The sequence below is a fragment of the Culex pipiens genome, chromosome 3, assembly GCF_016801865.2.
Source record: "Culex pipiens pallens isolate TS chromosome 3, TS_CPP_V2, whole genome shotgun sequence".
NCBI classification, from domain to species: Eukaryota; Metazoa; Arthropoda; class Insecta; order Diptera; family Culicidae; genus Culex; species Culex pipiens.
This window is the reverse complement of record NC_068939.1, coordinates 140,074,938-140,135,885: the sequence shown is the minus strand read 5'-3', so window position 1 is coordinate 140,135,885 and position 60,948 is coordinate 140,074,938. Positions and strand designations below refer to the sequence as shown.

At 35.5% G+C, this 60,948-nt stretch overlaps 2 protein-coding genes across 2 annotated transcripts; one reads left to right on the top strand and one right to left on the bottom strand.

Moving 5' to 3' along the window:
* Window positions 1–1,291: 1,291 nt before the first annotated feature.
* On the bottom strand, window positions 1,292–3,148 carry LOC120425869 (39S ribosomal protein S30, mitochondrial). Its single transcript, XM_039590491.2, has one exon. The coding sequence runs from the start codon at window positions 3,039–3,041 to the stop codon at window positions 1,359–1,361; it is 1,683 nt and encodes a 560-aa protein (XP_039446425.1). The 5' UTR covers window positions 3,042–3,148; the 3' UTR covers window positions 1,292–1,358.
* A 12,295-nt stretch (window positions 3,149–15,443) lies between these two features.
* On the top strand, window positions 15,444–26,099 carry LOC120425863 (regulator of nonsense transcripts 1 homolog). The gene is made up of 4 exons (XM_039590484.2): window positions 15,444–15,606; window positions 15,725–16,054; window positions 16,122–16,525; window positions 22,042–26,099. Exons 2-4 carry the CDS (start codon window positions 15,833–15,835, stop codon window positions 24,824–24,826), a joined length of 3,411 nt encoding a protein of 1,136 aa, XP_039446418.1. The 5' UTR covers window positions 15,444–15,606; window positions 15,725–15,832; the 3' UTR covers window positions 24,827–26,099.
* The last annotated feature ends 34,849 nt before the right edge of the window (window positions 26,100–60,948 follow it).

The window sequence follows — 60,948 nt, the reverse complement described above, 5'->3', positions numbered from 1 at the left end:
ATTTATTTATTTGAATAATTTTTTATCTTGCCCATCATAACAATAATCTAAATTTGTTTGTTATCTCTATTTATTAACTATTGCCTATTTCTACATGTATACATCAAGCTTATTCTTTTTATTTTTTTAACATACAATTATGATTCTCTTACTATTGCTTCTTTATAAAGTATATTCTCCTTTACTGTCTATTGTTTCCTAACAAGTGAGGTTCGAGCCCTTACTCAATTAATGGAATGATTGAAGGATTAACACAAATACTACTATTGTACTTTTGGTAAACTTTTGAATAACATGCTTAGGTCCAACAAATTGTAACAAAGCACCGCGACATAAGAAATATCAACAGATAAACACGACTTAACATTAGGGAATATTTCAGGAGAAAAAAATACACAGTAAAATAACAATAAGTTTTTGAATTCAAACTAAAATAAAATAGTTTTTGCTTTAATGAAAATTGATAGGCACACTATAAATGATTAGGCACTTATACTTACATCAAACCCTACGCAATATACCACCCCCGGCCGAGTTAAAATGCGCAACCGGAAAAGAAGGTGTGCATGCCTGGCACGAACACTCAAAGCGTGTTCTAGCGTGTTGCTCGTACTGACTCAGAGCAAGGGTGAGATGTAGGTGTAAGGGCAGTGCGTGTTCGTCGGGAACCTGGTGCATAAGATCGGTCAAGGCCCGTTCTTACACTGAAAATTGCGAATTGCGAATTTTTTTTCGCTGATTGTTGATGGAGGGCCTAATTAAACTTAGGAAAAAATTGTGCAATAAATAGCCTAGGGTTATTTGCAAATATTTTTCAACAGAATTCGACTACGGTTTAATACTTTTGATACAACATTTGAAATTATGTTTTATGTTCACTTTCTCCATGTTAGTCTCAAAGCCGATGGAGAAAAAGTTATAAATATATGTTATGGCTGTTAAAATTATACCATATTTCGAAATCGATAACCTTATCGTTATTGCTGTAAGGTAAAATTAACGGCGATTAACTTATCGATTAATAACGTTGAATAAATGTTGATGACATTTTAATATGGTATTATTTGTTAAAAAATGACATTTAAAATAAATAAATAAAGTTCTCCAATTTAAGGATCACGTAGTTTATGTGCGAGCCCCTTCTTTTTTCTTTTTTAATCAGGCCAGACCAACTGCGTAAAGTTAACCGCAAAGATATCATATGATTCATTGAAATCGATTGAGTTTGAGCATAGATGTTTAAAACAACAGCTTAAAAAGGAATTTCTTTCAAAACTTTAGAAATCCTGCCTGCAATTTTCGACCAACATTTTATTGATACATCACACTAAGAAGAAAAAAAAGCACAACTCACCCCTTTATCGCCTGACGCTCGGATAGTACGTCGCCTCGAAGCGGGGCTTGCTCTTCGGTCCGTCCGGTCGCACCTGGCGCGGAATGTACTTGGGCGCGTGCTCGTCCAAACGGCGCCGATACATGTTCTGGTGCAGCTCGAAGGGGCGCCGCTTCGGTTCCATTGGCCGCGTGTTGTTGTCCACCTTGTAGATCTTCTCCCACAGGTACAGCTCGGGGTCGGGCCGGTGACGGGGTCGGTTCGAAACGCGGTACTTGTAGTTTTGCTCCATGAAGACGCGCCGCTTCTCGTCGATGATGTTGGCCACGCGGGTCTCCGTTTTGCACAGGTTTGGTTTTAGGTCGATGGATTGTGGAGGTTTGGGGGCGTTGGCGTAGAAGGAGATTAGGTGGAGGAGGACTTGGTCGTTGAGGCCGTGGATTTTGCCGGTGGCTTCGTCGATGTGGTCGTACAGTTGGAGTTCTTGCGTGCCCCAGCAGCGGTTGTAGCGCGGGTTCTGCTCGGGTTGGTCCGAGTGGACGAGGGTCGTGTTGAGCTGGTAGACGTAAAAGGACCAGTTTTTGCCGTCGGTGGTGATTGTTTGCGTGGTGAGGGGGTAGGTAAGGTCGTTGAAGGTGGAGAATCCTTGATAGCAAGCCTGGCCGAACAGCCAAGCATAGCTGGAGAAGATGGCCTGCGCGTGGAGTGCTTCCTGGAGGTCGTCTACGGCGCAGTAGGTGTGGCGAATCTGGGCGTGACTTCGCCGCTGAAACGAGACCAGTCCGAACTCGTGCTGGTCACCGGGCCAGAAGCCGGGAATGGTCGTGGCGTAGCGTTGCTCCGTGTGATATCCGAGCGAGATGGGATCGTACTTGAACACTGGAATCTCAACGTTATCCTTGCGGTAATCCAACGTTGCCAAATCGTCTCCGGCGACCGGCCCGAGTGGATGTTTGTGGCGCAGCGCCAGGTATGGCTGCCCAACGTACTGGAACTTACGGTCGTACGGATCATCAGCGTACGGCTTTTGCCACTCGACGCCTTCCTTGATTTTGCGAACTAACGAAGGCGGTGGCATTCCGCCGACGAACCAGAACGCTTCGTGGCGCGGATCAAAGTCCTGCTCGAGCTCGGCCAGGTGCGAGTGCTGGCCGGACAGGCCGTTCACGAGCACTCGGTTGAGGGCGCGAAGTAGCGACGAAGTGAGGAGTTCCTCGCGCTGCTGGGCGGTCAGCGATTCGTCCGAGAGTTCCGGGTGGCTGTACCCACCCAACTCAAACTCAAGAACGTCCTCCAGCTCCCCCCGCAGTGCTTCCAGCAGCACTTTGGCATCCGCCTCCAGCTTTCCGTACCCTTCCGGCAACTGTCCCTCCACAAAGTGCGTCCTGGTCGCGTACTGCGCCAACGGCAGCGCATTGTACGGAACCTTGCCGTCGCTGATCATGTGCGCCTTGTACCCATAATACTTAGGCATATTAATCTCCAACAGCTTCTCCTCGACGGAACTGAGCTGGCGGATCTTTTCGTGCCACTGGGCCGCCTCGCGGGCCTTTTTCGCCCGGAACGAGAGCTCCTGGATGGGGGGATATTCCGGCTCGGCCGTGTACTCGTCCTGCTGCTGGGGCAGGGAACGCGCGGATAGGGTGCGGGCTCCGTGGTGGCGTTGCATGACGGCCCGCAGGCCATGGCGGAACGTTTGCGACAGCATTTTGGGGCGGCTTTTCGGTCAAGAAGTTGGTGAAAAAGTTCGCGACTACGCGGAGCACGAAAAACCGATCGGCATGTTTTGCTCTCTGATGGTTACGAAACTGACGTCTCTCGTGCGGGTTTGACAAAGGGTGCGAGGCATTTCGTCGAAGATCGATTCGCCGAATGGGACGTTTTGTGAACGTCGAATGGACATTTCGCCGAATGGAAAAAAAATTACAAAAAACCAGCCGGACCCTAAGATGACAGTTTTCGTGAGTTGGGCCTCATCGGAGTCCACCCGTTGAATAAGCTTCTCAAAATTAGCATGGGAAACTTTTTTTTCGTGACGGCTTTCGCGGCACGCTCACTTCAACTATTCTAGACTAATATTTGAACGTGGCGTATCTCTAAACAAGATGTTTAAGAAAATGATTCCAGGCTGCTTATTTTGTCGTTTCAAAGGCTGATAAATAAAAAAAGGCTGATACGCAGATCGGAAGGAACGCAAAACTCAATAAAAAAACGCCCAAGAAACGGTCAAGGAAAGGGTCACGAAAAGATTTTTCTTAAGCGGTACGCAGCTGAAAAGTAACAGAAACGGAAAGATTGCGTTTGACGTTTCTTCGCGCGGTGCTTGTTTGTAATATATTTTGATGAAAAAATCAAAGAATTGTAATTTTTCTTTTTGAATGCGACTGATAATTACAAACGTTTTAATAATTTTGTATTGGAGATAATAATATTTAAAATTCCCGCCGAATCTCAAAAAGCAGAATATTGAAACTAAAAGGACAGATTTAGTTTTTCGGTCGAAATGGAGTAAAAAAAGAAGTTGTCTTTATAGATGTCGACCATCGTGTCACCACAGAGTAATCCAGAGGGAGCACTGGCATTTGATTTATGGTTGCGTTATGCGGTACATCGTGGTACTTCCCCCCTTCAGCAAAACTTTCGGTTGTCGTAACGCACGAGGCAAACTGACATTTGAGCGTTACTTTTTTTCAAGCGTTCAGATCTAAGAGCTCTTAGGTTCAGATGACTTTTCTATAAGCTGTCAATTTTTTTCACAATTCCAAAATCAACAATGTGAATTTTCTAATGGCTCTAAAATGAATCAAAAAGAATGCATGTGGAAATTTCAGGACGTTGGCTGTGTTTTAAGAAGATTTCTGGAGCTGTTGCGGTTCTCCAGTGCGTTGAAATCGAAACATACAGTTTACCGTTGTGACCGAACTCTTTGTCGTGGACAAAAAGAGCAGATTGTCGAATTTACCTATTGAATATTTCTAATTAATTTCTTTGGGTAGTAACGGACCATACAAGAAATATAGGTGTCGATGGAAGCTTTTTGCTTTTGATATACTTTAGTTTATAATCCTCATACTGGGCTGAATTGAAGCATTGACCCAGTGCCTGCAGATTCCACCGTTGGCGTTCATGGCCACCTGGTTGAAGTACGAATAGACCCTGTGCTGTCAGGATGGAAGCAACATCCAACAGTCCTAGCACAATTTTAGTCGACTATTTTGGTTCGGTTGAGCTGGTCCAACGGGGATGTTGATACATTGTAAACTTCAGCGTAATGAGGAGGATTAAATGACCCCTTGGGCGTACGGCTCTGATTAAAAGGTTCATCACGAAGATCCCAAAAACTTCACTTGAGGTGGTCGTCTTCTAACAGTTGCTAGAAGTTTACAGCTCCCCAAGTTCTTTTAAATGTTCTAAAGAAACATTGAAATTTTTAAAATCCACGTCATTCCATGCTCAGCACTTGTCAAAACAAACAAATCGAAAAAAAAACTGAGTTTACTATGATGAAAATATTCATCAGGAAACGCATAACGCAGCTACGATACCAAAGGGTAAGCTCGTAACGCAGCCACAAAATTCGATGACTTTTGTTCGGACTGCGTCCTCTGGATTACTCTGTGGTGTCACCAACAATTTATTGCTAGTACCAACCAGCTACCTCTGGATTATGAGTCCCCTGCACTGTCCGATTTATCCACACTCGCGGGACCAAAATGAAGTAAATCAGAGTGAAATTAAACTCGACAATAATCATACAAATATCTATGTTCTTACTGAAAATACAATAATAATCTGAAATTTTTGAATCCAACCAAACAACAAATTCAAAAATGTGAAAAAAAAACAAACATTTTAGAAATTTCAAATAACATTTTTTTTGAATAATAAAGAAAATTTCAACAAAAATCTGAAAATTGGAAAATCAAAATTAAAAATATGCAGAATTGAATAATAATTTTAATTTTTAACGTTTTTATAAATTCCATAGATCAAAAATTCGAAACGATTGTACAAGTCGAAATTCCAAAAGTTTTAAAAATCGGAAATATAGAAATTCGTAAATACAAATTTACGAAAACCTCAAAATTATAACAATCAAAAACTCTATTTCTTCCAAAATTAAAAAATCTTTAATTAAAATTTAAGAACAAATTTAAAAAATTTAAGAATTTAAGAATTTAAGAATTTAAGAATTGAAAAATTTAAGAATTTAAGAATTTAAGAATTTGAGAATTTAAGAATTTGAGAATTTGAGAATTTAAGAATTTAAGAATTTAAGAATTTAAGAATTTAAGAATACAAGAATACAAGAATACAAGAATTTAAGAATTTAAGAATTTAAGAATTTAAGAATTTAAGAAATTTATGAATTTAAGAATTTAAGAATTTAAGAATTTAAGAATTTAAGAATTTAAGAATTTAAGAATTTAAGAATTTAAGAATTTAAGAATTTAAGAATTTAAGAATTTAAGAATTTAAGAATTTAAGAATTTAAGAATTTAAGAATTTAAGAATTTAAGAATTTAAGAATTTAAGAATTTAAGAATTTAAGAATTTAAGAATTTAAGAATTTAAGAATTTAAGAATTTAAGAATTTAAGAATTTAAGAATTTAAGAATTTAAGAATACAAGAATTTAAGAATTTAAGAATTTAAGAATTTAAGAATTTAAGAATTTAAGAATTTAAGAATTTAAGAATTTAAGAATTTAAGAATTTAAGAATTTAAGAATTTAAGAATTTAAGAATTTAAGAATTTAAGAATTTAAGAATTTAAGAATTTAAGAATTTAAGAATTTAAGAATTTAAGAATTTAAGAATTTAAGAATTTAAGAATTTAAAAATTTAAGAATTTAAGAATTTAAGAATTTAAGAATTTAAGAATTTAAGAATTTAAGAATTTAAGAATTTAAGAATTTAAGAATTTAAGAATTTAAGAATTTAAGAATTTAAGAATTTAAGAATTTAAGAATTTAAGAATTTAAGAATTTAAGAATTTAAGAATTTAAGAATTTAAGAATTTAAGAATTTAAGAATTTAAGAATTTAAGAATTTAAGAATTTAAGAATTTAAGAATTTAAGAATTTAAGAATTTAAGAATTTAAGAATTTAAGAATTTAAGAATTTAAGAATTTAAGAATTTAAGAATTTAAGAATTTAAGAATTTAAGAATTTAAGAATTTAAGAATTTAAGAATTTAAGAATTTAAGAATTTAAGAATTTAAGAATTTAAGAATTTAAGAATTTTAGAATTTAAGAATTTAAGAATTTAAGAATTTAAGAATTTAAGAATTTAAGAATTTAAGAATTTAAGAATTTAAGAATTTAAGAATTTAAGAATTTAAGAATTTAAGAATTTAAGAATTTAAGAATTTAAGAATATAAGAATTTAAGAATTTAAGAATTTAAGAATTTAAGAATTTAAGAATTTAAGAATTTAAGAATTTAAGAATTTAAGAATTTAAGAATTTAAGAATTTAAGAATTTAAGAATTTAAGAATTTAAGAATTTAAGAATTTAAGAATTTAAGAATTTAAGAATTTAAGAATTTAAGAATTTAAGAATTTAAGAATTTAAGAATTTAAGAATTTAAGAATTTAAGAATTTAAGAATTTAAGAATTTAAGAATTTAAGAATTTAAGAATTTAAGAATTTAAGAATTTAAGAATTTAAGAATTTAAGAATTTAAGAATTTAAGAATTTAAGAATTTAAGAATTTAAGAATTTAAGAATTTAAGAATTTAAGAATTTAAGAATTTAAGAATTTAAGAATTTAAGAATTTAAGAATTTAAGAATTTAAGAATTTAAGAATACAAGAATACAAGAATTTAAGAATTTAAGAATTTAAGAATTTAAGAATTTAAGAATTTAAGAATTTAAGAATTTAAGAATTTAAGAATTTAAAAATTTAAGAATTTAAGAATTTAAGAATTTAAGAATTTAAGAATTTAAGAATTTAAGAATTTAAGAATTTAAGAATTTAAGAATTTAAGAATTTAAGAATTTAAGAATTTAAGAATTTAAGAATTTAAGAATTTAAGAATTTAAGAATTTAAGAATTTAAGAATTTAAGAATTTAAGAATTTAAGAATTTAAGAATTTAAGAATTTAAGAATTTAAGAATTTAAGAATTTAAGAATTTAAGAATTTAAGAATTTAAGAATTTAAGAATTTAAGAATTTAAGAATTTAAGAATTTAAGAATTTAAGAATTTAAGAATTTAAGAATTTAAGAATTTAAGAATTTAAGAATTTAAGAATTTAAGAATTTAAGAATTTAAGAATTTAAGAATTTAAGAATTTAAGAATTTAAGAATTTAAGAATTTAAGAATTTAAGAATTTAAGAATTTAAGAATTTAAGAATTTAAGAATTTAAGAATTTAAGAATTTAAGAATTTAAGAATTTAAGAATTTAAGAATTTAAGAATTTAAGAATTTAAGAATTTAAGAATTTAAGAATTTAAGAATTTAAGAATTTAAGAATTTAAGAATTTAAGAATTTAAGAATTTAAGAATTTAAGAATTTAAGAATTTAAGAATTTAAGAATTTAAGAATTTAAGAATTTAAGAATTTAAGAATTTAAGAATTTAAGAATTTAAGAATTTAAGAATTTAAGAATTTAAGAATTTAAGAATTTAAGAATTTAAGAATTTAAGAATTTAAGAATTTAAGAATTTAAGAATTTAAGAATTTAAGAATTTAAGAATTTAAGAATTTAAGAATTTAAGAATTTAAGAATTTAAGAATTTAAGAATTTAAGAATTTAAGAATTTAAGAATTTAAGAATTCGACGTCAATAGACAAAACATACTGTGATTTAGTTTTAAGCTTTTCTATTTCTATCCTCTTCCTTAGTAAATCTAGAAGGTTTTTTTTTTTAATTTTTCCTTCTCTTGCCAAACCCATTGTTAGAATATCCAATTACATCAAAATAAATTATAGTCAAATCATAGTTGAAAGGAACTCCAAAACTCTATTAGGTTATAAGAAATACGGAATTGTTAATTGATTATTTACTAATAAAATAAATTTAATTGAAAAAAAAGAATTTAAGAATTTAAGAATTTAAGAATTTAAGAATTTAAGAATTTAAGAATTTAAGAATTTAAGAATTTAAGAATTTAAGAATTTAAGAATTTAAGAATTTAAGAATTTAAGAATTTAAGAATTTAAGAATTTAAGAATTTAAGAATTTAAGAATTTAAGAATTTAAGAATTTAAGAATTTAAGAATTTAAGAATTTAAGAATTTAAGAATTTAAGAATTTAAGAATTTAAGAATTTAAGAATTTAAGAATTTAAGAATTTAAGAATTTAAGAATTTAAGAATTTAAGAATTTAAGAATTTAAGAATTTAAGAATTTAAGAATTTAAGAATTTAAGAATTTAAGAATTTAAGAATTTAAGAATTTAAGAATTTAAGAATTTAAGAATTTAAGAATTTAAGAATTTAAGAATTTAAGAATTTAAGAATTTAAGAATTTAAGAATTTAAGAATTTAAGAATTTAAGAATTTAAGAATTTAAGAATTTAAGAATTTAAGAATTTAAGAATTTAAGAATTTAAGAATTTAAGAATTTAAGAATTTAAGAATTTAAGAATTTAAGAATTTAAGAATTTAAGAATTTAAGAATTTAAGAATTTAAGAATTTAAGAATTTAAGAATTTAAGAATTTAAGAATTTAAGAATTTAAGAATTTAAGAATTTAAGAATTTAAGAATTTAAGAATTTAAGAATTTAAGAATTTAAGAATTTAAGAATTTAAGAATTTAAGAATTTAAGAATTTAAGAATTTAAGAATTTAAGAATTTAAGAATTTAAGAATTTAAGAATTTAAGAATTTAAGAATTTAAGAATTTAAGAATTTAAGAATTTAAGAATTTAAGAATTTAAGAATTTAAGAATTTAAGAATTTAAGAATTTAAGAATTTAAGAATTTAAGAATTTAAGAATTTAAGAATTTAAGAATTTAAGAATTTAAGAATTTAAGAATTTAAGAATTTAAGAATTTAAGAATTTAAGAATTTAAGAATTTAAGAATTTAAGAATTTAAGAATTTAAGAATTTAAGAATTTAAGAATTTAAGAATTTAAGAATTTAAGAATTTAAGAATTTAAGAATTTAAGAATTTAAGAATTTAAGAATTTAAGAATTTAAGAATTTAAGAATTTAAGAATTTAAGAATTTAAGAATTTAAGAATTTAAGAATTTAAGAATTTAAGAATTTAAGAATTTAAGAATTTAAGAATTTAAGAATTTAAGAATTTAAGAATTTAAGAATTTAAGAATTTAAGAATTTAAGAATTTAAGAATTTAAGAATTTAAGAATTTAAGAATTTAAGAATTTAAGAATTTAAGAATTTAAGAATTTAAGAATTTAAGAATTTAAGAATTTAAGAATTTAAGAATTTAAGAATTTAAGAATTTAAGAATTTAAGAATTTAAGAATTTAAGAATTTAAGAATTTAAGAATTTAAGAATTTAAGAATTTAAGAATTTAAGAATTTAAGAATTTAAGAATTTAAGAATTTAAGAATTTAAGAATTTAAGAATTTAAGAATTTAAGAATTTAAGAATTTAAGAATTTAAGAATTTAAGAATTTAAGAATTTAAGAATTTAAGAATTTAAGAATTTAAGAATTTAAGAATTTAAGAATTTAAGAATTTAAGAATTTAAGAATTTAAGAATTTAAGAATTTAAGAATTTAAGAATTTAAGAATTTAAGAATTTAAGAATTTAAGAATTTAAGAATTTAAGAATTTAAGAATTTAAGAATTTAAGAATTTAAGAATTTAAGAATTTAAGAATTTAAGAATTTAAGAATTTAAGGATTTAAGAATTTAAGAATTTAAGAATTTAAGAATTTAAGAATTTAAGAATTTAAGAATTTAAGAATTTAAGAATTTAAGAATTTAAGAATTTAAGAATTTAAGAATTTAAGAATTTAAGAATTTAAGAATTTAAGAATTTAAGAATTTAGGAATTTAAGAATTTAAGAATTAAGAGACTTAAAAATTTAAGAATTTAGGAATTCCAGAAAAAAAAAAATAAACATTTGTTCCAGCCTTATTTTATAATTTCAAAATTTCCTAACTTCCTAATTTCCTAGTTTCCGAATATCCTAATTTCCTTATTTCCTAATTTCCATACTTCCAAATTTCCTGATTTCTTAACTTCCTAACTTCCTAAACTCCTAATTTCCTAGTTTCCTAATTTCCTAACTTCCTTATTTCCTGATTTCCTTACTTCTTAATTTCCTAACTTCTTAATTTCCTAACTTCCTAACTTCTTAATTTCCTAATTTCCTAGTTTCCTGATATCCTAATTTCCCAATTTCCTAACTTCCTAACTTCCACACTTCCTAATATTCTAATTTCCTAACTTCCTAATTTCCTAATTTCCAAATTTCCTAACTTCCTAATTTCCTAACATATTATTTTCCTAATTTCACGATTTTCTAATTTCTGAATTTCCTATTTTCCTTATTTCATAATTTCCTAATTTCTAGGAATTTCCTAATTTCCTAATTTCCTAACATATTAATTTCATAATTTCTTAACTTCCTAACTTCCTAAACTCCTAATTTCCTAGTTCCCTAATTTCCTAATTTCCTAACTTCCTAATTTCCTAACTTCCTATCTTCCTAATTTCTTAATTTCCTAATTTCCTAGTTTCCTGATATCCTAATTTCCAAATTTCCTAACCTCCTATTTTCCTAACTTCCTTATTTCCTAATTCCCTAATATCCTAATTTAATATCCTAACTTCCTAACTTCCTAATTTCCTAGTCTCCTAATTTTAAAAATTTTCTTTATTTCCTAATTTCCAAATTTCTTAATTTCGTGATTTCCTAACTTCCTAATTTCCTGATTTCCTCATTTCCTCATTTCCTAACTTCCTAACATCCTATTTTCCTTACATATTAATTTTCTAATTTCTTAATTTCTTTGTTTCATGATTTCCTAATTTTCTTATTTTCTGTATTTTACTTATTTGCTAATATCATAATTTCCAAATTTCCTAATTCCCTTGTTTCCTAATTTCCTAATTTTTTAATTTCCTTATTTCATAATTACATAGTTTTTTGATTTCCTTATTTCATAATTACATATTTTTTTAATTTCAGTTTTTCTTGTTTTAGAATTTAAGAATTTCTAAATTTGCTTTTATTTATTGATTTCTTAATTTTGTTTATAATTGTTGTTAAAAGTTTTTGAATAAACATTTTTAATCTATTTAATTTTAAGTTTTGAATATTTTTAATCTTTTTATTTTTTCCTCGAAAGAACCTCAAGCGCGCACACCGTCAATCGCGCTCATACCGAACTGTCAACTTTTCTTGGGGGGGTCACGAAAAGAACACGCAACATTTCTTGACCGCGTTCCTTCCGATCAGCATACCGTATTTAAGCGGTACACCCAAGGGTACACCCTAAAGCGGTACACTCAACCCCCGGTGGTTGGTCACTTTTTCGTTTGACACTTTTTTAGTTTGTACCCCGTTGGTTGGTCAAAGTCAAACTAAAAAGTGACGAACTGTCACTTTTTACACGGCGCTCACGCACACTATCAAAACAAACGTTTGGTAGTGTGTGTGAACTCCGTGTAAAAGGGGTGTCAAACTAAAAAGTGACCCCGTTCGTTTGACAACAGTTGGTGTCAAACCATCGGGGTTTGAGTGTATACGCACATCGGAAGGAACCGGTCAAGAAAAATTTCAAATGGGCAGCAGCGGCAGCGAAAGCAAGCCAGAGAGGGTGAAGAAAAGCCCCAAGAAAACGCTCCCTCTACTTTGCTCTGCTGTTCGTAAAGCTGTTTCTTGACCCCTTTCCTTCCGATCTCCATACTAGCCTTAACCAAAAATCATGATTTTCTGAGTTCAATATCCCACTTGTCATACGAATTTTTCAGTTCAATTGGGTTAACCCATATAACCATTTTTATGGTTTTTTTCCTTTTTTTTCAATTATTTTTATGGTTGTAGTACCTGGTCAACCCCTCACCTTTTTGTACGTATCGGCATCAGAACGGTCAACTGGCATATAACTGGCCACCGGCATCATGGGTCTCACCTCGGTGCGATGGGTAACGATTCTTCGAACCGTGATCAACTTGTCGATGCTCTTCGGCTTTACCCTAGGATCGAAACCGCCTTTGACACATTCGGTGCTTGAAGTAAACCTTGTAAAGATTGACCAGGTACCGGGATCATGTTCCGCGCATCATCTCCTCCTTGCCGGTGACACTGCCATCCTGACCTGGGTCATTTCCACAGTGGTCAGCGGAGATTCCCCACCGGAGACAGCGGACGCATCTTGCCGGTTACCGTTTCGAAGTCCCGGAGTACGGCCACCACATGTCGAGGGGGTTCTCGCCGGATTGGTTCACCACGAGGCAGTCTTCCGCCACGGCAATCTACTGGTGGAGACGATAGTCGAAATGGAGGTGGCCGCGATGGTGGTTGGATTGCTGGTTAAAACTCCTCCACCTAGCTCGTCACTAGCTTATTTTTTAAACGTCCTCTTTCACCAGTAAATTCGACGAGGTCCACTTCCGGGTGCCTCGTTGTGATGGTTGGGATATATCCGCAGGGACTTTTGCTTACCGCAAACGACGACAGGACGATGGATGGATGAAAACATTTTGTTGTGTTTTGATGTGTTGACGTTTACACGCTAATCTGAAAAACTCATATCATAGAGCAAAACATTCTCATCATTCCAATTATTCTGGAATTAAACTGGAATTACTCCGGAATGATCGAGTGTCATTCCCCTTGACCTGAACTCAAAAAATCGTATGAAAAAGTGGGTTGTTAAACTCAGAAAATGATGATTTTTGGTAAGGGTGTACGAAGCTGAAAAGTATCAGAAACGGAAAGTGGCGTTCGACGTTTCTTCGGGCGGTTCTTGTTTGCAATATGATTTGTTGAAAAAATCAATCAAAATCAAAAAATCAAATAATTATAAACTTTTTAATAATTTTGATCCTCGCCGAATCTCAAAATGCAGAATTTTGAAATTAAAAGGACAGATTTAGTTTTTTGGTCGAAATGAAGTAAAAAAAAAGAAGTTGTCTTCATAGCTGTCAGCCATCGTGTCGCCAACTATTTATAACCAACCAGCAACCTCTGGATATGTCTGGATTATGAGTCCCCTGCACTGTCCGATTGATCCACACTGGCGGGACCGAAATGAAGTCAACCAGAGTGAAAATAAAGTTGACAAAAATCATACAAAATATCTAGTTTCTTAATGAAATTTTTTAAATTCAGCAATGAAAATAATTTAAAAAAATGAATTCAAAATTTAAAGATTTAAGCAATTAAGAATTTAGGAGTTTAAGAATTTAAGAACGTAAGAATTGGGTCCTAAAATTAAGCTTTTGTTTGTGATATTATTGTTCCTAGCGATTAAGCTTATTTTTCTGAGTACAATGACCCTTTGAACGACCGCAAAGGATTTAAAATGGACTTTTAATTCAATTTTTAAAAATTTACTTCACGGTCCTTCTTGACAGAAAAGTTCCTACTTGACAGCTCGTTCCAAGGGGACCATAGTTGATCCATCGAAAAAATGTTGTCTAGTCAATTTTTTTTTTGCATTAAAATGAAAAAAAGTGATTAGAAATGGTTTTTAATCATGTTTTTTGCCGTTGTTCATAAACATTGGCATAGGGCTTTACTACCCAATTTAAGAATTTAGGAGTTTAAAAATTAAAAAAATAAGAACTTAAGAGAAAACTTTCAATACATTTGTACCAGCCTTATTTTAAAATTTTCTTATATTTTAATATCATATTTGCATAATTCCAAAATTTCAAATTTTCATAATTCCATAATTGGGTACGGTAAACGGTGTGCTTCGTGGAAAAAACTTTACATAACAAATTCGGCAATCCTGATATTTGGCACCATGAAAAAGGACTCCAACATTTTCGTCGGGGGGTCTAGAGCAATTTTTCATATATTTTTTTTTAAACTTCAAACAAACTTTTTACTAGCCTAATGGGGTCCAATGAAGGTACTAGACTCAAAAAAGGGTCATCAACCATATCACTAAAATAAAGCTCATAGCTACATATATATTCAGCAATTCCCCACGAAAGCAGCAAGATTCGTGTTAGGGTGGTCCGAAAAATGGCAATTTGCGTCGATTTTTGCAAAAACCACACTTTTCAAAAAATCATGGCTCCGCACCATTTCAACCAATTGGGTACTAAAGCCCTATGTCAATTTTTATGTACAACGGTAAAAAACACGATTAAAAGCCATTTCTGATCACCTTTTTTCATTTTAATGGAAAACAATTTTTTGACTAGACAACATTTTTTCCATGGATCAACTATGGTCCCCTTGGAACGAGCTGTCAAGTAGGAGCTTTTCTGTCAAGAAGGGCCGCGAGGGTAATTTTTCAAAATTGATTTAAAAATCCATTTTAAACTCTTTGTGGTCGTTCAAAGGGTCATTGTACTCAGAAAAATAAGTTTTATCGCTGTTAACAATAATATCAGCAATCTAAGCTTCATTTTAGGACCCAATTTCATAATTTCGTATTTTAATAATTTTATAATTTTATTTTTTTTTTATTTCTAGTTTAGAATTTAAGAACTTCTAATTTTAAGTTTTTTTTTTATTTAAGAAGTTTTAAATGATAGATTTCTCAATTTTGTTGATGATTAATAAATGTTGTTAAAAGTTTTTGAAACATAATACAACCACATACAATTATTGAAAATTCCAATAATTGTATGTGGTTGTATTTATTTAGTTTAAACTTTAAATTAAATACAAGTTGTGATTTTTGAAGCAAAAAAAAACTTTCGGCGAAATGACCATTCTGCGAAATGAAACAAATTTTTTGACAAAAGTGGGGAAGGGTTGCCAGTTTGAGGCGGATTGGAACTACGAAAGCACGTGAAGCACGCCGATTTTAACGAAACTGTCAAATTTCATCACCTTGGACTCCCGCTCAGATTGATCAACCCGACACCTGACAAAACTTTAAACAGCGACGCTGTCGCGTCGGCCCGATGTGCAAAATTTCTACCCAACTGGGTAAAAGTTGGCAAACAAAGAGGGCGAGGGGCGGCGGGAAACGTCAGTGACAGTGACTTTTGGGCTGACAAAAGCGCGAGAAGACATCTCACATCACTCGTCAGAGCTCGCACACGCAAAACACACATCGCGTTTTTTTCCCTCCGTCGTCGTTTCAAATGTGCTGCTGCGGAAAAAAGGCTATTTTCCTATTTTGCGAGCTGCACTACACCTGAGGTAGGTTCCGGGGGTGCGTTTCGGGTGCGGCGTGGCCACTTCTGGCGGGGGAGGGCGCGGAAGTGGTCGAATTTCCCCGCTAATGCGTGTTATTTTGCAACTTTCTCTGCGCGCACAGGGCTACTGCGATTGACGACGTGCGAGGAGCAGGAACCATCCGAAGGAGGAGGAGCAGCAAGAGGAGAAAGAAGTTTGAGCAGCGAAAAGGTTTGAACGGAACAACGGGATGAGCGTGGACACGTACGACGGGGCGGTCGGCTCGCAGACGCTGACCTTCCTGGACACCGAGGAGAATGACCTGATCGGGGCCGACACGCAGGGCACGGACTTTGACTTCCGGGATTTTACCATTCCGTCCCAGAGCCAAACGTTGGCCTCGCAGCTGGACCACCTCGGGGGAGGAGCGGGTGCGGTCGGTACGAGCGGAACCGGTGCCATCGGAGGACAGGTAAAACAACTCAACCTTAGAGAATTCTTCCAGAAGCTCTAACCTTTCCCCACTTGTTCGCACATAGCTCAACGGGTTCGGGCGTCGGCTTGGGTCGGAGGCGTCCAAGATTGCCGGCATCACGTCCGCCATCGGCGAGCTGCAGTTCGAGGAGGACGAAGACGATGGGGCGCTCGGTGCCCAGCAGCAGGACTTGCCGCCGCACGCGTGCCGTTACTGCGGCATTCACGAGCCGAGTACGGTCGTGATGTGCAACATCTGCAAGAAGTGGTTCTGCAACGGGCGCGGCAGCACGTCCGGGTCGCACATCGTGAACCACCTGGTGCGGGCGAAGCACCGGGAAGTGACGCTGCACGGTGATGGGCCGCTCGGGGAGACCGTGCTGGAGTGTTACTCGTGCGGGGTGCGGAACGTGTTCGTGCTGGGGTTCATACCGGCCAAGGCGGACTCGGTGGTGGTGCTGTTGTGCAGGTGAGTTGGGTGGAGATCTTGGTAATTATTGTAAAACCCAAACTAGCATATATTGTTGATTTGGTATTAGAAAGTCCTTTAAATTGACGAGTTTGCTGGCAAACTCGACTTGCTGTTGAACCTTCATTCTTGTTTGACCATGAACACTTTTCTGGTAGAAACAAGTTTCTTCTGGTTCGCCGAACAATTGTTTTAAACAAATGGTTCAAGCGAAACACGAGCTTTGTTTCAGTTTTCACAACCGATAATAAATTATTTGCTTGAAATTCATGATATTTTTTAGACAAAAAAAAATCATTTCTGGAAAACCGTGCTAACCAAATAATTGTTGCACCAAATTTTGAAACTCCGCGTGCGCTTGGGTTCATGTATCACTTAATTTGACACCCTTTTTTCAATATAAAAATTTCGTGATTCGGCCCTGGATTATAAAACCTATTTTTTTCGATTTTCAAATATTTAATTTTGAAATTATGGAATTTTTAAAATTCTAGAAGTTTCAATTTAAATTTATTCTATTTTCGATTTTTAATTTAAATTAAAATTTTAGAATTTTTGAATTTAAGAATTTTTAAATTTAAGAACTTTTATTTCATATTTTTTTATGATTTTTTATAACTTTTAACTTGAAATTTTTTGGGTTTTTCTTATTTTCAATTAATATATATTTTTTAGGGGAACTAGGGGAACAGCATCTAATTCCAGCGTGCCTCTAATGTTGGCAGGTCAGAACTTTGACATTCAATTAAAGCTAATTAAAAGCGTTTTCAACTGAACTCGAGTGATACATAGCTCAATAAGAAGTGAGGAAGCATGTTTCTACCAAAAGTTTTGCAAAATTAGTTGTTTAAATAGTGAAAATCAGCAAATTGGATGGAGTTAGGAGCGAGTCCTTAACCTGCCAAACATACGAGAATTTCCCCTATACCCATTTTAAGCGTACATAATAGCGGCAGTGTTTGAATGATGCTGGATAATTTGGAGTGTTCCTTGAAATTTACTTAAACCAAGTACATCAACAAAATTTTTGTGAACATTTCTATTTATTTTCACTTTTACTAAAAGATATTCTATTCCTTTTACAACCCTTTAAACAATATATTTTTGAAATTGTTGCACACCCTGGACTAACGAAGCAACCCATTCAAGCAATCGAAGCAACCATCAATCATTCAAGCATTTATTCACCATTCTACATCTGACACTCGAACAAGCAAGAATCAAATAAATCAGCTCTCATTAGTTATTAAAATGCCCTGGGCTTTGTCATAATGAGTATCATAGGTTTGATGCTTGTTTGGCAAGGAGTATGGTTTGATCCGATGTGGAATTAAAATCGAAGTTTTCAGTATATTGCTGAAGATTCCATTTTTACACATGGACATCACTTCATGCTACGAGAACCCACTTTGGCGTAGTCTCAGGGCTTAATCAATGGCCGGTAAGCTGTCATCGAGACAAGGAGGTTCTCCGATAGTGGAAATATCACATTTGTACAATGAACCGCTACATATGTGATTTTTCCCTATCTTAATGTGGCTGTCAGGCTAGGATGCGGGTTTTTACAAATTAAGTTTTTGTAGAATTTAGGGTTTTAACTATGTATAAATATCAACTTTATATGACCAATTCTCCACGAAATCGGTCTTTTTTCTTCAATTTTAATTTTTGTATTTTTTAATCCGACTGAAACTTTTTTGGTGCCTTCGGTATGCCCAAAGAACCCATTTGGCATCATTAGTTTGTCCATATAATTTTTCATACAAATTTCGCAGCTGTCCATACAAAAATGATGTATGAAAATTCAAAAATCTGTATCTTTTGAAGGAATTTTTTTAACGATTTGGTGTCTTCGGCAAAGTTGTAGGTATGGATACGGACTACACTGGAAAAAAATGATACACGATAAAAAAAATTTGGTGATTTTTTTATTTAACTTTTTATCACTAAAACTTGATTTGCAAAAAAACACTATTTTTAATTTTTTTTTATTTTTTGATATGTTTTAGAGGACATAAAATGCCAACTTTTCAGAAATTTCCAGGTTGTGCAAAAAATCATTGACCGAGTTATGAATTTTTTAATCACTACTGATTTTTTCAAAAAATCGAAATATTGATCGCAAAATTTTTTCAACTTCATTTTTCGATGTAAAATCAAATTTGCAATCAAATAGTACTTCACTGAAATTTTGATAAAGTGCACCGTTTTCAAGTTAAATCCATATTTAGGTGACTTTTTTGAAAATAGTCGCAGTTTTTCATTTTTTTATATTAGTGCACATGTTTGCTCATTTTTGGAAAAAAATATTTTTGAAAAGCTGAGAAAATTCTCTATATTTTGCTTCTTCGGACTTTGTTGATACGACCTTTAGTTGCTGAGATATTGAAATGCAAAGGTCTAAAAACAGGAAAATTGATGTTTTCTAAGTCTCACCAAAACAGCCCACCATTTTTTAATGTCGATAGCTCAGCAACTAATGGTCCGATTTTCAATGTTAATATATGAAACATTTGTGAAATTTTCCGATCTTTTTGAAAACATTATTTTCAAAATTTTCAAATCAAGACTAACATTTCAAAAGGGCCAAACATTCAATATTACACCCTTTTAAAATGTTAGTCTTGATTTTAAAATTTTGAAAATAATGTTTTCGAAAAGATCGAAAAATTTCACAAATGTTTCATATATTAACATTGAAAATCGAACCATTAGTTGCTGAGATATCGACATTAAAAAATGGTGGGCTGTTTTGGTGAGACTTAGAAAACATCAATTTTCCTGTTTTTAAACCTTTGCATTTCAATATCTCAGCAACTAAAGGTCGTATCAACAAAGTCCGAAGAAGCAAAATATAGAGAATTTTCTCAGCTTTTCAAAAATATTTTTTTCAAAAGTGTGCAAACATGTGCACTAATTTAAAAAAATGAAAAACTGCGACTATTTTCAAAAAAGTCACCTAAATATGGATTTAACTTGAAAACGGTGCACTTTATCAAAATTTCACTAAAGTACTTTTTGATTGCAAATTTGATTTTACATTGAAAAATGAAGTTGAAAAAATTTTGCGACCAATATTTCAATTTTTTGAAAAAATAAGTATTGATTAAAAAATTTATAACTCGGTCAATGATTTTTTGCACAACCTGGAAATTTCTGAAAAGTTGGCATTTTATGTCCTCTAAAACATATCAAAAAATAAAAAAAATAAAAATAGTGTTTTTTTGCAAATCAAGTTTTAGTGATAAAAAGTTAAATAAAAAAATAACCAATTTTTTTTACCGTGTATCATTTTTTTCCAGTGTAGTCCGTATCCATACCTACAACTTTGCCGAAGACACCAAATCGATCAAAAAATCCTTCAAAAGATACAGATTTTTGAATTTTCATACATCATTTTTGTATGGACAGCTGCGAAATTTGTATGGAAAATTATATGGACAAACTAATGATGCAAAATGGCTTCTTTAGGCATACCGAAGGCACCAAAAAAGTTTCAGTCGGATTAGAAAATACAAAAAAAATCGAATGACGGAAATCCTAGAGAACTGCTCATATGCTTTGCATTCAGTTATTTAGAGACAAAATTAGTAATAGTGAATTTAGTGATTCTATCAGAATCGGTGATTTTCATACAAGTAGCATTAAAAACCATTCTGATTTGTCAAAATTTCCATAAAGTCTCGATCAATCAATAGTGAAATGATATCGGACTAAATTCGTTGATCTGTTGAACTAACGGTTGTCGGATTATGATTGTATCGACCATTGTTGCGAATCGAGGATCTACTGGAATTCTGGCAATCAAATTGTCGCCTCTTTTTCAATTCATGGCTTGTTAAATATGAATTGTTAATCCATTTTTTTTGTTTTTAAAGGAAGCCAGACGGGTTTCAAAAGAAACGTACCAGAATTTTCGGCTTTTAATTTAAATTTCGGGGATTTGGGATCAGACTAGCTTTCGGATAGGTTACTTTAAATCTTGTATTCAATTCAAGTTAGGTAGTTATCCGCAAATTAATATTTGGAATTATATGAATAATTGAACATTTTGGACTTATGAATAAGGTTTGTATGGGACTTTGTGATTGTCTTAAAAATTACCATCAAATGCATTATCTCAATATTTTTTCGCCTCAATTTTTGGCTCATTTAAATCACTTAACGAGGTATTTATGGAGTTATTTTTAAGCTTGATAATCAAAAAAAGGATAAAGAAAAAAATGACTCGATTAGCGGACGATTTCTGGACTGTATTTTTTTATTTCCAAATTTTGATATTTTTGAACTTAAAATTCCTGTTTTTTTTATTCTGTGTATTTCTCTAATTTTTTGTCATTACTTAATTTTTTAATCTTTGGACATTTTGAATTTGACAAAATTTTGATTTTATTTTTATTTTCAAAGGACGTATTCAACTATGACAAACAAACAAAAAAACTTGACAGTTTTGCAGTTTGCCTGTATGTGTTTGCAGAAACGTCAGCCTGTATAATTTTGTTTTTAAAAATTAGTTTGGACATTTTTTTTACGAGAAAAGGGAAGGGGGCCCAAAAATTTAATTTTCTGCTTTACGTAATAAAAGAACGCTCCCTTATCAGCAATTTTTCATATTCAATATTCGTATATCGAATACAAACGCCACTGTCCGAAGTTTTGTATTCCGTCCTAGCTCCGTACCAGCCTATAAAAAAGAATACGTTCTAGATTTGAGGGGTGATGTTTAAATTTCTGTTATATTCTCCAGAGCAACTGAATCTCTTGGCAATCTTCGGCAAATATATCTTTCCTGGTTTCGCAACTTTTCAAAGGACCCATGCTGATCAATACCAGCGCCGGCTACGACCGGTGGTAGGGTCACTGGGAAGTGGATGGGAATGTTAGTTAATGTTAGCCCGATACGGGCAGTGATGTGACCACTGACCATGAGCATTTTGTTTATCAGTTGAGGCAGCCGGCTGCGGAAAGATAGCTATATAAATATTTAAATGTATAATTAATTCGACCGCGATTCTCCAGAAATTCTTCGTCGACGTGCCTTCCCATCAGTGATGGTGTAGGGAGGATTGAATCAAGCAATACGACCTGCTTGTCTTAACAATATTCGTCTCAGTTCTATCGAAAATTAAAAGAGAACAAAATAAAAAAAAAACCCAAAAAAAAACATGAGGATCAACCGCGATGATTCCGGGAAAATTCACAAAATGGACCCTCGAAATCACAATTAAACATGCACAATAACCGCGTGGCTACGCTGCTCGCGATCGAGCCATGTTGGCCATCGACCGTGCGACACAATTCACACACAAATTGAACTGGTTCTTCTGCTGCCATGCCAATATTACTTAATCAGGGATAAAAACATTTTATTTTTATATATAATGCCGGTCGTCGACCGCGCTTTACCACTGCATTTATTTAACTCATATCTTCGAATGTCGTTTTTTAGATGAAAAGAGTCCATACCTAAGTCACATCATGTTAAAAACAAATGTTTTTTTTTCACCATTTTACAGACAACCGTGCGCCGCGCAAAACTCCATCAAGGACATGAACTGGGACCAGGAGCAGTGGAAGCCGCTGATCGCCGACCGGTGCTTCTTGTTCTGGCTGGTCAAGGTGCCGACCGAGCAGGAGCAGCTGCGTGCGCGCCAGGTTTCGGCCGCCCAGATCAACAAGCTGGAGGAGCTGTGGAAGGAGAACGTGGACGCGACCTTCCAGGACCTGGAGAAGCCCGGCATCGACAAGGAGCACTCGCCGGTGCAGTTCCGGTACGTGGACGGGTACCAGTACCAGAACATTTTTGGGCCGCTGGTCAAGCTGGAGGCGGACTACGACAAGCGTTTGAAGGAGAGCCAGACGCAGGAGAACATCGAGATCCGGTGGGACACGGGGTTGAACAAGAAGACGATTGCTTACTTTACGCTGGCGAAGAACGATGGCGATATGAAGCTGATGCACGGGGACGAGTTGCGGCTGCGGTATAACGGGGAGCTGCACAAGCCGTGGAGTTGCGTGGGGCACGTGATTAAGGTGCCGGACAATTACGGGGAGGATGTGGGGTTGGAGTTGAAGCACAACCATCAGGCGCCGGTCGAGTGCAGTTCGAACTTTGCGGTGGATTTTATTTGGAAGGGGACGTCGTTTGATCGGATGCAGATGGCGCTGCGCAAGTTTGCGGTGGACGACAACAGCGTGTCGAACTACATCTACTCGCGGCTGCTGGGACATGGCAGACAGGACGGGTCAGACGATGTGACGTTCCGGATTAATAATCTGCCGAAGCACTTTAGTGCGGCCAATTTGCCGGATTTGAATCGCTCGCAGGTTTACGCCGTGAAGCACGCGCTGCAGCGTCCGCTGAGCTTGATCCAGGGTCCGCCGGGAACGGGCAAGACGGTTACGTCCGCAACGATCGTGTACCAGCTGGTGCGGTTGAATGGGGGGCCGATTCTGGTGTGCGCCCCGAGTAACACTGCGGTTGATCAGCTGACGGAGAAGATTCACCGGACGAACCTGAAGGTGGTGCGAGTTTGTGCCAAGTCTCGGGAGGCGATCGATTCGCCGGTGAGCTTTTTGGCGCTGCACAACCAGATCCGTAACATGGAGCAGAACAGCGATCTGAAGAAGCTGCAGCAGCTGAAGGATGAAACTGGGGAGTTGAGTTCGTCGGACGAGAAGCGCTATCGGATGTTGAAGAAGCAAGCGGAGCGGGAGTTGCTGGAGGCGGCGGACGTGATTTGCTGCACGTGTGTTGGTGCGGGGGATCCGCGGCTTCAGCGCATCAAGTTCAGCTCGATTTTGATTGACGAGTCGATGCAGTCTACGGAGCCGGAGTGCATGGTTCCGGTGGTGCTGGGAGCGAAGCAGTTGATTCTGGTTGGAGACCACTGCCAGCTGGGACCGGTCGTGATGTGCAAGAAGGCGGCCAAGGCTGGATTGTCGCAGAGTTTGTTCGAGCGGTTGGTGGTGCTTGGGATTCGTCCGTTCCGGCTGGAGGTTCAGTATCGTATGCACCCGGAGTTGTCGCAGTTTCCGTCGAACTTTTTCTACGAAGGCAGTCTGCAGAACGGGGTGTGTGCTGAGGAGCGCAAGCTGAAGGTAGACTTTCCGTGGCCGTCACCGGATACGCCGATGTTTTTCTTGGTGACCCAAGGGCAGGAGGAAATTGCCGGGTCGGGAACGTCCTACTTGAATCGTACCGAAGCGTCGAACGTGGAGAAGATCACGACGAGGTTCTTGAAGGCTGGGGTTAAGCCGGAGCAGATTGGCATCATTACGCCGTACGAGGGCCAGCGGGCTTATTTGGTGCAGTACATGCAGTACCAGGGTTCGCTGCACTCGAAGCTGTACCAGGAGATTGAGATTGCTAGCGTGGATGCTTTCCAGGGTCGCGAGAAGGACATTATCATCATGTCGTGCGTGCGCTCGAACGAACATCAGGGCATCGGATTTTTGAACGACCCTCGGCGGTTGAACGTGGCGCTCACCCGTGCCAAGTACGGAATCATCATCGTGGGTAATCCGAAGGTACTTTCGAAGCAGCAGCTGTGGAACCATTTGCTAAACTTTTACAAGGACAAAAAAGTGCTGGTCGAGGGTTCGCTGAACAATCTGAAGGAGTCGATGATTCAGTTTACCAAGCCGAAGAAGATCGTAAACACGCTGAATCCGGGCTCGCACTTTATGAACACCGTCATGGTCGATGCCAAGGAGACCGGCTACTTTGAGCGTGGGCACGGTTCCGGATTCGGAGGGAGTTCGTTTGGCAATCCGGGCCCAATCGGAAGCATGGTGAACGGACCGCGCAACGCATCGCTGGACATGTTTGCCCGAACGCACGATCCCATCAGCTACATTTCGCAGGAACGCGCCCAAGCCGCCATGAACAACATGCCGGTTCCGGTGGGAATGTTTATGAACTTGTCGAACGTTCCGCCGCGTTTCTACCAGCAGCAACAGGCCGTCCAAGCGGCCAAGCAAGCTCGCCGCGTCAAACCCGGACCGATCGGCAGCAAGCCGAAGCCGCGCCCAATCGGACCTCCGTCCAGCCAGAACAACGCCATCGGCGCCGGTTCGCTCACCCAGGGCATGTCCCAAAACATGTCCCAGCCCGGCTTCAGTCTGTCCCAGCAGCCGGACTTTTCCCAGGACTACCTGGCCGAGTACCAGTCCCAGGTGGACGGGCTCCTTTCGCAGGACTCCACCTTTGGCGCCGGCCCCAGCCAATCGGGCGTCGGCAGTGGCGCCGACCGGCTCGTGTTTGAACTTCCACCGAACCAGTTCTCCCAACCGTACTGATAGAGGACGACACGACACGACACACGTGCGCTCGATGAATGCGCGGCAGCAGCAGGATGGCCACGAAGCCGCCGTGCAGAGTCCCCGGGGAAACAATGCAAACAAACGTAACGACGGAACACTACCGAGAGAGAGAGCAAGAGAGCAACAGCAGCAGCAGCAAAATTGTCTACGCGCGCCACATCAACCAATCGCAGTTATACCGAGGAAGAAGCAGAAGAAGGAGAGCGAGCGAGAAACGAAAGGAAAAGGAAAAAAAGAAGTTAAAGGAAACCAAACGTGAAAAACGCTGAACGCGCGCGCGCGCGCCAGGCTCAGAGGGATTTGGCCACCGGCGCTGACGATGATCAACCGGGAAACTCCGGGCGCACCGGGCAAGGGCGTGCGAGCGACGAAGCGCGCGCGCGTGGAAGCTTTTGAATAAACCATCTCCGCACACCTGACCGGAATTCTTGTCCCCGCTCTCTGTTTGGCGACCGGCCAAACCGGATCCGGAAGTAATCGATGAGGGGCGGGGCGGCGGTGTCGAGATGTCGTTTGCGCCGAAGAGGGCCTGTTCTAGGGAACAGTAACACTAGTTTTGTTTACTCTTTAACGACAGACACGTGTTCGCGTTCTGTTAAACCTTTTGTTTCTACCGCACACAAACACACACACACACACACACACAGATGGACACACTCTCGTTTCACAACAAGTTTTATTTTGTTCTACTTTTTCGGGTAAATTGCGACTGCGACCGGCAGGAAGAGCAAGTTTAGGGTTGTGGCTTCAGTTGAGCTAGGGAAACAACAGTTTGAGTAGCCACACACGCACACACACAATCCTGTCGGTTGGACAAGAGCGTAAGAAAGCAAAAGAAAAAAAAAGCAAAACCTTTTTCAACGAATTGTTATATTTTACTATCTGGTTCACAATTCAGGCTTTTGATTTGTGGGCACTTCTTCAATTATTAAAAAAAAACCTTATCTTGAAATACAGATTAAAACATCATGTTAGTAGCATAGAAAAAAAAAAAACAAAAAAAATCACGTAGAATGAGAAAAGGAAGTACCTTGCTTGAACCGCTAATTTGGAATTTGTCAGAAAACAATACAAAAAAAAAAAACAATATTACGCAAGCAAAAACATTATTTAAAAAGGCAAACATACTTCATTGCACTCAAGCCGCATGGCGGCACGAAGTTGCAAACAAAAAAGACATTTTGGTTATCATATAAATTGTAATGGGGTACAATCTTTTTCTCAATAAATAGTTTGGTTCGGCAAAAAAGTGTTGGTCTTCATTATTCATCCGAAATCCCTTCCTATTGAACGATTGAACGAAGTGCAGATTATCAGCTCGCTTACTTTTTCAAACGGTCCTATGTAGATAGGAAACCCATGGTGCATTGGTTCTCTTGAAAAAGTAATCTCAAAATCAGGATTTTTTTAGGTACTTTTTGAATAGAACCTCCAGTTTCAATGAAACTTTATAGAAATGTTATTCTAGGCTTATATAAGCTATTTTTATTAGGGGAAATATACCCTTTCTAATCAAACACCTATCTTTGTCATATGGAGAGTTTGATGCTCGATTAAAGCTTCAAAAATACCATTTTAGGCTATAAACTTATCAGCAACAGCACTGCCCCAAGTAAGCACGCAAATTTAAGCGATTTACTGGCCAAAAAGAACAAAATTTAATTAAATGCACTTCTGATCATAATTTCTATTTTGCGAGACCATTTCTCAACATTTTGGTGGCACACACATCCACACCACACGCAAGATGAGAGGTTAACTGCTTAACGAAAGTCGCCATCAATATCTTTTCACTTGCGCTACCCGGGCAGACGGTAATAACAAAATTAATGAAATTTCAATAACAAATCCTGTTAAAATAACAAAAAGTGTTATTATTTAATCCTGAACATCAACTTCAAGAAGAAAAAATAATAACAGTTTCTGATAAAATAACAAGATTTGGTATTGAAGTGATATTATACTTAAAATGTTTAATAACACGCTAATAAGAGGAAATGTTATACATTTCAAAAACTCTCCTAATAACAAGATTTGTTATTCGTTTGGTATTCTGACTTAGAAATAAAATTATCATAAATCGCACTAATGGAAAAAATTTTAAGTGTCCATAACACAATCTATTACTATTTTTTCTTTTGTTAAATATGTTGAATCTTAGGTATAATTTTGTCCAATTTCGTCGGGGTCATTATTTTGGCCATGAAATGGGGTCCTTAAGCAATAATTATTCTAAAAAGTTTAAATTTTGAAAGTTGATTTTTTAAAAATTATTTGATATCAACCCTAAGGGACTTTGCAAATATTGGCTAGAACTATGGGATAATTTTGACCATTTTCGTCGGGGTCATTATTTTAGCCATGAAATGGCTAAAGCTAAAATTATTGTTAAAAGATGAAATTTTGAAATTTGTTTTTTTTAATTATTCGATATACCCCCTAAGGGACTTTGCTAATACAGTCGACTCTCTGGTTGTCAATATCCAAGGGACCGTCGAGGAAGAGAATCATCAGTTTACAGAACGATGCAAAATGAAAACTCGATTGAAAATATGTTTTTCTTGGTACCCAGCTATGGGAGAGAATCATGGCAACGTCCATCAAACAAAACAAACTAATGTCAAACACCCTTCAAAGCTTCGTATCGCCAAGAAAAATGTCTATGCAAGCCATGAGAAAGTGAAATTATTGACAACCGGAAGAGATTTTTAAAGCAAACAGAATCCAAGGGACCGTCGAGGAAGAGATCCTTCAAGCAAGGGAAAATATCGAGGAATGAAGATAATTGAAGTATGCAGATTGAAGGGACTGAAGAATTCATCGATAGATGGAGAATTATTGATATCGAGAAGATCGACAGCCAGAGAGTCGACTGTATTGGCTAGAACTATGGGATAATGGGTCATTATTTTGGCCATGAAATGGAGTCCTTAAGCTAAAATTATTCTGAAAAGTTGAAATTTTGAGAGTTATTTTTTTTATTATTTGATATATTCCCTAAAGGACTTTGTTTAAAATGGCTAATACTATGGAATAATTTTGTCCAATTTCATCGGGGTCATTATTTTGGCCATGAAATGGGGTTCTTAAGCTAATATTATTCTAAAAAGTTGAAATTTTGAAAGTTGATTTTTTTACTTATTTGATATACCCCCTAAGGGATTTTACTAAAATTAGCTAGAACTATGGAATAATTTCGACCAATTTAATCGTGGTCATTTATTTGACCAAGAAATGGGGTCCTTAAGCTTAAATTAATCTGATAAAATTAACTTTTGAAAGTAGTTTATTTTTAAGTTTGTTATGTTCTCTAAGGGAATTGATTTATTTATTAATTTTTGAAATGTGAATAACAAAAACTGTTATTCTTTTCACAGAGCGAGGAAGTCGGAGCTGACGTTGAAGTTCGAGCTGGAGTGTGACCTCGGAGACGGCATCGGATTCAGCTAGTTTTCAGCAACTTTCACTTGGAATCGGAATCTGTGAAGTCGGGTATTTTTGGAGAACTGAAGTCGACGTTGATGTCATATCCTGCATCCAGAGTCGGAGTTGTCTTCAAAGTATGGATTCAAAGTCGCTTGGAGGTACCCGACTCTGCAGCCCTGACTAGTACAGAGGAGTTATGGCAACTGCAGGTTTATTTGCAAAATAACAAATAAATCAAAACAATAACTTTTTTGTTATGGAGACATACCAGTTCAATAACATTTTTTGTTATTATGCTGCTCCACCTCTCCGCACAAAATAACAAATCTTGTTATTCCTTCATGATTCCTTCTGTGTTATTGGTTTGTTATTGCAATAACAACATAATAACAGTTTAAGTTATTCTTTGAACAAATCTTTGTTATTGATTTTTATTATTTTAACAACTTATCCGATCATCCCAATAACCTGTTTCGATCTTCTCAGAACACCAAAAACTGACCTTCCCAAGTAATTTCCGTCTGCTCGGGTAACGATTTCAAAGCGATTAAGATATAAAATTGCTTCCAACTACCGGCAACATGTTTTTTGCACTTAAAAAATAATCCCGAAACATATAAATAATTAGCAAGCGCCATCAAAAAAACAAACGCGTCAAGTCTTTTGACGTTTCAATTTTGACTACCCATTCCAATCGAAGGCTGAAGAAAACCGAGCGAGAAGCGAAGGCAAATGAGCAGTTCTCTACGAAATCGGTCTTTTTTCTTAAATTTTATTTTTTGTATTTTTTAATCCGGCTGAAACTTTTTTGGTGCCTTCGGTATGCCCAAAGAAGCCATTTTGCATCATTAGTTTGTCCATATAATTTTCCATACAAATTTGGCAGCTGGCCATACAAAAATGATGTATGAAAATTAAAAAAAATCATGTCATTTTTGGACGATTCTGACTTTTTATCATTTTTAAGCTTAATTTTACGTATATTTTCAGAAAATCACATAAAATCTTATACTATGTTCAGAAAATCATTGAAAACAACACCAAGTCTGTTTGTCCCATCGTTGAACTTCTACGCATAATTGTCCAACCAAGTATTTTCTATCACGAAATCATGAGTTTTAAGAAGCATTTTATCTTGTGTACCTGTTTAGCTGTAAGAGGATTACAAATAAGGGTGATTAAATGTTAACCGGGGTGATTAGGGACATATAGGGCGAATAGGGACCCACGCACGGGGTTGGGCACAAGGTTGATCCGTAGTGCATTGGATTTACTTCCGTAAATATTCCGTAAATATCGTAAATATAGGTAAATACACGGACCCACGAGACATTTATGCGTAGAAACACAGAAATCGATCGAAAAGTTTCAATCGCATTTTTCTCAGTTGCCCCTTTTTGAACATGGGATAATTATGCGTAGAACGGCAGTACACTGAAAAAAATTATACACTGTAAAAAATTTTTTGTTGATTTTTTATTTAACTTTTTGTCACTAAAACTTGATTAGCAAAAAAAACTATTCTTAATTTTTTTTTTATTTTTTGATATGTTTTAGAGGACATCAAATGCCAACTTTTCAGAAATGTCCAGTATGTGCAAAAAATCTTTGAGCGAGTTATGAATTTTTGAATCAATACTGATTTTTTTCGAAAAATTGATCGCAACAATTTTTCAACTTCATTTTTCGATGTAAAATCAAATTTGCAATCAAAAAGTACTATAGTGAAATTTTGATAAAGCGCACCGTTTTCAAGTTAAATCCATTTTTAGGTGACTTTTTTAAAGTAGTCGCAGTTTTTCATTTTTTTAAATTAGTGCACATGTTTGCCCACCCTTGAAAAAAATATTTTTGAAAGGCTGAGAAAATTCTCTATATTTTTCATTTTTAAACTTTGTTGATACGACTCTTAGTTGCTGAGATATTGCCATGCAAAGGTTTAAAAACAGAAAAATTGATGTTTTCTAAGTCCCACCCAAACCACCTTTCTTTTTCGTCATAGACAGCTAAAATCGGATGAAATGACGTGGAGCTATGATTTTTTGAAAAAAGTGGTTTTTGCAAAAAAATGACGAAGATTGCCATTTTTCGAACCATCCTGGCACGATGTAGGTCACCCTAATGCCAAAAAATACGGGTCTAATTATTTTGACCAAGGAACCCCCAGAAAAACTCTTTTCAACTGGAATTGCTGATAATAAGTCTTAAAACATATTTGTCGGCGTGCCATCCGATCATCGATGATATATAAATCCATCGGTATAAAAAAATAGGGTTGTTTCTATCAAAATCTTTATAAAAAGAACAAAAGAAAAAGCTCATCAAAAAAAGGAAAGAAAAGAAGAAAAAGAAATAGACAAAAAAACAGGACTGCGCGTTCCCATTATTTATGCCATTATTTAATTATAATGACCAATCACCATGCACACAAACAGCGACACAAAAGAGACGAAAATTAACATGAAAAAATAGGACTGTGCGTCGTCACAGACACCGCACTAATCAACGAAAAAGTACTTAACAGATTTTTTGATAAAATGGATGGATTTCAAGATGTAGGCATTTACATTTAAATTTTAACTGAGAAAATTCCGTTTTACCTTTATTTTTAATTGTTTTCATGATAGTCTATTCCTGAAAATATTTGTTTTGAAAAGTTTAGAAAATTTCCATTGAACTTACGTGTTTCTGGAGACCCCAAAGTTCAGGCTTCCCCTCGAGTTGAGCCTGCGGAGAAATATTGTTGGTCGGTGTCATCAACGGAGGAAAATGCACTTTAAATTGTTAACAGTTGATTAGACTTCTGATTCCATTTACATTTTTAAGTTTTTAAGAATAAATGTTTTTTGGCCGAGATTTGTATGGTCTGATTTCGAAGGGGAATAAATTGAAAAAAAATATTTGCAACGGCCTAAAAGCACATAAAACTTATTGAAAAATAAATATAACAAGAGAAGTTAAGTTTTGTGAAGACTTGTGTGGCATCATAATTTGTAAAACACATTAAAATAATTGATAGTCAATCATTATTGATAGTTTTTACCTGAACTGCCCTAAACTGAACCAGCCTAACTTGAGTTCGCACCAGATTGCGAGGCCGCACGTGTGCCACTCTTTGGCAGTGGCAATGGCCTTGAACCTTTGTCGCACACGCGAGCCTCCTCTTCATAAAACAAGCAAACATACGGATGGGGTCGGATGGACGTGGGAGTGGGGAGATGGATGCCGTTCCAAAGTTTCGGATGTAAAACAAGAGTTCACCGACGACGAGTCCACAAGATCAACAATGTTGCACCCCAGAGCGGTAGGAAGAGAGAGATTTATGCAAGCGCACGTGGGGGAAATTTCGTTGGTAATTTTGGTTGAAATCATTGTTTTTGAAAAAAAAAATCTTTTATTTTATTTTACGTTTCATCTTTTCAAGGGAATCTTTGAAAAGATAATAAGTATTTTAAAAGAAATTTGAAAAGGTATTTATAAAACATTTTAAATTAAAATGCATAAATGTAGTTTAGGGTTTTTATAATATATATATTTTAAATTATATTTCTTCTAAAATACTTCACTTGTTTGCGCTTTGTAAAAAAACTACTCTCGCGCCCTTTTCTCTCTCATCTTCTCTTCGTGAGAGAAATTTTCCTCTCTGTTTTCCACAGCAGCATGAAAACAAAAGCAAGTTTACAGCTTCCTGTCCTCGTGGTTTACATTGTGTGATGTAAAACCCTTATTGGGAGAGCGGGAGTCGGCTTTTTGTTCTCTCACACGGATACTTTTTACTTGTTGTTGGTATTTTCCTGAGCTGAAAATCGTGGGCAGTCAGCATCGCTGCTCTTCCAGCACAAAGTAAAAGCTTCCTGACATCGTCTCGAAAAAGGTGGTGTTTTCGTGGAAAATTTGGTGCCTCGATGGTTTCCGAGAAGTGTGATCTCGATAGACGGGCAGTGTTTTGTGGTGTTTAGAAATCAACAAGAGCGTCAGAAAGGTGGTCATTGATTCGGAGAAAGTTTCGGGATTACTTTTTTTTCGTTACTTTCTAACCCCGGCCGTGGATTGATTCTCGGAAGAATAATCCGAACGTGATTTGGGAGCAACGCCAAAAGTGAAGGGCATTTGGAAAAAAATCGTGGGTGAGTCCGTGTATTGATTTTTAGTAATTGCCACGAGGTATGGTTGGTGTGAGATCATGTAAAGTTTGATAGGCATATGCAACTGATGAAGGCAACTTTGCTCGTTACCTGCTATATTGAAACGTAAAGCAAAACTAAATTCTTAATTTATTAATAAATAAAAAGAAACAAGAAACAAGAAACAAGAAACAAGAAACAAGAAACAAGAAACAAGAAACAAGAAACAAGAAACAAGAAACAAGAAACAAGAAACAAGAAACAAGAAACAAGAAACAAGAAACAAGAAACAAGAAACAAGAAACAAGAAACAAGAAACAAGAAACAAGAAACAAGAAACAAGAAACAAGAAACAAGAAACAAGAAACAAGAAACAAGAAACAAGAAACAAGAAACAAGAAACAAGAAACAAGAAACAAGAAACAAGAAACAAGAAACAAGAAACAAGAAACAAGAAACAAGAAACAAGAAACAAGAAACAAGAAACAAGAAACAAGAAACAAGAAACAAGAAACAAGAAACAAGAAACAAGAAACAAGAAACAAGAAACAAGAAACAAGAAACAAGAAACAAGAAACAAGAAACAAGAAACAAGAAACAAGAAACAAGAAACAAGAAACAAGAAACAAGAAACAAGAAACAAGAAACAAGAAACAAGAAACAAGAAACAAGAAACAAGAAACAAGAAACAAGAAACAAGAAACAAGAAACAAGAAACAAGAAACAAGAAACAAGAAACAAGAAACAAGAAACAAGAAACAAGAAACAAGAAACAAGAAACAAGAAACAAGAAACAAGAAACAAGAAACAAGAAACAAGAAACAAGAAACAAGAAACAAGAAACAAGAAACAAGAAACAAGAAACAAGAAACAAGAAACAAGAAACAAGAAACAAGAAACAAGAAACAAGAAACAAGAAACAAGAAACAAGAAACAAGAAACAAGAAACAAGAAACAAGAAACAAGAAACAAGAAACAAGAAACAAGAAACAAGAAACAAGAAACAAGAAACAAGAAACAAGAAACAAGAAACAAGAAACAAGAAACAAGAAACAAGAAACAAGAAACAAGAAACAAGAAACAAGAAACAAGAAACAAGAAACAAGATCTAATCTAATCTAATCTAATCAGACCCTAGCGCAGCCAATCTTTCGAAGGGATCCTGGAGAGTGCCTTAGGTTAGATGACGCCTAGCACTCTTCTTGTCATTTATTAACATTTGTAGTGCGCCATTGCATCGGAATGCATTGAAACAACACAAGCGTTAAAGCGGCCAGGCCTACTGCGTAAAGCCGTATCGCAGAGATGACTCATAATTGGGTTGAGTTTGAGCACGGAGTGTTCGAACAACAACACAATTCTGAATCGACAGGGGAGGAAGAAGCGTGGGGACACACCACCATACGCTCCGAGATTTGGTTGTATTCGTTGGGAGCACCATGCTAAGAAGGTTTGGTACTCCGGGACCCTCTGGGATGGGACATTGTATTTCCACGAATGCCCTGGACACTATTTGCCGTGGTTATAGCGCCACAACTCGCTCTCTGTAACAGTATTCCTAATTCCAGTCCACGCTCACCAAGTCGTCATGGCCTAGTGGTTAGCATTTTTGCTTACCAATCCAAAGGGTGGGGGATCGAACCCCGCCTCGAGCGACTTTGATTTTTCGTTCATATTCATCATTTCAAATTTATGTGTTCTTAACTTTCTCGTTTGGGAGCAGATGGGCATCGAACCCAGAACCATTCGCTTACAAAGCGAACACCGTAACCAGTCAGCCACGGCCGCTCCCAGAAACAAGAAACAAGAAACAAGAAACAAGAAACAAGAAACAAGAAACAAGAAACAAGAAACAAGAAACAAGAAACAAGAGCATGAGCATGAGCATGAGAGATCACCCATGGTTGCCCCTCCGTTGCTGAACAGAACCGTAATATCCTTTCAGCACTACTGATTATAGGCTTCGACGATCTAGTGGTGTTTCCCTTATCAACAGCATGTATGAATGCGCTGAAAAGATAAAACACCATGATTGCCAAAACAAGATCAGTTGCGAATAGGTAGCAGTCATTGGCCACCAACGGCGCCCGCCATGTCAGTTTGTAGATCTCGATTTTTAGGGACGGGAATGTTAGTTAGCGCAGGTTGCTACTAGGGCAGCTGATTTACTCTGTGCTTACACCCCACAAGCGCCAGGAACCTGAAAATTGGTTAGTAGGATAGGGTGTTTGGTCAGGATTCATCATAGAAGATGATGATGCGACCCAAAATCATAGTGTTTGTTGAAAGGTATTATATTTTATTCTCAAGGCAAACAATCGGTTGCTGCGGATGAGACATTTCCCGTTTAACTGTTGTTAAATTTTAAATGAAATGGTTTAATCTTAGACAGCCGGCTGTGGAAAGATAAAACCAAATAATATTTATTTATAAAATGAGGTGTTAAACGCAATGCTGCAATGATAGCGTAGTCTGATTTTTAATTATATAATCATTTAGTTCATGAATTTGCAACGGAATAGACGCGACGAACTCAATCATCAAGTGCCTTCCGATCTTCTTTCTGTTAGCTAGATAAGGTATTGATTTTCGTTGCCTCTCGAGCTACGATGCTATGGAGAGGGCTTAACACACAAACAACCGACGTCGAGCTCTCCGAGCTACGGAGCTATGGGAAGGTCTTTTCAACACAAAAAGACTCGCGCACCACACGACGTTCTTAATGAATCAAAATAATTTTGCTGCGCGATAAACCTAACGAACTTAGATCGTTTTTATCGAAAACTATATCACAATTCACGACAAAAATGCGAAACAAAAGGCACACACAAAAAAAAATCACTTTTCACTCCGAATATTTTTTTACGACCACGCGCTCCCTTTGCCAATTATGCTCTCAGAAACAAGAAACAAGAAACAAGAAACAAGAAACAAGAAACAAGAAACAAGAAACAAGAAACAAGAAACAAGAAACAAGAAACAAGAAACAAGAAACAAGAAACAAGAAACAAGAAACAAGAAACAAGAAACAAGAAACAAGAAACAAGAAACAAGAAACAAGAAACAAGAAACAAGAAACAAGAAACAAGAAACAAGAAACAAGAAACAAGAAACAAGAAACAAGAAACAAGAAACAAGAAACAAGAAACAAGAAACAAGAAACAAGAAACAAGAAACAAGAAACAAGAAACAAGAAACAAGAAACAAGAAACAAGAAACAAGAAACAAGAAACAAGAAACAAGAAACAAGAAACAAGAAACAAGAAACAAGAAACAAGAAACAAGAAACAAGAAACAAGAAACAAGAAACAAGAAACAAGAAACAAGAAACAAGAAACAAGAAACAAGAAACAAGAAACAAGAAACAAGAAACAAGAAACAAGAAACAAGAAACAAGAAACAAGAAACAAGAAACAAGAAACAAGAAACAAGAAACAAGAAACAAGAAACAAGAAACAAGAAACAAGAAACAAGAAACAAGAAACAAGAAACAAGAAACAAGAAACAAGAAACAAGAAACAAGAAACAAGAAACAAGAAACAAGAAACAAGAAACAAGAAACAAGAAACAAGAAACAAGAAACAAGAAACAAGAAACAAGAAACAAGAAACAAGAAACAAGAAACAAGAAACAAGAAACAAGAAACAAGAAACAAGAAACAAGAAACAAGAAACAAGAAACAAGAAACAAGAAACAAGAAGCAAATAGAATACTGTTATGAAATTAAAAAAAAGCTGGAAGGTTATTTGCTGTAAATGTAGGGTAATTTTAATTTGAAAGCGGTTACTCACATTCAACGGTAAATAAAATTTCCACCTGTCACCCGCCGTTATCGCGAAACAAACATTTTAGTTAACACCAATGTGACAAAAATCACCCACGCCCATCCCACACTCCGGCACTCCTCCCTCGCGGCAGAATTCTACAAACAAACACATTTTCGCCAACTTTTGAGGCGGCACGTGCGGAGTTTGATTGACGCCGCCGCTGTGGTCGAGATAATCGTGCAACAGTTTTTTTTGGTGCTTTCCAAAGGTGAACTGCGCCGCGACAAGGCTTCAAAAACAAGACAAAAATAGTCTATTCTACATGCGCGTGTGGTCCACAATCAGTTTAAAGTGGCTTTGGGTATCGGCGATGATTACTGACCCATGGCGATGACTTGGCAAGTTTTTTTTTCAAATCGGGAGAGACGTTTTTTGAAGTGTGCAATTAAACGAGTTCGGATACTTAAAACGCCATTTGGTAGTCTCTGAGCGCTTTACAAACAATGACTTTGCATATTGAATGTCGCCAGTCTATTTTAGAGCATAAAACTGAAATCACACGATATCCACCTCGAACCAAAATTTTATCCATGGAGCAATTCTTTACGAAATCGGTCTTTTTTTATTAATTTTAATTTTTGTTTTTTTTTTTTTAATCGGGCTCAAACTTTTTTGGTGTCTTTGGTATGCCCAAAGAAGTCATTTTGCATCATTAGTTTGTCCATATAATTTTCCATACAAATTTGGCAGCTGTCCATACAAAAATGATATATGAAAATTCATGAATCTGTATCTTTTGAAGGAATTTTTCGATCGATTCAATGTCTTCGGCAAAGTTGTAGGTATGGATAAGGACTACACTGAAAAAAAAATGATTAGCATTAGCATTAGCAATAAAGGTCGCACAATTCCGGATGGCTGCACAACGCTTATCTTGCTGTTTAACTGTAATTAAACGTATAATAGCACTAGACTCTCATCCGGTTACAATATTCCAACACGGTATCCAGTCCAATATCCAGTAAGATAAGGGGCTCCTGGCCGGTACCTTGCTAACCTCGGGGATTGGAAGGCATGTTAGTAAACATCTATCTAGAATGCGCAGAGATCTCTACTTCACCTAGTGGTATAGATGTTTGTAGGGAGGTTTTGGACTCAATGTTAGTAAATTGAGTGTTCTTATTATTTAACACCATCACCACCACCACCAAAAACAATTCCATCACCACAAAGAACCAAGCTAGATTTTAACACAAATACATTACAAAACGAACACGACAATAAAACCATCAACCTGGTACTGCTGCTCACACGATAAAAATAAAGATGCACGATAAATTTTTTTATCATTTTTAATTTCATTTTTTGATTTGCATTTGATTTAATGATAAAATAAAAAAATAGTGTTTTTTGCAAATCAAAAAATTAAATTAAAAATGATAAAAAAATGTATCGTGCATATTTTTTTCAGTGTAGTTGAGTATCGTGTGAGCAGCAGTACCAGGATGATGGTTTTATTGTCGTGTTCGTTTTGTAATGTATTTGTGTTAAAATCTAGCTTGGTTCTTTGTGGTGATGGAATTGTTATTGGTGGTGGTGGTGATGGTGTTAAATAATAAGAACATTCAATTTACTAACATTGAGTCCAAAACCTGAGCATGAGCATATGAGGGTTTTCAGAACCATAATAAAACCTGTAAGTTTAAAAATGTTACTAGGGCCCCAGTAACATTTTTAAACTTACAGGTTTTATCATGGTTCTGAAAACCCTCATACGGCCTAAATAGGCTTTTATGGCCTACTTAAAACCTAAAATGTTACTAGGGATAAAATGCCAACTTTTCAGAAATTTTCAGAATGGACAACAAATCTTCGAACGAGTTATGAATTTTTGAATCAATACAGATTTTTTCAAAAAATCGAAATACTGGTCGCATTTCAAAAGGGTCAAACATTCAATAAGATCGGAAAATTTCACGAATGTTTCATATTTTATCACTGAAAATCGGACCATGCCCATTCTTGGAATTTCTGAAAAGTAGGCATTTTATGTCCCCTAAAACATATCAGAAAATGAAAAAAAATAATAAAAAGTGTTTTTTGCAACTCAAGTTTTAGTGACAAAAGTTAAATTAAAAATTATCATAATTTTTTACCGTGTATCATTTTTTTCAGTGCAGTACTTATCCATACCTACAACTTTGCCAAAGACTTGGTGTCGATCGAAAAATTCCTTCAAAAGATACAGATATTTAATTTTCATACATCATTTTTGTATGGACAGCTGCCAAATTTGTATGGAAGATTATATGGACAAAATAATGATGCAAAATGGCTTCTTTGGGCATACCGAAGGCACCGAAAAAGTTTCAGCCGGAATAAAAAATACAAAAAAAAAAATCGAATGACCGAAATCTCAGAGAATTGCGCCATGAAAAAAAATCCGCTGCAAAAATATTCAGGAAATGTAAGCCTCACGGTGTGTTTCGTGGAAAAAAACTTAACATAAAAAATCCGGCATTTCTGATATTTGGCACCATGAAAAAGGACTCTTTCCAAAATTTTGCAGAGTGAATTTTCGCTCGTCCTATCAGCATACGAAACCCATGGCTCATTAGTTGTTTTGAAAAATAAATCTAGAATTGAAACATTTCATCTAGGGTTCCTGAGTGTTTTTTTTTTTTAATTTTTGTCCGATTTTTTAATTTAGCTTTTTTAAAAAAGTATCAAAATTATTGTTGAAACAGGATTTAAAAAAATGAAATTCATGGAAATTTTTTTTATCAGAATCACTACAATCATCTCTCTAGGCGGAGAATAATCATAATCATCTGGGAAATGAATCCATATTTTTTACAAGAAAGGCACTTCTAAGTGCAATTCTTTATGAAATCGGTCTTTTCAAAAAAAATAAAAAAATAAAATATGTTTTGTATTTTTTTATCCGGCTGAAATTTTTTCGGTGCCTTTGGTATGCCCAAAGAAGTCATTTTTTATCATTAGTTTGTCCATATACTTTTCCATACAAATTTGTTAGCTGTTTGTATGGACATGATATATGAAAATTTGAAAATCGGTATCTTTGAAAGAATTTTTTGATCGATTTCGTGTTTTCGGAAAAGTTGTAGGTATGGATAAGGACTACATTGAAAAAAATGATACACGGTAAATTTTGTTTGGTGATTTTTAATTTCACGTTTTGTCACTAAAACTTGATTTGCAAAAAAAAACTATTTTTATTTTTTTCTGATATGTTTTAGAGGACATCAAATGCCAACTTTTCAGAAATTTTAATAATCGTTCATTGACAATTATTTAAAAGCTTAAATCATTGTGATGTTTTAAGACACAAACCAACAATACAATCATTGATTTATCCACTTTTAGTAAAATTAAATAAATAATTTTTACGAACATAATTTAAATTGTCCATTTACGGGCGCCATCCATTAACCCGACACTTTGTTTTTAAACTGACCAAAATTTTTCTTTAAATTTTCGTAATGTGCAAAACTCCGTAAATTAGATATAATGGGGTCCAATTTTGGTTCTACACTGAAAACAGGGACATCAATCTAATTACTGAAAAAAAGCTCACGACTAAAAACAGATTTTTCTATTTTTAAAGGATGTTTTGTCTGCCTCGGTGGTGTCGCTGGTAGGCAGTTGGACTAACAATCCAAAGGTTGTCAGTTTGAATCCCGGGATGGATGGAAGCTTAAGTGTAAAAAGGCCTCAACAATCAAGCCTTCGGACACCTAGTTTCGAGTAGGAATCTCGCAATCGAGAACGCCAAGTCAATGCTGTAGAGCGATTAATTTGATTTTGGATTTGTTTTTTTGTAACAATTTGACAATTCACAGCACTAAATGTGTCATAGTGTATTTAGATTTTTTAGCCATCGTAAAGCTTCCTGAAGGGTTGCTCACACGCGCGCTTTGCTTGCTGGTAAAAATGTATCTATTTTTGGTATTTCCCACATCTTTCTTTTGTAGTGATAACTTGAAAAAGAACTGCAAAATAAAGTTACAAGAATTTAAATGAATTATTCCAAAAATACGAGTTCTTACCATACTCTCCTTTTCGAGTATTTATTTGTTATTTATTGTGCCTCGTGCGCTCGTGAAGCAATCACTTTTTCGGGCCGTCCATCGTTTAATTTATAGAACGAGGATACTTTTTCGCGCCAGACTCTCTTCTTCTTGGAACAAAAGCGACACGACGGGAAGTGTTTGGCATAATTTAAGAATTAAAACTGCTCCTTTAATATTTTTTTTTCAATTACGTTGGAAACATTCCGGAATTGTTTTTATTAGTTTCGGATTTCAAACACTTTTTGAAATTTGGATTTAGGATTCAATCAATTTGGAATGGAATCAGTTTAACTAGAAAACTTAAATATTTAGCAAAAAGTTTTTTTTCTCTTTGTTTATTTTTTTCTTTCCGTGTATATCAAAAATAAACTCAACAAGAATAACAACAATCGCTTGGTGGCACGTGTTGTTCGTTTTGGACTAGTCGAATATTTAATGTTGATGGATGGTGTCTGGTAGGAGTTGGTAACAGTGATCACTAGAGCGCAGTGGTGCTATCAATTATGGAAAGTTTGCTTTTCGATTGCCTTGATGTGCGAGATGGATGATGACTAAATGATCCATTTTGTGTCGCACAAAATGCTTTTAAAAAATATATATTATAATATTATAAATATAATATTATAAAGGTTCATCTTTTTATTGGTAGTAAAATAAATTAGACACGACAAACAATTGATTTCAAAGAAAAAATTGATCAAAACACCATATCTTCATTGTAAAATAATTACTTAACTAACCTGGCTAAATGTTGTTTTTTTTTTATATTTAAAAATTTATCAACGTTTTGATGATTGTTAAATAATTTAAGTTAATTAAAAATACTTGATCCGCAAAAGTAATTTTGCTAAAATCCCAAATTGTTTGAATTTCATTCCACCTCAAAACACTCCAAATGCACCTGGGGGTAGGTGGGCGCGGTCCCATTCCACACGAGACACTGACTCTGCGGCACGTGTACGCCGCGAGAGAGAGAGAGAGAGAGATGGCGGACATGTTTCGTAATACAGTCGACTCTCTGGTTGTCAATATCCAAGGGACCGTCGAGGAAGAGAATCATCATTTTACAGAACGATGCAAAATGAAGACTCGATTGAAAATATTTGTTTCTTGATACCCAGCTATGGGAGAGAGACATGGCAACGTCCATCAAACAAAAACAAACTAATGTCAAACACCCTTCAAAGCTTCGTTTCGCCAAGAAAAATGTCTATGCAAGCCATGAGAAAGTGAAATTATTGACAACCGGAAGAGATTTTTAAAGCAAACAGAATCCAAGGGACCGTCGAGGAAGAGATCCTTCAAGCAAGGGAAAATATCGAGGAATGAAGATAATTGAAGTATGCAGATTGAAGGGACTGAAGAATTCATCGATAGATGGAGAATTATTGATATCGAGAAGATCGACAGCCAGAGAATCGACTGTAATATCTAAGTAGGTCTTTCAGTCCCTCCCCTCCCTATCCATGCCCATTTTCGTCGTCGTCGTCGCGACGTGGCCTCATTTTGCGCGCCAGCAATGCCACTAGATCGCACGTGTCGCATCATTTTGGAGGGCTGGGCTGGGAGAAACGTGAGAACCAATTTGGGGTGATTTACCTTTGCTGTCACTTTCGGCTCTCTTTGTTTTTGATGTTTGAGTGTGTTTTGGGAGGCATTGGGAAACATTGTTTTAGCTGATAACACTTTTGTTGCGTTTGCTAAAGTAACAATTCTAAAGCCTTAATAAACTTGGCCTTTTCATAGAATATTGGTACTTTTTATGTCATTTTTTTTCTATTTTTCAGAAAATTAATTGTAAAGGTAGCGACATCCATCATTGTTATTGTCCGTTTCTTTCAAATGTACACGCCGCGCAGCATTTCAGAATATGCCATAGACATTGTTGCCAGCGATTTTCTGCCCTTTTGGTGCAATATAAAACATACCTGGCAATAGAGTTATCTACGTGCGCATGTATTGCGTGTATGTACACGAAAAAGATTGAGGTTAAATTTTGTACCCGCCAGCAAAACAAATGGGGTGCTAGTGTGCGTGAGCTCGTGCTTAGATAACTCTATAAGGGAGCGTTCTTTTATTACGTAACGCAAAAAAATGGATTTTTAGACCCCCTCCCCCCCCCCTCGTAACAAAATTTCCATACAAATTTTAAAAAAATTGTATGGAGCGTAACACGGCCTTCGACCCCCCCTCCCCCCCTACTGCGTTACGTAATAAAAGAACGCTCCCTAATGCCAGGTGATTCGAAGAGCAGCAAAAACAAAACGCGCAGTTTGGGATTTGACAGCACGCATTTGCCGAAAGTGCGGGACTCACTCGCTCTACTGTTGGCGTGGTAGGTTGGCCTAAACGGTTCGCGAATTCAAAATGCGTTTTTTATTGTGAAATGTAATTGTTAATATGGCAAAAAGTGTTTAAATCGTCGCGTGTGTTCATTTTCCTTGTGAAAAAGTTGGAGTTTAGTGGATTTCCCAAGAATACTGGGAGAAATTCGTGAAATAAATTTGTTTTCCAAGCGTCTCCAAGATGAAAGCTTGATTTTGAAGTGGCAGCAGAAACAGAAGACGTGTGCCAGTATTGGTGATGGTTCATCGTGCTGGGAAGCACACGATAGTATTAGTGTGACCGCTTGGTTGTGGGAGAGGGAGGGGAATTCGAGAGAAAATTTATGCTGTTCTCTTTTGGTGTGTGTTGCAAGCTTGCCGGTGACGCTATGTTTATGGGTTGCTGTGATGAGAACAGCCTGGCAGCATAAAAAAATGGGTGCGGAAGAGAGCACTGTAGAGACCCGAAAGCTAGAGCTAGAGCGAGATATTTGTCCAGTCTGATCAGTCTGTTGAGCATCGGTGTGTTTGCAAGAAAGAGAAAGCAGTTTTAGCGTTTGCTTTGATGCGAAGATGACTGAAGTGAGGAAGAAAATTTTGTTTTATTTGTTTTGATCGGTTTAAAAAAATGTTGAAGGCAAACAGCAAAATCTAAAAAATGGCTGCTGTTTTTGTAGCTTGGCTGTTGTGTGCATTTTTTATTTTGAGTTTTTGTACCTCAATGAAAAGAAAGTTGTGCTAAGCCATTTTAGTTCAAAATAGTGAAATTATGGCGAAACTCAACTCGAATTCGAGGAAAAGTTAGAAAAATTGTGTTGTGTAAAAGTTACATGAAGAAAACTTTTTATATAGAGTGTGCGACATGCTCCACTCACTGCACAGCTTTGTTTTTGTTAATAATCGTAGTGATTTTTATATTACTGAAATTTGGTTGTTGAAGATGACACACCGCAAGATCGTGTCCGCAGCTGCCAAGGCAAACTTTCCAGAATACACTCGCCAGGATATGTGTCGGATCGGCAAGAGGAAGAACAAGCTGTCCGTGATTTGCGACACGCAGCTGGCCGTCCGGATCCGTACGACTAAAAGTAGCTGGCAACGTCCGGATGTTTAGAAGCAGCCGATAAAGAAGGCTACCGGGATTCCAGAAACTTGGTGAGATCTATCCAAACTGAAACTGTAAAATTCTACCTGCTTATCAACAACCAATAAATACGCGCTGATCTCATTTTTGCCTTATGGGATTGGAAGTCTAAAGATAGGTCGAGGACTCTTCTGGTTCTTGGTCTATGTTTGGGCGGGGCCAGACAATGCCCAATGACCTCGGAATTGGACCGCAAGGAGCTCTGTCATTCTGAAACGGGTCATTGGAAGCAGCGCGAGGGCTGTCACCACCTAATACCCGGGACTGAGATAACATGTATCAGCATAACCCAAGACTGATACAAATTATACTTTCCCATAATTTCGCTGCCGGCCAGCGGTTATTGGATTGGACCACACACACACACACACACGCATTTGCCGAAAGTGCGGCGCGTCGTTTCGAGGCGGGTTTGCCGCGGACCATCCATAAACCACGTGGAAATTACTTTTGTGTTAAAAACATATGTTTTCTTATAAGGAACTCGTGATTTTTCAAGGCAGATACAAATGTGCAAATTTATCAATATTCCAGTACACTTTTTTTAACTTTTTCAGTCTTTATTGAGGTAATACACTCAATAATTTACATTTTTTTCGGTGAATGTGTACAGATTATGTTGGACACAAAGTGTTGAAAAAAAGTTGAAACTCGAATAAGAATAAGAAATTTAGTTATCAGTTCTGCAAATTAAAGTTTATTGAAAAAATCAGTAAGGCAAGTACAAACTGTTCTAATAATGTGTCCTCCATACAAATTTCAAATTTTAAGCAAAATTGCTAAAATGTTGAAATAAGTAGATTCACAATATGCTTTGGGCTTGGGCGTCCGTGTTTGTTGAGGGGTGTGGAGGTGGGATGATATGTTATTTAATTTTTATTTTTGCATTTTGAATTAAATTGACCAGTTAAGGCCTTTTGGATATTTTGATCTTTAAGACCATAGATTGAAAATAAAAAAAATTACCTGAATTAATTTTAATTCATAAATTTTTTACAGCAATATATCTTTTATAATGTATAAAGCATATTGTGAATCTTTTTTTTTTCAACATGGAACAACATGGAAATTTTGCCTAAAATTTGAAATTTTTATGGGAGAAATTCTCTGAAATTTTGGTCATTCGATTTTTTCTGTATTTTTTAATCCGACTGAACCTTTTTTGGTGCCTTTGGTATGCCCAAAAAATCCATTTTGCATCATTAGTTTGTCTATATAATTTTCCATAAAAATTTTACGGCTGTCCATAAAAAATGATATGTGAAAATTCAAAATTCTGTATCTTTTGAAGGATTTTTTTGATCGATTTGGTGTCTTCGGCAATGTTGAAAAAAAAATGTTACACGGTAAATTTTTTTGTGATTTTTAATTTCACTTTTTGTCACATAAACTTGATTTGCAAAAAAACATTTTGTTATTTTTTGATATGTTTTAGAGGACATAAAATGCCAAATTTTCAGAAATTTCCAGAATGGGCAAAAAATCTTTGACCGAGTTATAATTTTTTTAATCAAAACAATTTTTTTCAAAAAATCGAAATAATGGTCGCAATTTTTTTTCAATTTCATTTTTCGATGTAAAATTGAATTTGCAATCAAAAAGTACTTTTGTGAAATTTTGATAAAGTGCACCATTTTCAAGTTATAGCCATTTTTATGTAACTATTTTCAAAATAGTCGCAGTTATGGTTTTTTTTAGAATAGTTCCCATGTTTTCCCCACTTTTGTAAAAAAATGTTTGAAGAGCTGAGAAAATTCTCTATATTTTGCTTGTTCGGACTTTGTTGATACGACCCTTAGGCCGTTGCATTTTTTTTTTAAAGTTTATGTCGCCCCCCCCCCTCAAAATCGCTCCGAAAAATCAGGGGGCAAAAAAAAAATAATTCAAAAATCTTCAAAATTTTAATAAAAATAGAAGTCAAACCAACTTAAAACAATCTAAAACGTATTTTTCTGCACTTATAATCATATTTAGCATGTTTGGGTTGGATTAAAAGTACTTTGAATTTTTATGAAATTCCAATGTACGGCACCGCAAAAACCGTCAATACTTAGGTATTTTGGAAACTAATGATTGCAAACCCGAGCAGACGGAAATAACATGGGAAGAACATTTTTTGATATTTGAAAATACCAGGCCAATAACATTTTGTGTTATCTATAACAAGATTTGTTATACGTCGTTATGATTTTATTTTGTTATTGGATTGTTATTGTAATAACAGACTAATAACATTTTTGGTTATTCTTCGAACAAATCTTTGTTATTATTTTTTTGTTTTTTTTTAACAACTAATTCGATCATCCTAATAACAGTCGAATCCTTCCATAATAAAAAATGTTATTCTTAAGTTGTTTTGGCTTTCAATCAATATCAGACCAATGACAAATTTTGTTATGATAACATTAACTGTTATTCAACTCTTATGCAAACATTGATTTTTCAAGAAGAATCCATAACACTTTCTGTTATTTTAACAGTATTTGATATTGAAATGCATGAATTCAGTTATCACCGTCTGTTCGGGAAACAACTGGGCCGGTATAAAATGCATTTTTAAACGCTTTGTTCATTCAAATGTTGAAACCATGGCTCATAAATTCAATGTTTAAACTTTTTCATTTTTTGCCCCCCTTCCTCGACTTTGGTCAGAGTCGAGGGATATAAATTTCAAAAAATATTAGCAACGGCCTTAGTTGCTGAGATATTGCCATGCAAAGGATTAAAACGAGAAAATTGATGTTTTCTAAGTCTCACCCAAACAACCCGCCATTTTCTAATGTCGATATCTCAGCAACTAATGGTCCAATTTACAGTGTCAAAACATGAAACATTAGTGAAATTTTCCGATCTCTTCGAAAAAAATATTTTCATAAATTTTAAATCAAGACTAGCATTTTAAAAAGACCAAACATTCAATATTACGCCAGACCATTAGTTGCTGAGATATCGACATTAGAAAATGGCGGGTTGTTTTGGTGAGACTAAGAAAACATAAATTTTCTTGTTTTTAACCCTTTGCATGGCAATATCTCAACAACTAAGGGTCGTATCAACAAAGTCCGAATAAGCAAAATATAGAAAATTTTCTCAGCTTTTCAAAAATATTTTTTTCAAAAGTGAGCAAACATGGGCTCTACATTTAAAAAATCAACAACTGCGACTATTTTGAAAAAAGTTACATAAAAATGGCTATAACTTGAAAACGATGAACTTTATCAAAATTTCACAAAAGTACTTTTTGATTGCAAATTCAATTTTACATCGATAAATGAAGTTGAAAAATTTTTACGACCAATATTTCGATTTTTTGAAAAAAAATTGTATTGCTTCAAAACATCATAACTCGGGCAAAGATTTTTTGCCCATTCTGGAAATTTCTGAAAAATTGGCTTTTGATGTCCTCTAAAACATAAAACATTTCAAGTAAATCAAGTTTTAGTGACAAAAAGTGAAATTAAAAATCAACTATTTTTTTTTACCGTGTATCATTTTTTTTTCAGTGTGGCCCATATCCATACCTACAACTTTGCCCAAGACACTAAATCGATCAAAATATTTCTTCAAAATATACAGATTTTTGAATTTTCATACATCTTTTTTGTATGGACAGCTGCCAAATTTGTATGGAAAATTATATGGACAAACTAATGATGCAAAATGGCTACTTTGGGCATACCGAAGGCACCAAAAAAGTTACAGCCGGATTAAAAAAATACAAAAATTAAGATTAAAGAAAAAAGACCAAAAACTGCTCATTTGTACCTGTCTTACTGAATTTTTCAACAAACTTCAATTTGCAGAACAGATAATTACATTCTCCAAATTTGGTCAATTGGGATTGGTCAAATTTCACGGAAAAAGTTGTAATAATGATTATGTACGTTCACTTTTTTAAAGTTTTACCTTGCATAAAAAAATAGAGCACGCAATGTAAACAATAACAAACACGTTTTGTTTGACACAGCAGGTCAGCATTGTCCCAAATTTGGGTTGAATTTGGTTGCCGGAGTCCCGAGTTGTAATTACAAATATATACGATAGTCGGGTATGATGTAGAAAGTATGTGTGTCAAACGCGTTATGACCTGAAAATCCCTTTGGCCAGTTGTCACACTTTCGTTGTGAGTCAAGATTGCACGACAAGATTGAACCTCCTTTCATATGAAGACAATGCAGGGAGTTTTTTTCCGTTTTTATTGAATATCGTGATGATCAAAAGGTGATACAATTTGGCTCAAAATGCACGTGCGACAAGATAGCATGACAACGACGAATTGGTAAAGCAAAATGTGCCAAATAGTTAGTAAAAACCTTCCAAAAACTATTTTAAGAAAAAAGCTAAATAATGTTTTTTTTTTGTTTTTAATTGTAAGTATTTAATAAATACTATTGATAAACCTGAAGATAACGATAACAAAGAATGATTTTACATAGGCATGATTTCAAAATGCTGTTAGTTGAACTAACCCACTAGTGAAAAAAAGTTACAAATTCTGCTTAAAATTGCTCACGTGTTTACATTTACGCTGTGATCCTGCAATTTCTCGGTTTATTTTTTGTTCATCCAACATTAGCGAGCGCGAATCTCTCCCCTAGGGGCTGGAAGCGGATCCAACCACCCACATTTATGGGCGCGTGTCACCCGTGAACATGCTTGCGCGCGGACACGTGCTTCAATGATGCATGACGCGCGCCTTCCCCCCCAGGTTAGGTCCTCTCTCCGGAGCACATCATTTCCCGGAACTGGGTCAACAATCGTGGATATTCGCCGGAAAAAGGTCGCTAGTGGGTGGTTCGAGGCGGTGAGAGGATGGAAACATTATATTTTTTTTACTCAGTAGGCTGGAAGTGTCGTTTTGACTGTCACACGCGCGGAACCAAGTCAGCGTCAGTCTGCGCTGAGTACATTAGGGTGGTCCAACACTGTTATAATGTTTAAACAAATGCGTCATGATATTTTTTTTTGAAATTTCTTTGATTTTTTTTATTGAACTTTTATGCACATTAAACATCAATAATGACTTGAACCTATTGCTACATAAATGTGGCACCGTCGGAAGTAGTACATTTTTAACTGATCACGTGTTCACCTTTCGATTGAACATGCCGTGTCGGATGGATTTACCCGGGAGCACATTGCCGTAAACGAGTCCCGCTCTTTCGCGATACAGAGCGTGCCCTGTAACGCGGTCGAAGTCCAATCAACGACGGTGGCACATGGCCAAACCCGCGAGCTTTTCAATCACCTGTCAGCGCATTCGCTAGTTTTATGCGGTTCCGTGGCGGTTGTATGACTGTTTAAACGTGAAAATCAGGGGATTAATTTTAGAAGCGATCAGAAACGGTGAATAGTTTTTTCTATTTTTTTTCAAATTCACAGTTTGGAAGTATTTTTACTCTTAGACGTAATGATGCAATATTGTCCACAAAACCAAATACAGTCGACTCTCTGGCTGTCGATCTTCTCGATATCAATATTGCTCCATCTATCGATGAATTCTTCAGTCCCTTCAAACTGCATACTTCGATTGGCTTTATTCCTCGATATTTTCTCTTGCTTGAAGGTCCCTTGGATTCTGTTTGCTTTAAAAATCTCTTCCGGTTGTCAATAATTTCACTTTCTCATGGCTTGCATAGACATTTTTCTTGGCGAAACGAAGCTTTGAAGGGTGTTTGACATTAGTTTGTTTTTGTTTGATGGACGTTGCCATGATTCTCTCCCATAGCTGGGTATCAAGAAAAAATATTTTCAATCGAGTCTTCATTTTGCATCGTTCTGTAAACTGATGATTCTCTTCCTCGACGGTCCCTTGGATATTGACAACCAGAGAGTCGGCGTAATGATTTATTGGATACAATATTGTCCACAAAACCAAATACTTTCATTCCTTTTTATATGACATAAACGCAAATGGTTTGTCAAAACCAAATCTGAAAGTAGCGAACTCTTATTTTACTTCAATTTTCAATATATTGTTGCACAAAATGTTTGACTTGCAATCGAGAACTCTACTTTCAAAAATATTGAATAAAAAATCGCGATATCACGCAATAGTTACAAGCAAACCCCTTATGTTCACATATCATTTCATCGAAATCTAAAAATGTTGAATTTTGTTCTATATGAAAAATGACCTTTCTGTGTTAATGCAGATTCGAAAATTACATTAAATTTCCCTTAAAATGACATGATTCAAAAAAAAGTTAAGTAATGGAAAATGGCAGAGTTTTAAAACTTTTTTAGTGTTTTTTTCGATGAAAAATACGTTTTTTCGAAATTTTGAGTACGCCAGCAAATTGGGCGTCCAATTTCACATAAACCCACCATTTTCTATGGTCCGATTTCCAATGTTAAAACATGAAACATTTGTGAAATTTTCCGATCTGATTCAAATCAGAATATTTTCATTTTTTTAAATCAAGACTAACATTTCAAAAGGGTGTAATATTGAATGTTTGGTTTTTTTTGAAAAGTTTGTCTTGATTCATTTTTTTTTAAAGTATTGTTTTTGAAAAAATCGAAAATTTCACGAGTGTTTCATGTTTTAACATTTAAAATCGGACCATTAGTTGCTGAGATATCGACCCGTCTTCAAAGTCTCTTAGACAATTTTATAGCCAATTTTCTGAACTTTAAAAAAATATTATTGGGTATGGTCACTCATGACCACTTTTTTTAAAAATCGAAAAACTGCAAATATTTCGCTAAAATCAAGCTTTCCGAGGCTTTCTCATAAAAACGGAGCCCTTTATCAAAAAAAAATCTGTAAAGTACTTTTCGTTTGCCAATTTAATTTTACATATAAAATAAAGTCAAATTTGTTTTTGTATAAAATTTCGATTTTTTCCAAAATTCACTATTTTTTCAAAAATTTATAACTCTGACCATTTTTCTCTATGGCTTAAAAATTGTGCGGGATTTTCTCCCCTAAAACATATAAAAAATCTCAAAAATCAAAAAATACGTATTTTGGGAAAATGAGTTTTTGTGAAGCAAAGTTGAAAAAAAAATCCGTGTACCTATTTTTTTTCAATAGTCCTCATCAATACCTACAACATTGCCGAAGACACCAAATTGATCATAATTCACTCAAAAGTTACAGCTGTTTGAATATTTGATGACACAAAATAGCTTCTTTAGTCATAGGGAAGGCCACAAAGTTTGCGCCAAATAAAAAAAATACAAATAAAATCAATTTCCGGTTTTGGAAGAGAATTGCTCATATATAAAGTTGGGCTGAACCTGGGTGCTGAATAGTGGTTCGCAAAACGGCCTCAATTGTAAACTGTCAAAGTGGAATCAATTTACAGTTCGCCAAAAGTAGAGAGTATTTTTATCGAACATTATTTTTTTTTTGTTTGTTTTTGCAGCAATGAAAAATTTGCGGTTTTGAGGACCTGGAGTTGAAGTCAAGAAATCTTTAAAAAGTTTAAGGCGAGATCGTTTTTTTATATATATTATGAAGTTCGTCGTCGCTCGCAAAAAAGAAAAACACCGATCATAACTTGAAATCACACACAATTAACAGCGAAAAAATCGAAAACTAGACAAAATATTACACATACCACTGATAATAAAAAAAAAAAACATTTATTTATAAGTAAGAAAAAAGTCATGCTTGAACAGCCTCCTACTTTGTAGATGTAAACAAAGTGGGATCATTCGAAAATCACGTTACGCATTCTCTCTATTCATCACCCAGGGCCGAACATGGCTTAAACAGCTGTTCAAAAATTGCCTCATGTGCACCGATTCACTCCAGATGACGGTTGGACATACATACATGCTTTTCTAAAAAAAACATAAACATTTTTAATTGAAAAAGTAATTCTCTTGAGGAATCAATCAAAAAGAGTACATCGATATGGACCAAACCAAATTTCCAATTGCCTTTTGGGTGTTTTTGACAACTCCAGAAATGTACATTACCGGCCCTTTTCCCTGGCCCTACCGTCAAAACCACGTGTTTTGCCACCGTGAAAATCGACACCAACCCCGTTCTTGGACATGTGCCGGCATCAGTGTCGGTCGTCGGCACTATATGATACGGGACAGTTCGGCTCTTCGGCAGGGATGCCACTTGGTTTTTCAAAATGTCTGTAAAAAAGTCTGTGTATGTCTGTGCATTTGTCTAAAATTCAAATATATCAATTCACGGTCAGTGAAATCCATCAAAAATTGCGTTTTTAAGCATTTGAAGTCTAACGAAATAAGTTTCAACATAAAAGATTACAAAATATCAATTTAATGAAGTTTTTTAAAAGTCTGTGCACCTCAAAATATGTCTGACACAAGCTCAAAAGTCTGTGAAACACAGACAAATCTGTGTATCTGGCATCCCTGCTCTTCGGCAAAGTCCTAGTTGCGGTGCCTTCCGCAAATGACGCGTCGCTTCAGGAAGGATATGTGTTCAAAAAGTGACAAGAAGAGTCTAATTGCTACGTCATTTGTGGTCGCCGCTTGTATATAATAGAACAAGCATGTCGTACCTCATGGCGAGCCAGGCCCGTAATTGATGACAGTTTTGTCTCAGCTTTCGTTCTGGGTTGGGGCTCATTGTAATTGATTGCATGTCCGACATCTGTTCGTTGTACATCCGTTACTTTACGGAATTGTAACGTGAGCTTACGAGGTGGATGTTGCACTAATGCCTCTAGCATTAAGTTTTATGACACAGAAGGGGGAGGGGATTTAGTGTCACCGGCTGGATATTGTGTGTTTTAGCAACACTATCATGGCGGTTAGATTTCGATCCAATTAACACCATTAGGCGGCGCAATAGAAGTCATTAAGGCACAATAAAATTAGATTGGAATTTAGTGTAGAACAGCTTTTGTGTTTTTATAGCTTTAATTTAAACATTTTATCAAATCTTATCTAGATGCTTGATAATGTTTTTTTTATATTACAAAGCACAACAAAATTATATCGTAAATTATGAAACATTTTCACTTACAAAAACTAAATGTAATCCATATTTATTATGGTGTGTAGTTGCTTCAAAGGTAAACAATTACGCTAAGGGTGTGATGAACATTGTTGCGCTCGTGGAGAACATAGACATCGATTGACACGTCTCGAAGACTCGAGATACCCGTGTGAGCAATTCACACACACGCTGGGTTTCAGTATCGTTTGGAATTCCACTGTGACGAGATAATTGGCATATATAAGGCGCTGGAATTTACGCTTGGTGACAATAAAAGATTTGCGGAAACCTGTTCACCTAGAATTGGATTAACTTTGACTTTGCCGTTGAAACATGTTTGCTAAATCATTTTCAAACAAGTTGGATGACTTTTGCATTTCTCGAGAAGACCATAATACATTAACAATAATATCATATATCTACCTTACGTTCGCCAGATATTTTTACTCTAGCGCAATTTAGCTCGATCTGTTAGTTGAAATTACTTCAATAACACAACTCGACTTTTTTTAAGTTGATGTCAGTTAACGCCTCAGTTTCATCAAGGTATGATCGATTTAGCCTCCCTTAACACGCTCCAATTGACAGAATGAAATTTTAGTGGATTCCCTGCCAATAAATAATATTATAAATTTGAGAGCAAATTATATGGAATTATTTTAAGCAACCATGCGCACCCACGTTTATCTATGGGGGTGGCAAAAATAAGGGGATGCGCATGGTTGCTTATATGAGGGAACGCATGGTTGTTTAACCTAATTCCGTTGGTTTTATATCCATATTTACAATTTTATTTATTTGCAGAGAATTTACAAAAAATCAATCCTGTTGATTGGAGCGTTTTCAGGGAGCCCAAATCATTCATGATTTGACGAAACTGAGGCGTTTACTGACATGAATTTAAAAAATTTCGAGTTGTGTAATTGGAAGAATTGATCAGATCAGATCAGATTGAGATTGAATCGAAATTAATTAGAATTTCACGAAAAAAAAACTCTGTTATGCATTTTGATAATATTGTATTCAAGCGCTATTTTTTAAAAAAGTTTTAGAGTTTAAAGCCTGTTTAATGCATGAATAGTATTATAATGATTGATATATTTGAACCCAAAATCGTTCAACGTCAACGGAATTGCTCCGGGGGCATGTTTTACAGCCCGTTGACAACGTGCCAGAAAGCGCGTGTCACTGACATGGGTGAACGTATAATGCCCACTAACTGGAAGTGAACGTGCAAACAAGATGTAAAGCGTAAAGGTTCAACCGGTTCAAAAGGAGGCATCGATTGGTACACGTGACTTAAGGCGCGGTTTTAAACAAAGTTTCATTGATTTTTTTTCCGATTTTGAATGCTAATAACCTTGCTAATTGCCTTGCTCAACAAGGCTATAATTAGGCTAAGCGATTTTTCATGCCCAACAATTGCAATTTTCACAGAGACCATATATCAAAACACCAAAGGAAAATGGGCAAATTTGTATGGGAGCTGGTCCAAGGATGTACACGAACGGGACCAACTTTTTTCGAAAGATCTCGCCGAGACATGAAAAAAAGGCTTCTGGACCAACTCTCTAAATCCCGGGGTTCAAAAGTTACAAGTTGTTGAAGTTTAAGCATTTTGGGTTAAAATGTAAAAAAAATCGTATTTTTGCTATTTCTAAAATCATTCATAAAATCTCTGTTTCATTATGGATTTAGATTTTCTTGACTTCATTCGACGCGTATCAGCAAAAACTATGAGTTCTGATATGTCTTAGCATGATTGAAACATGATTTCTCTTGTTTTTATCCGTTTGAACCGTTTGTGCAAGAGGCATCCCATAGAAACAAGTCGAAACTTCAAGGTTTTGAAACCGGATCCGACTCAGACTGCTTCAGTGAGTATGGAAGGCTTCAGTGCAATGTTGTAACAACTTATTGGGATGGTCTGAGTCATCCGAGAACTCCTTGGAGTTAAGACCGGTGAGTCTACCGCCGTAACAAGCAAGATGTCTGGGGTTTTTGACCACGGATCATACCCGCATGGCTTCAGTGAGTATGGTAGACTACTATGCTGATGAGTTGGAGTGTCCTGGGTTCTCCTAGGACTCCCTGGAGTTAAGATCTGTGGGTCTACTACCGTAACAAGCAAAATGTCGACCGGTTTTGACAACGGAACATACCCGCATAGCTTCAGTGAGTGTGGTAGACTGCTTTGCTAATGTGTTAGGATATCTTGGGTCATCCAAGGACTCCCTGGAGTTATGATCTGTGGAGCTACAGCCGTAATAAGCAAGAGGTCGACGATTTTTTACCCCGGATGTCTTTGGTCATCCTAGGACTCCCTGGAGTTTAGATATGTGGGTCACTGTAACAAGAAAAAGGTCGATTTTTAACCGCGCATCAGAACCGCAAAGATTCAGTGAGTATGGCAGACTGTATCGCTGTTATGTTGGGATGTTCTGGACCATTCCAGGGAGTCCTTGTAACAGCCGTAGACCTACAGATCATAACTCCAGGGAGTCCTTGGATGACCCAGGACATCCTAACACATTAGGCAAGCAGTCTACCACACTCACTGAAGCTATGCGGGTATGTTCCGTTGTCAAAACCGGTCGACATCTTGCTTGTTACGGCGGTAGACTCACCGGTCTTAACTCCAAGGAGTTCTCGGATGACTCAGACCATCCCAATAAGTTGTTACAACATTGCACTGAAGCCTTCCATACTCACTGAAGCAGTCTGGGTTGGATCCGGTTTCAAAACCTTGAAGATTCGACTTGTTTCTATGGGATGCCTCTTGCACAAACGGTTCAAACGGATAAAAACAAGAGAAAACATGTTTCAATCATGCTAAGACATATCAGAACTCATAGTTTTTGCTGATACGCGTCGAATGAAGTCAAGAAAATCTAAATCCATAATGAAACAGAGATTTTATGAATGATTTTAGAAATAGCAAAAATACGATTTTTTTTACATTTTAACCCAAAATGCTTAAACTTCAACAACTTGTAACTTTTGAACCCCGGGATTTAGAGAGTTGGTCCAGAAGCCTTTTTTTCATGTCTCGGCGAGATCTTTCGAAAAAAGTTGGTCCCGTTCGTGTACATCCTTGGACCAAATTTGCCCATTCTCCTTTCATAAAAATTTCACGGAACGTGAAAAATGGTTAAAATATTGTTGAAAATCTTATGTTAATATTACAGAAAGTTCTTTTTACATCAATTCTACATTATTTCAATTTTTGATCATATTTTGTATTGATTTTTTTTAAATATCTGATTTATATAGCTAATAGTTTTTATTTCTGATTTGCTTCTAAATTATCTTTTGAATTTCCAATTATCACGGAGACAATTTAATTAAATCATAACATTTCGTGAAAATTTTGCTGGACTCAGACAAAATATTGAATATTCTTAGGCCTGATTTCGTAGATCAAAAATAGTGTTATGTATTATCTTGAATAAACTATGTTTTAATCTTCTTATTTTTTGTAACTGTACCAAGCTCAACAAAAAAACTGTACTGTATAGTAAGTTTAGCTGAAAAACTGATAAAATATTTTTGGTGCTCCAAATATCAATCCCTGATTTCTCAATATTTTCTTTATATTCTAATGCAGTGGAGCAGTTCTCTACGGAATCGGTCTTTTTTCTTTAATTTTAATTTTTGTATTTTTTAATCCGGCTGAAACTTTTTTGGTGCCTTCGGTATGCCCACAGAAGCCATTTTGCATCATTAGTTTGTCCATATAATTTTCCATACAAATTTGGCAGCTGTCCATACAAAAATGATATGTGAAAATTCAAAAATCTGTATCTTTTGAAGGATTTTTTTGATTGTATTGGTGTCTTCGGCAAAGTTGTAGGTATGGATATGGACTACACTGAAAAAAAATGATACACGGTAAAAAAAATTTGGTGATTTTTTATTTAACTTTTTGTCACCAAAACTTGATTTGCAGCAAAACACTATTTTTAATTTTTGTTATTTTTTGAGACATAAATGCCAACTTTTCAGAAATTTCCAAAATTGGCAAAAAGTCAAACATTCAATATTACGCCCATTTTAAATGATGGTCTTGATTTAATTTTTTGATAATATTGCATTCGAAAAGATCGGAAAATTTTACGAATGTTTCATGTTTAAACATTGTGAATCGGATTTATAGTTGCTGAGATATCGACATTAGAAAATGGTGGGTTGTTTGGGTAAGACTTAGAAAACATCAAGTTTCCTGTTTTGAACCTTTGCATGGCAATATCTCAGCAACTATGAGTCGTATCAACAAAGTTCAATAAAGCAAAATATAGAGAATTTTCTCAGCTTTTCAATATTTTTTTCAAGGTTGGGCAAATATGGGCACTAATTGAAAAAAAAAATGAAAAACTGCGACTGTTTTCAAAAAAGTTACCTAAAAAGGGTTATAACTTGAAAACGGTGCACTTTATCAAAAATTCACAAAAGTACTTTTTGATTGCAAATTCGATTTTGCATCGAAAAATTAAGTTGAAAATTTTTTGTGACCAATATTCTATTTTTTGAAAAAATCTGTATTGATTCAAAAAATCATAACTCGGTCAAAGATTTTTTGCCCATTCTGGAAATTTCTGAAAAGTTGGCATTTTATGTCCTCTAAAGCATATCAAAAAATGAAAAAAAAAAAATGAAAAATAGTGTTTTTTTGCAAATCAAGTTTTAGTGACAAAAAGTTAAATTTAAAATTACCAAATTTTGTTTTACCGTGTACCATTTTTTTCAGTGTAGTCCATATCCATACATACAACTTTGCCGAAGACACCAAATCGATCAAAAAATTCCTTCAAAAGATACAGATATTTGAATTTTCACATATCATTTTTGTATGGACAACTACCAAAAATGAATGGAAAATTATATGGAACAAACTAATGATGCAAAATGGCTTCTTTGGGCATACCGATGGCACCAAAAAAGTTTCAGCCGGATTAAAAAATACAAAAAAAATCGAATGACCGAAATCTCAGAGAATTGCTCAGTGGACTTCAGCCGGCTAAAACTCGCGGGCCATTTTGGAAAATTGCTGTAGTATCGCGGACCGCATGTGGAACACACATAAAAATTAATGAAACTTGTAAAATTTTATTAGTTTGAAGTTGATTTTTTTTATAAAATTTTGTTTTGGTACGACTTTTTCATATAATTTTCAAATTTCCGTTCAATACTTATACTTCCACATCAATCCCTTATATGAAATTTCCTGCGTAAAATTTAAATTTTCTTCAAAATAATATTTTTTAAAAATAATTTTCCAAAAATAAATTGGGATTGAGCATTTTTGGCTTAGGCATTTTTCTGTTCTTTACAATGATTTTTTAAAATTTTTAATGAGTTTTGAAACGAACATTTTACAATACAATCTTTGAAAAGCATTTTTTCTACTGTATTAAAAAATCTACAAAAGAAATTAATTTGTTTTACAATGTTGTTTTCCGAAAAAATAGCGTAAATTTGATACATCTGTTATTTTTTTTCTAAATCATTATGACCTGGATGGACAAAAACAAAATAGATGAGTATTTTAGATTTATCTTCAAACGAAATTATGATTCTGAATTTTGGTGTACAGGTGATTATGAAATTTTGGTGTCTTCGAAAAAATTGCTTGGATTGGCAAGCTCAACAACTTTCTAGAAGACAAAAAATAATCCCAAAATTATTCCTGAAAAGTTAGATTTTCAAAATCACCCTAATAGTGAACCACCCTAATTTTCAACAAAACCAAAAGTTGCCCCTTTCCATTTGCAACAACTCTTCTGAAGACACCAAAGCTCCAAAACTTCACAATTTTTCGGAAAATCCGTTTTCCACTTAATTTTGCGATCTGGACCACTGTGCACTGATGAAGACTGCAAGTGCTAGACGAAATACGTATCTGTCAAGATATTAAAATATATAGCGGAATTGAAAGGAACAACTTGTCTCTTTGTATTCGTAGTCATTTCAAGTGCTACTACTACTACTTTGTTCAGTGTCTTGCGAACCTTCGTGGTGAACGGACACTAGAGCTGCGGTATTTTTTACTACCTAAGCTCAGAGTTATTTCAAAACAAAATTCACAGTCTTTTTAAAGACTACCTGAGTTATTTTCCAAAATTCTAAACAGTCTTTTCAAGACTAACCCCGCCTGAAATTTTGTTGTATTTTACAAACGAAGCCATCTTTTTAAGAGAACTTTGCTTGCAAAATGCGTCAAAACAAAGGTAAACGCAAATCTTCTGAAGATTTGGTCGTTACGTCGGTGAAGCGTTTGAACGCTAAACCGGCTAACGGAAACAGAAAAAGAAAACAGCCTCTTCTGAGGTCTGATTCTGATTCTGAATGTGAGGTCAATCCTCAAATTCCATTGACAAACAGTTTCGGTGTTTTATCCGAAACTGATGACAAGGAACCTTCTCCTCGTACTGAGTCTTCTGCCGTCGAGAAACGAGTAAAGGCTCCGCCAATTGTAGTGACTTCCGTCTCCGATTTGGCCAGCTTTCGAACGCAACTGAAGAATTGCAAGGAAACTTGCAATTTGAAGGTTTCGTTCCAGCTTGGTCGAAGAGGAGAATGTCGCTTGTTGACGGAATCTTTACAAGATCACCAAACTTTTGTTGGTTATTTGAAAAACCACAAACACAATTTCTACACGTATGAGACCAAGAATGCTCGTCCATTCAAGGCGGTCTTGAAAGGTCTCTCCAACGACTTGTCGGTGGATGAGATCAAAAACGAACTTAAGGTGTTGCTTGGCTTTGCCCCATCCCAAGTAATAACAATGAAGAAAAAATCAAACGGGAATATTTCTCGCTTTGGTTTGACTTCACAATTTTATCTAATTCATTTCAACAGAAATGAAATCAACAATTTGAAACTTTTGGACAAAGTTCAGTTTTTGTTCCATGTACGGGTAAAGTGGGAGCATTTTAAGAAACATGGCGGTAATGGCCAGAATCTGACCCAGTGCCGGCGTTGCCAGGCATTCGGTCACGGTACTGATCATTGCGCCATGGTTCCAAAATGCATGGTTTGCGGGGATTCTTCTCACGACAAGGACAATTGTCCCGTGAAAGAAGTCACCCAATTTAAATGTGCAAATTGTGGTGGAAATCACAAATCAAATTTCTGGGATTGCCCCATCAGAAAAAAGGTTTTGGATTCTCGTGCTAAGCATCAGCCGAAATCCAAACCGAAATTTTCTCAAAGTCAGGTTGTACCTGCATCTTTAAATCAAACGTTCGTGCTGTCTCACTCGAACAATTCTAGAAATACCCCTACCGTGGAAAAGTTAGGTAACAACAATGGCATTTCTTATGCTAACGTCGTTTCGGGTTCATCCACGAATTTTAAATCCTCTACCAATCTTTCTGAAATTGGGCAGGTACCTCAAATCTCATTTGAAAATTTTTCTGCTGGCAACGCTTTGGGATCTTCTGATCTCGGCGATGTTACGTTTGAAAAAATGACTTTTTTGCAAAACTCACTGTTTGGTTTGATTCAAACAATGAGTAATGCTACATCCATGATGGAAGCTATCCAGATTGGATTAAAATTTGCGAATGATGTTGTTCTTACCCTGAAGTTTAATCATGGATCTAAGTAATTCCATCAATATTATGAATTTTAATGCTCGCTCTTTAAAAGCGAAAGAAAATGAATTTTTCAACTTTTTACGAGTTCATAACGTGCATGTTGCTGTTATAACCGAAACATTCTTAAAAACTGGCACTTATTTGAAAAGTGATCCAGATTATAAAGTTATAACTAATAACCGAATGAATCGAAATGGCGGTGGAGTTGCAATAGTTATCCACCGTAGTATGACTTATAGCACGTTACGTGACTTTAAGTTAAAAGTTATTGAAAGTTTGGGCATTGAACTTGAAACTTCTTTTGGGAAAATTATGATTGCAGCTGCATATTTGCCATTCCAATGCACTGGGGAAAATAAAAATTATTTCAAAGGGGATTTGAATAAACTTACTCGGCATAGATCTCGATTTTTGATCATCGGTGATTTTAATGCCAAACACCAATCTTGGAATAATTCAAAAGTAAATTCCAATGGTAAAATTCTGTTCAGAGATTGCACTTCTGGTCTTTATTCGGTTTTATACCCGAATGGGCCAACTTGCTTTTCTTCTGTTAGAAATCCATCAACAATTGATTTGGTGTTGACAAATCAAAGTCAGTATTGTGGTCCTTTAGTGACTCATGCTGATTTTGATTCTGATCATCTTCCAGTAACTTTTTCACTTTCTCATGAAGCAGTTACCAGACC

Coding starts and splice junctions, on each gene's coding strand:
- LOC120425869 (XM_039590491.2), bottom strand. CDS start 3,041: ATGCTGTCGCAAACGTTCCGCCATGGCCTGCGGGCCGTCATGCAACGC.
- LOC120425863 (XM_039590484.2), top strand. CDS start 15,833: ATGAGCGTGGACACGTACGACGGGGCGGTCGGCTCGCAGACGCTGACC. Junction 16,055..16,121: donor CCGGTGCCATCGGAGGACAG/GTAAAACAACTC, acceptor GTTCGCACATAG/CTCAACGGGTTCGGGCGTCG. Junction 16,526..22,041: donor GTGGTGGTGCTGTTGTGCAG/GTGAGTTGGGTG, acceptor ACCATTTTACAG/ACAACCGTGCGCCGCGCAAA.